This window comes from Euphorbia lathyris, chromosome 5 (assembly GCF_963576675.1).
Source record: "Euphorbia lathyris chromosome 5, ddEupLath1.1, whole genome shotgun sequence".
In the NCBI taxonomy this organism is placed as follows: domain Eukaryota; kingdom Viridiplantae; phylum Streptophyta; class Magnoliopsida; order Malpighiales; family Euphorbiaceae; genus Euphorbia; species Euphorbia lathyris.
In genome coordinates this window covers 76,252,461-76,324,549 of record NC_088914.1, presented here as the reverse complement: position 1 = coordinate 76,324,549, position 72,089 = coordinate 76,252,461, and the positions used below count along the sequence as shown (strand labels likewise).

General features: G+C 36.7%; 3 protein-coding genes across 13 annotated transcripts; 1 reads left to right on the top strand and 2 right to left on the bottom strand.

Moving 5' to 3' along the window:
- Window positions 1-18,927: 18,927 nt before the first annotated feature.
- Window positions 18,928-23,255, bottom strand: LOC136230612 (probable E3 ubiquitin-protein ligase RHG1A). 2 transcript variants are annotated; one of them, XM_066019741.1, is made up of 6 exons: window positions 23,123-23,255; window positions 20,840-22,340; window positions 20,623-20,673; window positions 19,498-19,602; window positions 19,264-19,398; window positions 18,928-19,174 (listed from the first exon to the last, which is right to left on the bottom strand). In XM_066019741.1, the coding sequence occupies exons 2-6, from the start codon at window positions 22,331-22,333 to the stop codon at window positions 19,043-19,045; spliced, it is 1,917 nt and encodes a 638-aa protein (XP_065875813.1). In that variant the 5' UTR covers window positions 22,334-22,340; window positions 23,123-23,255; the 3' UTR covers window positions 18,928-19,042. The 2 variants fall into 2 exon arrangements, 1 of the variants encoding a protein (XP_065875813.1); XR_010689474.1 differs by lacking the exon at window positions 18,928-19,174 and having other exon boundaries at window positions 19,365-19,398; window positions 20,623-20,687.
- An 11,404-nt stretch (window positions 23,256-34,659) lies between these two features.
- LOC136230695 (probable phosphoribosylformylglycinamidine synthase, chloroplastic/mitochondrial) lies at window positions 34,660-37,588 on the bottom strand. Of its 9 annotated transcripts, none has more exons than XR_010689497.1 (7): window positions 37,113-37,588; window positions 36,973-37,022; window positions 36,338-36,443; window positions 36,041-36,135; window positions 35,170-35,285; window positions 35,015-35,084; window positions 34,660-34,923 (listed from the first exon to the last, which is right to left on the bottom strand). XR_010689497.1 is itself a non-coding variant. In XM_066019857.1 (5 exons), the coding sequence occupies exons 1-5, from the start codon at window positions 37,125-37,127 to the stop codon at window positions 35,273-35,275; spliced, it is 279 nt and encodes a 92-aa protein (XP_065875929.1). In that variant the 5' UTR covers window positions 37,128-37,588; the 3' UTR covers window positions 34,660-35,272. The 9 variants fall into 9 exon arrangements, 1 of the variants encoding a protein (XP_065875929.1); XR_010689498.1 differs by having other exon boundaries at window positions 34,660-34,892; XR_010689503.1 differs by having other exon boundaries at window positions 35,015-35,285; window positions 36,041-36,148.
- Window positions 37,589-64,047: 26,459 nt separating this feature from the next.
- Window positions 64,048-67,357, top strand: LOC136230471 (protein SEEDLING PLASTID DEVELOPMENT 1-like). Of its 2 annotated transcripts, none has more exons than XM_066019546.1 (7): window positions 64,048-64,368; window positions 64,608-64,787; window positions 65,126-65,283; window positions 65,389-65,544; window positions 65,644-65,794; window positions 66,311-66,489; window positions 66,860-67,357. In XM_066019546.1, exons 3-7 carry the CDS (start codon window positions 65,230-65,232, stop codon window positions 67,025-67,027), a joined length of 708 nt encoding a protein of 235 aa, XP_065875618.1. In that variant the 5' UTR covers window positions 64,048-64,368; window positions 64,608-64,787; window positions 65,126-65,229; the 3' UTR covers window positions 67,028-67,357. The 2 variants fall into 2 exon arrangements, with proteins under 2 accessions (XP_065875618.1, XP_065875617.1); XM_066019545.1 differs by having other exon boundaries at window positions 65,126-65,262; window positions 65,353-65,544; window positions 66,860-67,355.
- Window positions 67,358-72,089: the final 4,732 nt, after the last annotated feature.

Below are 72,089 nucleotides of genomic sequence, written 5' to 3'. Positions count from 1 at the left end.
TTGTTACTCAATCTAATGTAGTGTCATCACACACAAAATTTTACATGTGTTATTGAAATAACCGTTGGAGGGAAACGACTTCCTGTCGTTGTCACTCTGGATGTGCTCAGCGTCGTTGGCCAATAGAATTCTCGCATCTTATGTCTTCGTCAGTCTTCGGCAGAATGTTTCGCCATTTAAGGAAAAGTCCATAAGACAGCTTTCTGCGCCTTCTGAACTTTTCCCAAAGTAGAAATACTTTGTCTAGAAGTTGAACATTGCCTGCCGCTGTCCAGACTGCTTTGTCGTCCAACTCAGCAGCTTCTTCTTGAAGCTTTTGCCACGAAGGCTTCTCGATCCTTCTCTTGCTGAGTCGTCGTTTTAGTTGATACGGCTACATTTTGAACTCTTGGGCTGAATGGTATTGATGTGTTGACTTGGGCTTGACTCCCACTTTATGGGCCTTTGGGCTTTTTAATCTCAATGTCTTATACACAATTAAACTCAACATTGAACAAACACATTAGTGTAATAAATCAAAGCTTTTTAAATTTAATGTGTTTAGAATATTTTTATCATTACTTAAATAATTTTGTCAAATCAAAATCGTGTGGAAAGGTGTTTCAACAAACTCCCCTATATTGATGTTGGCAAAAATATTCAGTCGAAGAACTCAGTGTTGAGCTCCCCCATGATAGTTGACCTTATTTTATCAAATAACTCCCTCGTAAGGGTTGAGCCACTGACTTAGTTTTACTCAAAACATTTCAAGGTTTAGTTGAGTAAGTCTAAGGTCAGTTATCAGAGATAGGTCAGCTCATGGAACATATTCTATTTAACTCAGTTTTACGCGGAAGGTTTAAACATCAGAGAGCGTTGAGTAAGGTTTGTTCAATGAGTTTAAGTTAAGTGGACATATAAGAAGTGGTCAACATGTATGATCAACACAGCAGACATATCATCAATTAATATAGACAGTGTAGCACAGTTGATTTAATGAAGATGCGTTTTAACAAATTATATCAATCACTTAAGTAAGCATCACATAAGAGTAGTCAGTATGAAAGAGATGCATATAATTTGTTTTGAATTTAAAGTCAGCACAACAAGGTTCACAAAAAAAAATATAGATATAAAGGTTCAAAAAGCTAGCTATCCTAGACAACTTAAGCTACTTTTGTTTGCCCTTGCCCTTGTGTTGCGGCTGACTAACTGAGGCTTGCTGAGTTCTTGGGGATTGTTCTTTCTCCCCCGTTTTTCCATCATCAGGTTTGGGAATGAAGGTGGAGTCAATTGCAGCTTGAGTGAGGCGCTGAGAAAATGCCTTCAGCTTTCTCGTGCTTTCATTCATTCCGTCGAAAATTGGAACACCATCATCCACAATGGATCGAGCAATTCCGATTGATGCAGCACTCAGCATGCTTAAGATAGCAGCTTGAGACTTGCCAATCCAGTGCATGTTTTCAGTGAGCATGGCAAAGGCTTGATGAAACATCTTTAGCAAAGAGGAGTCATAATACTCACGCTGAGCGTTGATTTCGCGCACATTGCTAAAAGTTGCTCGGGAATACTTCAGAATCTTGTTGGTTTTAAGCTCATCAGTTGCCATCTCTTGTCTATTTAAGTTCAGCAGACGCACAGCCTCGCTAATTTGCTCAATGGAGCATTGAGAGGAAGTGGAAAGCTGGTGATTGGTTTTCTCTTGCTCGGTGTGAAGCTGGCTGAAGAGATGTTGTACTTCGGCAGAAGTGGCATATGCTGACTTCGCAGCTGACAGTTGATGAAACTCCCTTTGCAATGAGTTTATATGGTTGACCATGGTCAGCTGGAGTTCGGCCAGCTTTAGTATAGAGTCCTGCCTGGGCTGTTGAGATTGTAGTGTAGTCATGACACTCAGAAGATCCTTCATACCTTTGATCTCGGTGAGAAGCTGAGTGACAGACGAAAATGGAGTTGTCTCAACAGTGGTAGATTCAGCGGCATTGGTACTTGATTGATGGAGGTCCTGGATGAGAGCTTGAGCTGAGTCAACGATTCTTCGACCAGACTCAGAGGCAATGAGGTAGCTAAAGGATCCATCTTGTGTTGGCCTAGATGCCGGAGGTGGAGTAGAACCGAATAAGGGCAGTGTTTGGTTCTGCTCGTCATTGGAAGGCCCAACATTGTCAACGGCTGGCCTAGAGTTAGTTTTGTCAGTAGAAACTGACTGAATCTGATTCTGCTCATTTAGTTGGGGAAGTGGAGGATCAGCAGAACGAGTTGCTTGCTCAGTATCAGGCTCAAGCTGACTATGTGATGGAATTTGAGGAAGTTCAATGTCCACCTTAGCAGGAAATTCCTTAGCTTGCTCAACAGTTTGAGGAGCGGAATCTTCGAGCACTTGCTCGGCATTACTTGGGTTGGCGGAGGCATTTAAGTCGGCATGTCCCTTTTGAGAAACAGAGGCTTGATTTTCTTGCAACTCTGGTTGAGGTACAGGTGGGTTGGAGAAGTATTTAAGTTGGACATCTGTAAGATCGGGAATCTCATCCCTCAGCGGTGAGTCACCCATGAGGTCAATAACGGGTGCTTTAAAGGCTATCTTCTTTCTCAGTCTCCTAAGCTTCGGAGGAGTAGGGTCACACGGAATAGACTCAATGGAGTCAGTGGGTGAGGCATCCCTTTGAACAGCAGGAGCATTTTCTTAGTTCTTGGTTTCTTCTTCATCAACCAACTCAGTGTTGATTGGTTCAAGATGCTCATCATCTGCTGGTTCCTCAGTGTCATCCTGACCACTTTCTTCTTCTTCAGACTCATCATCCAGTTCTTCTTCTTCTAACTGGTCATCCAACTCTTCCTCATCAAACTGACCACCCAATTGGTCTTGGTCTTGTTCTTCCTCATCCTGTTGCTCAGCGTCAATCCCTTGACTCTGTGCACAGTGTGAGTTAGGAGGAACGACGATATCTGTTGGTATGGCCTCAATAGGTCTTAACTCAAAGTTGAGCTTCTTCCTCTTTCTTAATGGTTGGTCAACAACCTCTCTTTCTTCTGTCTCAGGCTCAACTTGCCTAGGTCTTTTCTCAGCTGACCTAGATCCACCCTGACCTGGTTGAATCTGAGGCTTGGTTCCTTCGCAGAAAAATTTAAGCTTCTTCGGGGCAGAAGCAGTAGCTTTAGAGGTGCTTTGCACAGCTTTCCTCTTTCTTTGTGTTCTGCCTTTTCTAGTTACTACCCCTTCAGCAGTGGTCCCCTCAGCGTTCTGGATAGCTTCTCCTTTTCCTTCCTTCAGCATGATTGGTAGGTCATGTGCCAAACCAAATAGGGCACCAGCTGTAATTTCGGCTCCCTGAACTTGTATTTCCCCAACCGTGTCCACCTTGTGATCCTGGAGGATTCGAGTGATGAAGGAGCCTAACCTAAGGGTTCCTGTACTTCGTAGAAACCCACCGATTATGAATACGGGCATGTTTATCAGTGTGTAGGTCAGCATGTGCCATATAAAACACTGCTCGAAGTTGGTTGCTGAGTTGGTGCAGTTGAGTTTGGGGTAGAGGAAATTGGTCAGTATGTAATGGGCCATCTTTTGATGATGACCTATTAAAGTGCTTGAAATTTCACCTACATGACCCTCAGGTTTGCAGAAGGTCTGAACGTAGTCAGTTTTCGTATGGTCACCAGATTTACGAAGTATAGCTCCTTCGTTTTTCAGCTTGAACATTGAGGCTAGATACGCTGTGTTGATGGAGATGTTCTTTCCTCGAACATGAGTTGCTAGGTAGTTCCTGTTATCATTGGCAACTTTCAGGTTGGCGTAAAATTCTCGTACCAACTCAAGGTAAGTGAGATCCCGAACTGAGAACAGCTCGGTCCATCCATTGTTCTCGATCCACTCACAGAAAGGTTGCTCGGCACCACGAATCCTTATGAGAACCACCGCGAGTGGTCTATCTTCCACCCCCTCACACTCTCGAAGACCTGAGTGTAGGTGCGTTCAACTACTTTTTTACCCTTGTCTTTTTGCTGCTATTTCCCCTTGGAAGAGGCAGCTTGAGCTTTCTTGCTCGGCGTGGTAGCTCCAGCGTGGTCACGCTGAGTAGGAGAAGTGGGGTTGTCATCGGAGCGGTTATGGGAGAGACCGGCACCGGAGATGTTTAGAGAAACTCTTGTCATGTTCTCAGAGAAGTTTTGGGAATTTTGGGAATTTTTGAGAGAGAGAGTATGAATGCCAAAGATTTCTAAGCGTAAAGAAATAAAAGTGGGAATTCATCCACTATTTATAGAGATGTTGAGTTAATCCAAGGCGTTGAGTAATCCGTTTTGCCTCGAGATTCTCAATCGACAAAGATTCTGGCATTTATGACACGTGTATTTTCTAATTATAGCCTATACGTCATCCTAGGTGGCTATTTAATTCGCGTGCTTTGCATTAAAGTTTGCAATGGCTCTTTACTCAGTGTTAAGAATTTCAAGCATTTAAAATTCTGAGTAGTCAGCGTTAGGCAAAGGAATAGATCTTATGCGTAGAAACTCAGCTTGAGATAGATACTCAGCATATATATATATTTATCAACTCAGCATGTAATAGCATAAATCATTCAGCATGGTAATTCACTCAGTATGCATACTATACTTGAAATTTATTAAAGAGGATTAAACATACCAATGGCTTCTCTAAGTATGTTGAATTGCTCACGAGCCAATGGCTTTGTGAAGATATCGGCAAGCTGCTCATCCATTGGGACATAGGTCAACTTGATCTCTCCCTTGAGTACGTGATCTCTAATGAAGTGATGTCTTATGCTGACATGCTTCATCCTGCTGTGTTGGATTGGGTTCTTTGATAAGTTAATGGCACTTTTGTTGTCACATTTGACTTCAATTGTTTTAGTCCGAACACCAAAATCTTCAAGCTATTACTTAATCCATAGGACTTGAGCAACACAGCTTCCAGCAGCAACGTACTCAGCTTCAGTGGTTGACAGGGCTACGGACGCCTGCTTCTTGCTGAACCAGGACACAAGACAGCTCCCAAGGAAGTGGCATCCTCCTGAGGTGCTTTTTTGTTCAAGCTTGTCTCGTCCGTAGTCAGTGTCAGTGTATCCAATGAGTGTGAAGTCATGAGTATTGGGATACCATAAACCTGCATTCACTGAGCCTTGCAAATATCTAAGGATTCTTTTTACAGCTATGTAATGAGATTCCTTAGGGTTAGATTGATATCTAGCACAATAACATACTGAGAACTGAATGTCCGGCCTACTAGCAGTTAAGTAAAGTAGAGAACCAATCATACCTCGGTACAATCTGCTGTCTACTGACTTACCATTCTCATCAGCGCAGAGGACAATGTCAGTGCCCATTGGGGTAGAAATTGACTTACAATTCTCAAGTTCATACTTCTTCAATATCTCCTTAGCATACTTAGTTTGACTGATGAAGATGCCATTTTTCCCTTGTTTGATTTGAAGTCCAAGGAAGAAGTTGAGTTCTCCCATCATTGACATTTCAAACTCAGTCTGCATCTGCTTACTAAATTCCTTGCACATTGACTCGTTAGTGGCACCAAAAATAATGTCATCAACATATATTTGAGCCAGCAGGGTATGTTTACCCTTCCTCTTAATGAATAAGGTTGTATCAGCTTTACCTCTGACATAATTTCTAGTCAACAGGAAACTGGTCAGCCTCTCATACCAAGCACGTGGTGCTTGCTTGAGGCCATACAGAGCCTTTTTGAGCTTATAAACGTGGTTTGGGAATTTAGGATCCTCAAACCCTGGAGGCTGATTAACATAAACTTCCTCGTTTATAACTCCATTAAGGAATGCACTCTTAACATCCATTTGAAACAGTTTAAAGTTCATATAGCTTGCATATGCACATAAAATTCTAATAGCCTCTAGCCTTACCACTGGGCAAAGGTCTCACAGTAGTCAATACCTTCTTGCTGACTGTAGCCCTGATCTACGAGTCTTGCTTTGTTTCTGACCACGTTCCATTGTTCATCCAGCTTGTTGCGGAAGACCCATCTTGTTCCTATGGTCTTCTAGCTTCTTGGTTTTGGCACTAGATCCCATACTTCATTTCGTCTGAACTGATCAAGTTCTTCTTGCATTGCATTCATCCAGTATTCGTCATACTCAGCTTCAGTGAAATTCTTTGGTTCCTGGATTGAGACGAATGCTACGTTGCTGAGGTATCTCCTGAGTTGATTTCTAGTCATCAGGGTATTCTCAGCGGCATCAAGAATGGCACTCTCTGAGTGACCTCTTGGTATCCTGATCTCCTTTGGTAGATTAATGTCTTGTGCTGGTTGTGTTTCAACAATTTCTGCAGGTGTAGATTGATCAGTGAAAGTAATTTGAGTTTCACTTTTACCTTTGGTCAGCCCTTGAGGGAATGACTCAGCGGCAGTATCTTGGTCAGTGGGTGCTGAGTGTGGATCATCCTCGGTCAGCGGCTGGTATCTTCCTGCAGGGTTAGTTTCATCGAACTCAACATGTACTGACTCTTCTAAGACTTGAGTTCGTTTATTGAAAACTCGGTATGCTTTGCTGTTTGTTGAGTAGCCTAAAAAAAGATAGCCTCATCAGCTTTTGAGTCAAACTTAGCTAGGCTGTCTTTAGTATTCAAGATAAAGCATTTACAGCCAAAGGCACGAAAGTATCCAATGTTGGGCTTTCGTCCTTTCCAAAGTTCATAGGGGGTTTTCTTTAGTATAGGTCTAACTAGAGCCCTATTAAGAATGTAGCACGCTATGTTGACAGCTTCTCCCCAAAAGTACTTTTGAAGCCTATGCTCACTCAGCATTGTCCTGGCTATTTCAACCAAGGTTCTGTTTTTCCTTTCAACAACCCCATTTTGTTGAGGCGTTCTAGGAGCAGAGAAATTATGGTCAATGTCGTTGGTTTCACAGAATTCAACAAACTGTTGGTTCTTGAATTCTCCACCATTATCACTTCGGATGTGAACTAACTTAAGGTCTTTATCATTTTCAAGTTTTCTTACTAAATTTGAAAACGTCTCAGAGGTTTCATCCTTGCTACTCAGCAAGATGATCCAAGTGTACCGAGAAAAGTCATCTACAATGACCAAGGAAAATCTTCTTCCACCCAAGCTTAGCGGCTGGACTGGACTGAAGAGATCCAAGTGTAGTAACTCTAATGGACGCTTAGTTGAGACAATGTTTTTACTATGAAAAGATTGTTTGGTTTGTTTTCCAGCTTGGCAAGCGTGGCATAATTGATCTTTTTCAAATTTAAGTTCTGGCAGTCCCTCAACCAATTGTTTTCTTGCTAATTTGGCCAGGAGGTCCATGCTTACATGACCAAGTCTCCTATTCCATAGCCAGGAATTTTCTTCCTTTGACACTAAGCATACAGTTTTTGAAAACTTCTTTTCTAAGTTCAGCATAAAGACATTATCAATACGAGGGGCAGTTAAAATTAACTCATTTGTCTCGAATATTTTACATCCAGAGTCATCAAATATAACTTTTCTCCCATTGTCACATAGCTGAGCTACGCTGAGTAAGTTATATTTGAGTCCGCTGACTAGGGAGACTGACTCAATAGTAGGATTACCACCAATGGTTCCTGACCCTACTATCTTACCCTTCTTGTTGTCTCCAAAACTTACACTTCCTCCTCATTTACGCACAAACGTGATGAACTGAGTTTCATCACCAGTCATATGCCTCGAGCATGCGCTGTCAATGTACCACATCTTTGACTTCTCAGCACACCTCAGGCTTACCTGCAATATAGCTAGTTGCTTTTAGGTACCCAATTCTTTTTGGGTCCTTGCTTGTTAGGTTCAACAGGTAAACATCATATTTCATTTTATGACGACATACTTGGACAGTGTGTCCGTTCTTTCCACAGAAGTCTCAGTTGACCTTCCGTTTACTATGTCTCATTGACTGGTCAGCACCCCAGTGCTGAGCATGCCAGCACACCTTTGTGGTGTGTCCTTTCTTCCCACAGAAGTCACACTGGACATTCCGCTGAGGATTCCATCTCTGCTGACTAGTACTTCGGTACTCAGTTTTCAGAGGAATGTTTCTTTTATTCGGAACCTTAAGTTGGTTTTGAATTGATGTGACATCCTTTCTCAGTTTCTTAGAATCTGATTGGACCTCAGAGACAAACTTTTGCATAATTTCTACATTACTATGCAACGTTGAGTTGTCCTGGAGAAGATATCGAAGGTCACTCAGTTTGACCTCCTCAACCTCGTCACATCGCCTACTGAGTGCTCTAACCTTTTTATTACACTTTTTAACAAGTGTATAGAGGTCACTCAGGGCATTAACCATTTCATCTCTGAGAAAGGGTAGTGATATTACCTCAGTTGAGTGTTCCTCATCGTCAGATGCAATGGAGGGATCAGCATGCTCAGAAACACATGGCTCAGCAAGTTCGTCAGCCATGAAACAAATCTTTGCTGACTCAGTGGCATCAGCTTCTGATGATGAAGACTCATCACTGTCGCTCCAAGTTGACACCATTGCCTTCTTGCTGTTCTTTCTTTCTTTCCTCAGCGTGGGACAGCTTGACTTGATATGGCCAGTTTGATGACATTCAAAGCATGTAATGGGCTTTGAGCTGTCCTTCTTGTACTTGCTGTCGCTGGAGTCAACTTTGTACTTATCAAACTTCTTGTAAGGCTTCTTAGAATATTTGTCATTCTTTTTGAACAGCCTTTTCATCTTTCTAGTGAACATAGCCATTTCTTCATCGTCTGTTGAGCTCCCATCAGTGGAGTCAGCTTTCATGACAAGAGACTTTTGCTTCTTGTCTTCAGACTTTTCCTTCACCTCGAAATTCTTCATTGAAATCTCATGGGTCAGCAGTGAGCCAATGAGTTCATCATACTTGTAGGTGGTTAAGCCTTGAGCTTCCTCAACAGCAGTTTTCTTTGCTTACCAGCTTTTAGGAAGACTCCTACGAATCTTCTTGACTTGCTCTTCCTCAGTGAAGATCTTTCCAAGTCTCTTGAGCTCGTTGATGATGTTTGTGAACCTTGCGTTCATGTCAGAGATTCCTTCATCATCATTCATTTCAAACAGCTCATACAACCTCATGTGCTGGTTGACCTTGGATTCCTTCACCTTGTTGGTTCCTTCATAGGTGACCTCAAGCTTCTTCCAAATCTCCTACGCTGACTCACAACCTGAAATCTTCTTGTATTCTACAGCATCTAAAGCACAGTGAAGCATGTTTATAGCCGAAGCATGATTTTGTAGCTTCTTGAGATCATCCTCTGTCCATTTAGTCTCAGCTTTGACAACCGTTTGGCCATCAACAGTTTCAACAGGAACAAATGGGCCTTGAACTATAGATAGCCATGCACTCATATTTGTTGCCTGAATGAAATTTTTCATTCTATTCTTCCAAAAGGTATAGTTAGACCCGAAGAATAGAGGAGGCCGAGTTATGGACAGACCCTCAGGCAAAATCTGAGTTGTCAGATTTCCTGGGAGAAACCGAGTGCTGTTCTCAGCCATAGTGGGGATCAGCTCAAGGTAGTTAAACCTTGCACAGTGAGCTTTTAAGCTCTGATACCACTTGTTGGTCCCTTATAACGTGACAAGTTAGTTCCAAGGGGGGGGGGGGATAGGAACTATTTAAAATTTTGTCCGTTGAGGCTGACTTCTTTTCCTATGAAAAGGATTACACAGCGTCACTAAGTAGATTCAAGACACAAGCTTAGTCAACTTGTGACTAAGTCTACTTCTTTACTTGAGTCAGGAAATAGCACTTAGAGTCTATTCCTGAACTCAGCTTCTTAGTAAACTTAACTCAGCGTGAGCTCTTTACTTAGTCAGTTTTTCACAGCAAGCAATATATATTAAAGGAGTTTAAGGGTTAGAAAGATATTACTCAGCAGACTTATCCTGGTTCGGCCTCTCTGCCTATGTCCAGTCCCCGGAACTCGTTCCGAGCTTTTTGAATTCTCTACTGAGCTCTTTAAAGGTAGAGCACGAAACCTTTTACAAATAGAAGCTGAGTATAACAAGAGTACCTTCCTCTATACCTCTACTCACTCCTATATCTATGTTGAGTACTATAACCGAGTACTCAGCCTCTCCTTTCTATTCTTCTAGAAATGATAAAGTGTTTGTCCTAAACAACGATTGCTAAGACACTTTAGATGATTGGATCACTCTAGACTTTTACACAATAATATGGAAATTGGTGTAAGGTATTTGCTTTGCTTTTCTCACAGAATCTTCGAGTATGAATTTGGTCAGCGTTTTGACTAATTGAAGTTCTGCATCGATTGAAGCAAATGGATGGCCTTTATATAGTGACACTTGAGGCACCTGGTCATTTCGAATTTCGAAATAACCGTTGGAGGGAAACGGCTTCCTATCATTGTCACTCTGGACGTGCTCAGCATCGTTGGCCAATAGAGTTCTCGCATCTTCTATCTTCATCAGTCTTCGGCAGAATGTTTCGCCATTTAAGGAAAAGTCCACGAGACAGCTTTCTGCGCCTTCTGAACTTTTTCCAAAGTAGAAATACTTTGTCTAGAAGTTGAACATTGCCTGCCGCTGTCCAGACTGCTTTGTCGTCCAACTCAGCAGCTTCTTCTTGAAGCTTTTGCCACGAAGGCTTCTCGATCCTTCTCTTGCTGAGTCGTCGTTTTAGTTGATACGGCTACGTTTTGAACTCTTGGGCCGAATGGTATTGATGTGTTGACTTGGGCTTGACTCCCACTTTATGGGCCTTTGGGCTTTTTAATCTCAATGTCTTATACACAATTAAACTCAATATTGAACAAACATATTAGTGTAATAAATCCACTATAAGAAAAATGAGTTATAATAAGCAAAATTTAATAAGGGTGTGAAATACACTTATTAAAAATATATTCTTCATACATATGTAATAAGGATAAATTCTAGGGTCAAATTCAAATAAAACCCTTGTGGTTTCACTAATTTTCAGATAAAGGACTGTGGTTTACTTTTTGTCAAAACGAGGATTGAAGTTTTTAACTTTAATAAAATAAGGACTTTTTCGATTGATACTATTAAAATCACCTTTAACGACTTCAAAAATGACATATTTTAAGAACTACTAATATTCTAAGCAACTTTAATTCTTCAACTTTTTTATTTTGAGATTGTTTAGATGAAGTTTGGTAAAGAGAGAGAAAGTTAATGTTTAGAGAGAAAAAGTTCCAAAAAATATGATTTTCGAAAATTGAAAATGTAGTTCCATAGAAAATATGACATTGATCAACTTTAATTCTTGAAAATTTTCATTTTCAGGTCGTTAAAGATAGTTTTAATAGCATTATTAAAAGTGCAAAACCTCAATCCTCGTTTTGACAAAAAGTAAACCACAATCCTTTATCTGAAAATTAGTGAAACCACAGGGGTTTGATTTAAACTTTCCCCTAAATTCTATTACTATATTATTAATAAGCAAAATATTTTTTTATTAAATTTCCCCTTATTAATTCACTTAAAATTTAAAATAATTTTATTTTTATTTACTTAATAAAGTTAAACCCCTTAAGAATTGTATTAGAAAAATGTAAATACTTATTAATTATAACAGTAATAAATAAATCTCTTATTAAAAAGTTTTGATAAAAAAACTAAAAACTGTTGATAATTATATTAGAAATTACAAGGACTTATAAATTGTAATGGTAATAAATAAATCTATTATTAAAAAGTTTTGATAGTAAATGAAATTCAAATATTAAGAGATAAATCCCTTAATAGAAGTTTTTGTTTTTACCGCCCTCCCCAAATTTCCCTTCCCCCCGAATGCTCCAAAATTTTCAGACTCAAATTCCAAATTGAAATCGTTCCCCGCCCTCTACTGTCAATCCCTAGTTCTTCCATCCATAATTTACTCTAAAGGCAAATGAATCATTCTTCTGTTCTCTCTTCATCCTTTGTTCTCAAACCCTAATTAACCCGCGCGAGCTCATCTGAACATGGAGATAGGGCTATGTTCTGCACTATTTCATCTCATCGCTCATATGTTTTGTTGTTCTACATTGTCTTTCACTCGAAAGGTCTTGGGAAAATGGTGTAGAGTTTGGTAGTTACGTTTCAAAGTTCTCCCAAGTAAGTCTCCATGTCTCTCTGCATAATAGAAATGACATTTATCCTTCAGCCATGGTTGGTTATTGCTCCCTTATAGAGTTTTTATTCTTCTTGGAGTGTCATATTCTGAAACTTCTTTCATTACTGAACAGGTTTGTCGAGCAACTGTCCAGGCTAGAAAGAAGCCTGCTATTTCTTTTGGAGCACTGTTAGAAGCAGAATGTTGATGATAACAACATTTGAGAGTGCCATTAAGGTATTATTCTATACATATGGGAGTTATGCTGTTTGTGCTACTTGGCTATGTAGGGACGACAATGTTTGATAATGTGTCAAGGGCTTGGTTGCCTTTACTGGTGCTTTAGTTATTGACCTTATCTATGTGCTAATTCATGGTAAAAGAGAGGACTTTATGTTTTCCTTGATGGTTCAGAGTCTTGTGCTCTATTATATTGGTTTCTATTATGCTCAATTTATCTTTTGAATGTTTCATTGTGCTCTGTTATATTAGTTAAGATTGTTTTAGCTATTGACGTTGCTACTTTGATGACTTCTGTTTTGTCTCTAACGAACCCATCTTTATCAAACCTAACTTAAGAACAGCTCAAGCAAGTTATGCTTTATCCTGCCTTACCCAATTATTACTTACTCCTTGTGTGGCTTCAAGAACCATAGCCAATTAAGCCTTGTTAGTACATTTCAAAGGAAATGGTGGACTGGAACTAAAGTTAGCAGCATTGTATGATTGTTGCTTTGTTGTTGGGGATTAAGACTGGCTGAACTTTTCTCCTGAATTTTCTAAATAAATAATTGTATGATAAATTCCTCCCCTATTTTATGATTTGCATGATAAGCTATCAACTATCAGTGGAAAATTCTACATTTACATACCCTCTTTAATATTTTCAATTAAACACTTGTTGTATAGTTCTATATTATGTGGTTATCAAGAGCAAGGCAGGGTCTAAAAGAGAGTTTTGATCAGTTTGCCAGCTTTTTGGCTAAGAGCTTTAAGGTACTTGATTCCACTGATTCACTTTGTACAAGCTAGTTTAGAAGGAGGTAAATATCTTCTCTTCTTGTATATGGTTGTTAATAAGTTAATATCCTGTAGGTCTTGAAATTTTTGTATGGCTACAACATATCTAATTTTCATTTGGATTTTGATGGCAATAGGAAGTGATATTGGCATGAAAGCCCAAGGCAGTGGATGTATTCTCACTGGAGCATATGGTACCAATTTAGCATCATTGGGCTTAACAGGGCTTTTGGACACCCGTGTAGTGTTCACTTGTAATGGTAAAGCAAGAACAAGCTCTCTTAAGCTCCAAACTAGCAATTCCCATGGGAATGGTAAGGTCTTTACTTTGTGGGTTTCTTTGTTATGTAGTTTCTACAATTATATATGTTAAGGCATTTTGAACAAAGCTGGAAACAACAAAGATGCATTAGAACATACTCCAACTACTTATATTCGACAGACATACTTGAGTTTGATGCTATTGTTGTATGTTAGTCGTTTCATTTCAATTTATGAAATGCAAGAGTATGTGGGAATGAAAATTCCTGAGAAAATAACTAAAATTATTAGAAAGATCCAACTAAGTTCCAACAGGTTGAGAATTGTTTAATATAGTGCTAGAATTTACCAAGTCACATGAACTTAGACCAATTGGTGGAAATTACCATTGAAGCAAACTGATAAACATAACCCAGATGGAACTTAAGCCTAATATTTGAGTTTTTTCTACTCCTAATTGTTTTTTCGGCTTTGTTAAAAATTTATAACTCAAAGATTATATGATTCTATGATATTGATATCTAATTCGGCATTCTAGATTTGCAATTTCCTGACTATGTGCTTCTTTTACTGTAAAATTGTGGCAAAAAAGTGGGGAAGCTCAATAGGTTGAATGGAGCAAGATTCAAACACCATCTGATGAAGTAGTTGTTCCTTATGATACCTTGGCCCCTGTTCTTGAAGGTATATATCTTTATCGAAAACTAGTATACTAATGTTATACCTTAATTCTAGTGTACCAGTTATGTTTCCAGTTCTGTTTCCAGAACTAGTATCTAGTGTCATCACACTATTAGCTTGTCTAGTTTTGTTACTCAATCTAATGTAGTGTCATCACACACAAAATTTTACATATGTTATTGAAATAATCCTTCACTATTAGCTGAACCAATTTAATAATCCTTCACATTTTGATTATGACCACAAAGAAACCATATTCGCATGCATATCAGCAAATCAAATCCAAAAGTCTCAAAATCATCCCAACCTCTCTACTGTCAACTTTACTAACCTATTCTTATTTCTTAGCTTCCTATTCCTATATACCAAAAGGGTTATTAAGAGTCCATTACACACCCATTTTCTACATCTTCTTCCTCCCCTGGTATTCATCCTCTAGTTTCCTCGAGGAATCCTCTCCTTCTTCATCACATGGATCGCTTCTTTCAAGCCTCACCTCTTCTGTTTCAACAGAGGTTTTCTCTTTTCCTGCAAAACTATTTCGACTTTGTCTTGGTCGCCATTTTCCCTATCAAAATGAAAGATATCAATGGAACCTTTCGATTTCGATATGAGTTGCTTCAGCTATTTGACAATCCATACTTAGGTGTCTGATTTTGACCTTTTTATGACAAATTCTAAGACATGAAAATAATTAATAATATTCAACAAATCTGGTGTTTGCAATGCATATACATAATCCATATATTTCCCTCAGAATTCTGCCTAGTTTTCTCAATTGTCACTTATCCTAAATCCAATATTGGTATATTTACCATGGTAAGATTTCAGAATTAGTCACCTGCTTAACAGAAGGATCACATGTTGAATGACCATCAACTGGTCTTATTTGCAAACCGAAAAGGCTGATGGTTTTGGCGCAGGAAGAGCCAATGTTTCGGTACCCAGCAACATGAGTACTATTGACATACTCTGTCTGTCTTCCGGATTTGCTAGCACACAAAGTAGTCTGATGTGTATACACCTAACAATTTCTTCAATTGAACTTGTTTCCTATAATAACTGATCGACCAGTTCCATTTCTTTCCCTTCGTTCCATAATTGTAATGCCTGCACATTCGAAATGTACATATTAGGGTATCGAGTTAGCTTCAATTATTCTGATCCGAAGAGAAAATTGTACATACATATGCTACGAGAGCCCGAGCAAGATGGATAAGGTAAAATTTCACTTGGGATCTCCACGATTATGACACGGAAGCTAAAACATCTGATTTCGTGGAGAAACTAACAGTGATTACACTATTAGCTTGTCTACTTTTGTTACTCAATCTAATCCAGTGTCATCACACACAAATTCTTTTGGATCATATACTTGATAGCTTCGTCACATATACCCCCTAGTCATAATGGCATTGAGGACTTTTTTTCATACTTTCAAACCTGCGGACTGCACACCCAACTATCAAACAGGTGGATAGGTTTTACTGCTCTGAAGGTCATATTATTGCTTTAAATAAAGTGGGAAAAAAATAAAAAATGAATTGGTGAAATTTAGCATGCAAGTTTATGAATTTTTTTCTCTATTTTATCTACCATGTCCCTTAATTGATGGATTAGGTGTGTCTCATCGAATGGAATGCAAGGTGTGACCCTTGTCGGGTAAGTTCCGATCCGCATGAAAGGCGTAACGATCTGGGCACTGTCTCGGAGAGAGGCTCGGTGAAATAGACATGTCTGTGAAGATGCGGACTACCTGCACCTGGACAGAAAGACCCTATGAAGCTTCACTGTTCCCTGGGATTGGCTTTGGGAGCCCCTTTTTATTCCACTTTTGGAAAAAATGATCTTAGTGCCCTTTTTCCTTGAAAGACAATTTCTGCGATTCTTTTTAAGGAATCCCGAGATGAGCTATTCTCTATGCGGAAGAAGAGGAATCGGAAGAATCCATAGTAAATTAATCCAGTGAGAGGTAGGAGCTCCCTTAAGCCATTCCCTTACCACCAAGCCCGGATAAGCAAGATCTTAAAAGGAAAGTAGAATCCCTGGCTTGGCATCGCCTTCCTTAACTAAGTGAAATTCTTCCCACCTAGAAAGAAGCATTTTCGATTCCCCGATCCACTCTCGTGCTAACAGCGGTAAGGTAAGCTCGGAGCTAAGCGGTTATGCCCTATCTAAAAGCCTACTTCCTTCTGATCTGCGGTAATACAGTGGATGCAAGCGTTATTCTGATAAATGCAATCGGTAGTTCGAAATATTGTATACAGCACAAGAGCATCCCATTGACTGAAGAGAAGCAAATCCTCAGAGAAATAAAACAGTTTGAGGGGACAAGGGACAAAGTAATTGCTAATGCTACTATGGGAGCAACGATTCACGATTCAATGGGCCAGAAAGAAGCTACACAAGACCAGGTCAAAGTAAGAAATCTGAAACTTTGGCTCTCTTGTGGTAGATTTTTGTACTTTTTCTAGCTTCTCTGGATTAGTTCTTGTGATTAATTTATGTTATAATCAAAATTGCCTGCTAACTTGCTAATTTAGTTATATTATTGTAGCTTATGAATTCTGATTTGGATGGAGCACGAAAGGAGCAACAGACAGTTTAGGGAAGAATTAATAAAAATCTATTATTCTCAGTACATAAATCTGTTTCTATCTATAGTCTCGTTGATTAATGATTTTTAACGGATTTCACTAAGTTATGTTTTTTTTCTAAACTTGGATGGTGTCTGTACCAACTTTGTATGCTTCAAAACTGTTTATAGAGTAAACAAATGGAATTTGGTCATGATGAAGAGTATATGGCCTTATGGAAATTAGTACCTGAAGCAAAATTGTTGAATAACTTGTTTTGTTCATGGTGAAAATATGTTGGTCCTGGAAGACCCTTGTATAATAGATGTCATCAGTTATGGTATTTGTATAAAAAGGCTTATGGGTTGGTCCCTTCATCTTTCTTTGTCCTCTTCGCAATGTTTTGTGCGTTAGTCATTTATAACAACTGAAATAGCGTGGTTTTCATCTGAGTTCTCAAAATAACTGCTGAATTTAGCTGTCAAAATTGCGATTTGATTAAATTTGTCTCTATCTCTATTAGAATGTCCACGTCTATAGTAGTCGCAAGGCCATGACTGAGGCCAAGGACCTGGCTGCCAAGAAAGATGCAATGGCACTATAGAAGCTTTCCTATGGAGAGGTACTAGACAAGTACTTATTGTAGTGAAGTCGGGTCATTACCTGTTTGAATATTTCTCCTTTATTTTGATCCTTGTTCTTGATATTGTTATCTAGGTTGGGAAATGTATGTCACTTTGGAGCAATAACAAAGGCTTGGGGATGATTACGAGAAAATAATTTTCCTGTCACTTGATAGTCGACAAATGAGCAGGGAATCAAGGATGGAAGAATAAGGAACGTGATGAGAATCCACTGGTAACGCCTGAGGCACCAGTAGCCTCTGAATCAGAACAACTTTTTGGATATATTTTGTTAGCTAAATAGAAAATTCTCTTTTGATGAAACTAACTTTACAAACAATTTTTTTTTAGTACATGTTAGAAGTACATATATATTGTAATTATTCAATGGTTGGTCTTTCAGTATTTATAATATGTTAACTTTTTATGGTTAATTTGTATTGAGATGCTTTAATTGTGAAAAATGGTTATTTAATCGGTGCATTGTTTATTATTATATTTTTTTTTATGATAAATATGTTTTAATAAGGGTTTTTAATCATTATAATTAGTTTGTAATAAGTGATTTTTTAACATCTAAATTGGTTTTTAATAAGTGTTTTTTTTGTTATTATAATTAGTTTTAATAAGCGGATATTTATTTTTTTTGGTAAGAAAGGAAAGGAAAAAAACAAAACCAATAAAAAACCTACATCGGGATTAGTCTAGGAAGGCTGACTCCAATCCTATCCTCTAGGAGAGAAGGCAAAAGAAAAGAAGGAGGAACAGATAGGGTAGAAACACCTAACATTCACCCATGCCCAGCAGTTGCTAAGCGATTCGCCACGCGGTTTTGCTCCCTAAAAATATGGGAGAAATTAAGATACTCAAAGGCAGGACGAAGCCTCAAAATAGCTTTGATGAGATTCTGGCTCTTCAGACAAACAGTCTGGCTATCTGAAATCCTGTTAATAGCCTTCAGATTATCAGATTCCACCGAGAGCTTTTTAACACCCATGCGAATGACGAGTTTAATACCTGACAAGATACCCCAGAGCATTAATAAGCGGATATTTAATTATTATAAATATTTATTTTTTTTTTTGTAAGAATTATAAATATTTATTAATAATGGTAGATTTTCCATTATTGTAAGTTAAATAATAAGCAGATTCATTTCCGTTATTAAAAACAATTAGCAAGGCAACGTTTAACAAGGGGTCCATAAGGGGCTCTTCCACTTATTAAAAGTCTTCTCTAAGGGTATTTGGACTTTTAATAACAGATTTTCCCAATACTAAAAGTCATTTTTTTGTAGTGATCAAAGCGTTTTAAATTTAATGTGTTTAGAATATTTTTATCATTACTTAAATAATTTTGTCAAATCAAAATCATGTGGAAAGGTGTTTCAACAAAGGGAAGATAAGATAACGATCTACGAATTCGACTGATCAATTTTAACTCATTAAATTCTTAATTTAATTTTCTAATAGATAAAAAATTTATTCGAATTGTCTAAAATTTATTTATTTATTTGTCTTGGACTTGATAATTCTATCAAGCTTCCTACGTATCCTGAATCATTTTTTAATATTTAAATCGGGAATCAAAGCCACGTAGTTCTACCTACGTTCGTGTATTCATATTTCTCTTAACGTATTGACAATCGGATTGACACGTTGTTGATTTAATTGTATACATTACTTATTACTATTTTATTTTATCATTACGCCCTTGAGTACAAAATTAATACTGTGTTGATGTATGTACATGATACGAATACAATTATATAACAACTATCAAAATTATTAACTTTAAAAAATGACCCAACAAACTAAGGTCGTTTTTTTCAAACATTCAAGCCAATCATTTTACAGATGGGGCAGTTGTTCTTCTGAGCCAACCATTGTCTGATGCAGTCGTAGTGATACTCATGACTACACTCCAACTTCCCAACATCTTCTCCCTTTTTGAATTCCTCCTACAAAACATCAACCAACAATACTTTTAATTAAGTTATTTCAAACAATTTCCTGTAAATTTACTTGTTTTTAACAGATTAATTTTTACCTGACAGATGCAACATTGTACATCTTCAGAGGAAGAAGCTAGAGGATACTTGTTGTGCTTCAGATTAGCCAGAATAACATCATTACTCAGCCCAGTGCTCACAGTTCCCATCCTCTCCTCAAGTTCAAGCAATTCCTTAATTATAAACACATAAGAAATGCCAATTTAATAGCTTATTATATATTTTTCAGGAAATAATCTTCTTTGTTTATGAAATAATAATAATAAAGATACCTCATAAGACATCTCATCAATATCAGGATCCGTATCCGTATCCGTATCCGTATCTCCATGAGCATCAGGCTCAGGCAAAACTGAATGATCAATCACCATTACACCCTAACATCCCCACAAATATTAGAATTATTTCAATAAATGTCACAAAATTAAACTCAAAACTATAGATTTAGCAACATTATTAATATTCACAAACATTATACACTCAGTCCACCACTCCATTGACTAAACTAATAATCAAGGCTTAATATATCATTTGGCTCCTGGATTTGTCCAAAAAAATTTTGATTGGTCTCCTATACTTTTGTGGCATTCAACTACCAAAAGTAAATTAAATTGTATTGCATGCGTTTAAAAAAAAAAGTAAAACTACCAAACCGTTCTAATATTAGACAAGTTAAGTTTTACAATTACAAAACAAAAACTTCTTTTTTAATCTGTTTTGTGAATTATGGGGTTAAATGTAGCATTTGTCATTCAACTTTAATTTGTTTTAATAAAATCACTCAATTTTGCGTTTTGTCTCAATTAGGTAACTCTGGCGGTTTCAATAATTAAAAAGCATCGAAATGATGACATACGTGACACATCTGCATGGGTCAATTCAATTCTCTTACCGAAACGACACATGACATCCACGTATGCGTCACATGGCTATCACATGTTGGTTATTTTGATGGAAAAAAAAAAGTTTTTTTCATAAAAATAACCGACACATGGATGTGATATGTCGTTTCGGTTAGAAAATCTGAGTTGACTCAAAGTTGAGTGATTTTATTGAGACAAATTGAAGTTGAGTGATCATTTTGAGATAACCATGTAAGTTCACTGAACAATAATGCATTTAACACATCAATTATGTAATAACATTCTAAGTTGTGTGCAGTTGATGAGACTATTGTGACACTTTGAAAGTTCAGTAGGCCAATCAAACAGCGAATGATGTAATAAGCCAATAATCAATGACAACTAAAGTATTGACTGCTAATTGCAAGCATTGTAGGATATTTCATAATACATATTCCTATAATTAATTATGCATTTATTTCATAATACCCTAAATCTCAAATTTACAACACCAAATAACAGTTGACTAATTATATATATTATATATGATGTTACCTCAAGCTGCAAGTAGCCGTTCCTACGAACCAGTGCCAAAGCATTGCGAACCTGATCAATGGCAACTATTATATGTAGATACACACTGTTATAATGGTGAAATTAGATTCACAGATTTCAGTTTAATTTCATATAGTTCCTTATGAATGCATACTAGTTATAATAATTAATTGTGAAGCAATTAAAATTCATAAAAGTAGAGGTTTATCAAAGATACCTCAGAAACAATCCTGTTTCTGCTCTGATCAGCGGCCAAAGAATCCATTGCAATTTCTTGTTGAATAGAAGTTTGCCCAGGAGGAATTAAATTCGTTCCTGTTCTCATATATTGATTAGCCGACACACGACGAGCGTGATTTCCACCTCTCCTAACGCCACCTCTAACTCTTCCTTCCATCAGAATTGGCAATTGCTGGAAAGTGTAATTAGGTCTCCCTCGGGGTTCACTAATGACGGCAATATTCTCAACTGGGATCATCTGCCCGTACTGGTCAAGCACATTGCTTCGATCAAAAAATTGGACCGCAGGTGGAGGCACACTCCCAGAAGTGCTTGAATTCGAACTCGAAGCAGCGTTACTCCCAGAAGTGCTTCCCCTAGGCATCGTTTCATGAGGATACATGATTCTCGGGGGTTGTCCTCCGTTTAGTGTATAACTAGTAGTCCCCGAAACCGTAGGAGTATAAGTAGTAGTCACCATTTGAGTATAAGTAGTAGTGGCCGGAGGAACCATAGGAGGCCTCGCCTGCCTGTTCAAATTAGCACCAGAATTAGCACCAGTCCTTTGGAAAGCGTTCATAGTACTGTTTGCAAATTGGGAAAAAGTGGGCATTGCCGGATGAGGAACAGGTGGTTGCATAACAGGTTGAGGCGGAGATGGGTGTAGAAATCCAGGATGAATTGAATGTTGGAATGGGAAAGTGCTAACAGCTGGTTGAGCCGGCAGTGGTAGAGGTTGAGATTGAGGTTGTTGTTGAACTTGAGAAACATTGGAATTTGCATCCAGTCTCCTACGGATATTTCTTAGAATTTCGTGATCTTCCTCAACCATCTGTCTTGCGCGATCCAACACTCGAGTTCTGCGAGCATGTTCTTCGCGCTCTGCAGCACTAAGCCCAGATAAACCAATCACAACAGATACTGCATCACCCCGCTGCTGCTCATTGTTGCTTTGATGACAACCCCCGTGCACTCTTCTAGCAACATCTTCGCTTTCCTCATCTTCTTCATTTATTCTCGAAGTTTCACCCACAAAACGAGTGCTTTGGCTTGAAGATCCTTCAGGTGTTCTTCTCTTGCAAGCCAACCTTCTACCATCAGCGCCCTGGGCATTTCCATTCTCGTTATTATTTTCTGCCACAACATAGCCTGAAATTCCCGAAGAAATCACAACCGGAGTTGAATTAGACGAACCACTTGCAACTGGATTAGCGTCAGCACCTCTCATGGGATTCAGGTCTATGTTTTGATGATGAACATGACTAGATCTGGCCTGTTGAAAAGGAGGAATAAGTAAACCTCGATTCTGGGTTTGATTGGTCACGTTCTGAGGGATTTGGTTGTTTGGAACAGCAGCAGATTGATCTGGCAAGGCCATCCTAATTGGATCAGCATCTTCAACATCATTCATCTCATTGTTGGCATTCAATCCGTAGTTCATGCAAGATGATCTAGAGAAGTCATGGGAGTTGTTATATTGATGACCTTCCATGTTCAATCTGAGAAGATAACAATTTTATTTTCCAATTAGATTGTAAATAAATGTTTATGATCCTACTGTTATGAAAAATAGTTTGATTAAAACGCCACAGATAAGATCGTTAACAAATAAAAACTTCAAATGAATATGTTAGGGCTTCAATCATAAGGAAAAATGATTCATCATCCCAAACCCTAACACAAAGTAAAGCACACACTCAGTAATCAAACAAGCTGCTAAATTAAATAATTTCATTTAAAATCTAAAGATTATTCAGTCCAACAGAAACATTTTTCTTACCCAAAAGATTCCCTTCAGTAGATTGTTTTTTCTTAAACTGATAACACCATTGAAATCATCAAAAGTCTAGATCTAATCATGCAAAAAAAAAAAAAAAACTTAAAGATTCTTTTCTGCTAACCAGATTAAACCTTCTGATTAAGGGTTTGCCAACAAAACCACCTCCATTCATCAAGCAAAAGAAATATATATAATGAAATTAAAAACTCTTTTCACTCTGGAAGATACAAAATCATAAACACATATGAAAATAAGAAAAAGAAATATGTGAAACAACACAACTTTTGATGAACAGATGAAAACTCTTCATTAAAACAATAAAAAAACACAAAGCATTGATGAACAGATGAGACTGTTCATCAAAACAAGCAAAATTTTAAAAGAAAAAGCACACAGATGATGATGAAAACACAGAAACCCAAAATCAAAAGTGTTGGTTAGATTTTGATGAACAGATGATAATCAAAAGATAGAAAGAAGAAAACGATAGATTAAACGTACCTAAAAGAGAGAGAGAAAGCACTGAGAAATGGTGAAGAATGCAGCAGAGACAGATAGACAGAAAACACTCAAAGTGAATAATGTGAAGGGTTGCTTATGTAGAGAGACAATCTGAAAGGTGGCATAGGCAGATGATGCCCAATCAGATTTTAAACTCTACTTTTTCTCTCTCTTTTCTGTTTCTCTTCAAAACCCCATTTTGTCTCTACCTTCTCCTTCCACCATTTCTCTCTCTCTCTCTCAAACCTTCCTTATAAAACACACCAGATGGAAACCTTCCTTTTGCGTAATAGCCCTATTCACTTTTTTTTTTTTTTGAAAAGGTGGTAATCTCTCTTCAATTTTTAACATCAACTTTAACCTAATACATTGTACCTGTATATCTACATTTTTGTAAATTCAAATAAAAATCAAAACTATACTTTTAATAATCCACATGAGAGATAATTATTTTTAAATGATAGATTCGTACATTGTTTTAGTTTGTACTTCATAGTGGCTATTAATCGTTAATTTACTTAGTTTGTCATCTTGAACATTATTTATTAATTTCACTTATAATTATGGTCGCCATTTATTATTTTTACTTTGTTTGTTATGATTTTTCTTTATTTGTATTGAGTCGATCCGTATTAATTCCTATCAGTTTATTAGGTTTGTTATGCTTTACTTTTAGTTTGTTTGTTAGGTTAAATTTTAATCGTATTAACATATTCAATAAAGCAAAATTTTATCGTATATGTTTTATTTTTTTGGATAAAAATTAGGACGATACGGGGGATGTCCCTGACATCCCGACTAGGTCGGCACCGCAAACCCATAGAATAAATAAATGAAAAAATAGAGTTTACAAGAAAGAAGGAAAGCAAAAATAAAGCTAACGGAAGAGCAATCTATGTAACCCGAAGGTGACTAACATTACACAAATCATCCTGAATCAGCGGATGACAAAACGTTGGTGCAGATGGCCACCAACGGATGTCTGGAGAGGTTACTTCGAACTTGGCGAGGGTATCTGCTACCCGATTCCCCTCCTTGTAGATGTGCGTAACTTGGATCTCCATCTGAGAACACATATTCAAGCAATTGATCCAGTCCTGGCGAACGGTCTAAGGAACTCGCCTAGCCCTCTGCTTTAGAAGCTCCACTACGTACGTTGAGTCCAATTCAATCCTCAGTTTACGCCAGTCATGCTCCCAAGCCAATTCAATAGCAAAGATTGCCGCTTTAAGTTCAGCAACATAGACGAAGGTACCTGGAATAGAGAAGGCGAAACAACCCTTGGGAAACCCCTTGGTGTTCCTGAAAATGCCACCCGCCCCTGCATTACTCGGTGTTCCGACAGCCGAACCATCAACGTTCACTTTGAGCCAGTCGCGTGGCGGAGAGAGCCAACGAACCTTAATTATATTTGGAGCAGGTGGTGGCCTTGGTCTGATTCTCAAGCACGTCATAATGTCAGCGTCTCTAGTCGTGAAGCAGTAACCGTGATGCCTAGTTTCACGAACAAGCCGACGGAGGGTAATTGCCGACCTTTGGATTGAAGGGAGTCTCGAGTTGAAATTGTAATTTTTAGGTAATTTATATGTTTTATTTATATTAGGTAATTTTTAGGTAATTTTTATCGTATATGTTTTATTTATTTTTTGTTAGTTTGTGATTTTTAGGTAATTTATATGTTGTTTTAGCCAGATCGTTAAATTGTAATTTTTTCGTATTATGATGTACTTTATTTTCCACTAATTCGTTATTTTTTTATTAAAAAAAACTAATTCATTACTTTTTAGTTAGTTTATCTGTTATTTTAGTTATTTTGTTAAATTTGAGGTTTTTCATATTAATAAATTCAATAAATTAAACATTAGTATCGTAATTATAGTAATCATCCAGATTGATTAGTTAATTAACGATCATTTAAATAAATATACATTATTTTAGTTTGTATTTTATGATGGTCGTTAATCGTTATTTCCATTAATTCGGTATGTTTACTGTTGCTTATTAATTTCATTGAATTTTTTTTATAACTACCTCACTGTAATTTGTTATTTTAGTTGATTCATTATATATTTCTTTATTGTAATAATTGAGACTCCTTGTTAATTTATATTAGCTTTTAGGATTCGTTATTTTTTTTTACTTAGTTCATTATATCTTTATTAATGATATGATTTATTATTTGTTATTCTAATTAGTTTGTTAAATTTTAATTATCTTTTTGTATTAATACATTTAATAAAATAACATAAGTACTACAATTATAATAATCCAAATTGATTAGTAATTTAACGATAATCGCTTTTAAATGACCGATCCATTGTTTTAGTTGCTCTTCATGATGAAAGTATTCATTATTTAGTTAATTTGTTATAGTAATCGTTGCTTAATGATTTTTTTCTATAACTACCACTGCATCTCATTGTTTTATTTTTGTAGATTTTTCTTTACTTTAATGATTGTGATTCATTACTGATTTATGTTAGTTTTTTGTGATTCAGTATATTTTATTTTTAGTTTGATATTTTATTTTGTTAGCATACTGGTGAGCGCCCTTGGAACCCGATTATCATTTTCTTTAGGAATTTAAATTCGACAAAAGGGATTATGTGTTTGCCATTACATCGCCACTTAACGTTTTTAAGGATGACACGTGGTGTATCATTTCCAGTGTATGTCTTTATTGTTTATTAGTTTATTTTTATCATGTTTTCGAACTAATTTAAAATGTCAGAATACCCGGGGATTGATGTTTGAGAATATATATTAGATGATATACGGGCTCACACTATGTCATCTCTTTAGAGTTGGGTTCGTGATTTAAAACAGTCCAAGGGTTTGATTAATAAACTTGTAGAATTGTCTTTTGCTAGAATACCATTTATAATCTAATTCAATTTTCGTTTATATTATATTTATTATGGGAAAGCAATAAATAAATAAATGTGGAAATATAAAATAGATTACATTTTAATCAAATGGCGCAAATAGCCTTATACATCAAGTCTAATTCTAATAAAAGTATTTAACATGTAAAGTAAATAAACATTAGTTACGGGACATTGGGACCCGTCTTTTGGATTTATACTACGACGCCGGACTCGATCAAATAGAACTTAAATCATTCCAATTAATCTAATACAACAACATAATGAAAATGTCCACAATTTAGTTTATCTATTCTAATTGGTTTAATACTTTTGCAAAAATGACCAAAATACCCCTTAACCCGAAATAGATTTTATTTTACATCTAAAATTAGAACATGCAATTATTGACATAAAAAAGATATAAATTTACCAAAATAAATAAACATAAATTACAAAAGACCCCCCAAATTAAGTTTAAATTAGGCAGAAAGTTGTCGGCTATAGGAGGTCGTCGATCGGCCATCCTACTTAGAAGCAGAAGTTTCTGCTTCTAAACTTTAATAGTGGCCAACAGAATTCAGAAACCAAAACGAAATAGAATCAGAATAAAGAGATAGTAAATAATAGGGAAGGCTTTTAAAACCCTTCAGAAATTACCTTTTGGGTTGTTATCTAGTTTGTATTACGGTAGAATTCCGAGCATATACAAACAAAATACCCGAACAACAGTCTAAACCCAACTTTAGTGGGTTGAAATGTAACCAAAAATCCAAGTAGTTCACTCCATGCGTTTGGAATAGAGATTGTAACTAGTGTTACAGAATAAAAACCTAAAAATCGAGTTTTCATAATTACAGTATTCAGAAAATGTCAGAAGATCAGAGATGAAGTTCTAAATGTGATTTCACTGATCAACATTTCTCGTGTTTGGTTTTGTGTTTGATTCAATCAAGAACGATTGTCAACTCTCTCTTTTCGCTAAAAATACTTTCTTTCTTTTTTCCTATAAACTCAAAAACTCCCCTCCCCCATTTCCTTCTGGAAGTTTTCTGCCTATTTCTATTGATTTAGGTAGAAATTTGCCTAAGATTCGAAATTAAACTGCTAGAAACCGTCCTCATAGCCAATCGGCTATGGTGGTAGTCGATCGACTACTAAAGTGGGAGAAGTAGTTTCAACCGTTTGTTTGTGTAAAATGATAGAGTTTTAGGATAAAAGACTAGTCGCTGGTCGGCGACGAGTGTAGCCAACCCGCTACCATTTTAAGAAAAATGCAATTTTACAGCTCGACGTCGTGGTTCAGATTCTGACCCGTGATCACATAAGACGTGACGTAGAAAACTACCTACAATAACTATTAGCAGGTAATATAATCTCATCATAAGGGTCGGAAAAAGTTCGTGTTCATAATAGTATTATGTCTTAAATCTTTTTTTTCAAGTAAAATAACCTAATGAGCCATTAAAGTGGAAAAAATATTCATCACCATAGTAAGAAAATTAGGCATAATATAAATAAATCTAGGACAAGTGGTAAAATGAGATTCATGTGCAAGAACATGTGCAACCTCATTAGCTTATCACATCAAAATTTGACCAAAAAGTCATTTTAGAGAAGTTATCGACAGTTGTTGATTAAATCACTAGATTCAGTCTGATCCTTGTTAGAAGAGAGTTTCACATTAACAACTAGTTTGGCATCTGATTCAAACACAACTCTTTGGTAACCGATCTCTAGGACCCAAATGATAGCTTCCAAAAGTCCAACAACATCACACTCCTAAACAAATGGAATCCCCACAATCTTAGAAGTTCGAGTGGCGATGAAGTGACCAGAACAGTCTTGTAAAACTGCACCAGTACATGCTTGAGACCCATCAATGAAAATAGTAGCGTCAATGTTGCATTTCTACGAACGAGCAAGGGGATACCATAAAATACAAGAAGTAGCAGGCGAGGGGATAAAGGAACCTTGTTTGAGTTATTGTGCCTTTAGTTAGTCGTAGAGGAAATTCATCATCGAGAATACATCCCATGACGGGGATGCAACGAGTTGTTGCTAGATGGAATTATTCTGCTGCCTCTAAATACCCCATAACAGCATTCAAAACTTACCCGAGATCAACTTATAAGAATCTAACAACACGATGAACATCAAGGATGAGAAATAATCAGCACAGCTAGGGGAATCCAGTATGGGGGCACTGGGGGCAGTTGCCCCCACTGACATTTGTATTTTTTTAAAAACTCAGGTATTAATTTTGAAGTTTTAGAGTTTTGCCACCATTCATTAATAGAGGTTTAGGGTTTTCTAGTTCTATAATTGAGGATGAAGAATGATTTTAAATTCAATATTTTCTTTTTATTTTTTTAATTCTTTTTTAAAGCAAAACGATGTCGTTTTATTTAATTAGAACTACGTCGTTTTGTTTACAACAAAAATAAAAAATAAAAAGTAAATATTTAAATGTAAAAACTAAATAGGTCCTAAAACAAACCATCGGTCTTTCTTACTCTCTTTAATCTCTTTAGTTCTTCTTCATCAATTTCTCTTTCTTCTTAAGCCTAAATTGAAATCCTTAACCCTAACTAAGATTAAATCAAAATCGGCAGCCAATTCCTCCGTAGTCGGATCGTTGATCGTTGGTCCGGCACTCCATCTCTGATCTTTGCCTCTCTGCTTTGATATTTTTTTGCTCCTACTTGAATTTTGATTTTATATTTCTGCTATTATTTTTACTTGAATTTGAGCTTTGATCTCTGGTTTTCTATAATTATTATTTTTTAGATAAAAATTATTTTAGTAGTATTATTTGCCCCCATGGAGAAGAAATCCTGGATTCGCCCCTGAGCACAGCATGCCTGCAGTTCTATCAAAGACTGTTAGAAATATGGGATCACAAACATAAAATAGGGACGTGATTAATCACTGTCCTTAAGGAAATATTAGCCCCCACTATCAATTGCTATTGGGTTTCTGACTAAGTTTCCTCTAGGATTTCCCTAACATAAAATTAATGATAGCAATTTCACTAATTTCCCTATGAACGTATTTGAATAATTAAAACAGTAAGTGAAAAGGTATGAAGGATTGAAGATATTTATAGCCAAAAAACTGGTTGTCAAAATACAGATGTCTCCAGACAATACAGATGTCTCCAGACATATAGATGTCTCTAGACATACAGATGTCTCTAGATAATACAGATGTCTCTTAGACAAAATAAAATACAGATTTCCTTCTTATTCTTTCCATGTGGAATTTCCACAACACCAATATTAAAGACTAATATCTAACAATCCCCCACTTAGGCTTTATGTATTGGTGTTTAAATAAATCTCATTAGAGTTATACATAAATGTCGGTATCTTGCGATTTGGACCTCCACTTAGTGTAACACTTCAAGGAAAAACGAAACTAATGGCGGCTTGCCGCTTTTGAGCCATAATCCCTTTTGTTATACCGGAAGTATCACACACATAACTTCTATATAAACGTACGTTCATAGAAATGGTAGCACTATTATGGCCATGCGCTCATCCTAGACTTCATGGACAATTATAAAAGTAGACCACACTTTCATTAGGAGCGGCACCACTCCTTCTGTCCATATATGTGAAGTTCAAATACAACATATGAAGCTTCATTAAGAGTCTAGGACTCACCCTAATAATCATATACTATATAATTTATTATTATAGTTAGTATATCAATCAGTTATCAACAACTTGTTTTTACCACATTGAACCTTTACATAGTGATAATATCAATCAGTCTAGCTTCAGACCATAAATCACTAGTACAGAAATGCTTACTTGTGTCGCACTTTTTCAGGTTGTTGTGTCGCACTTTTTCAGGTTGTTGTGTCGCACTTTTGTGCGACACAACAGGGGTGCGACACAAGAACTTTGCATCGCTCTTGAGAGCGACACAAGCTAATCATCTGTTGTGTCTAGGGCTGGGCATTTGGACTGAAGATACTGGACTGGACCGAATATCCGAATCAAAATATCCGAAACTGGACTGAACTGTTGACTTTTTTTAAAGAACCGGACTGAACCGGACCGTTGACTTTTTGTTAAAGAACTGGACCGAACTGGACCGAAATTATCCGAAACTGGACTGATAACCGAATTGGATTGAATTGGACCGAACTGGATTGAAAAAACCGATAATTTATTGACATAAAATTTATCATTTCAAATTTTATTATTAATTTTATATTTTATAAATGATTAAATGGATAGCATAATAAAAGGTTCTACAATTTGAGGATTATTCAGTTAATGGGCTTCAAATTCGGTTGGCCTAATGATTAAACCCAATGCAATTCAAAATCAACCCCAAATAAAACCCAAATCTAACCTAACTCTAATTATATATATCCTAAGCAACCCTCACTATTTTCTACGCCTCCCTATTTTCTCTGTGACTTTCACTTCCAGAAAAACGTACTTCCGCCGCTCCTAGGTCGAGTCTGAATTTCACTTCCAGACCTTATCCTTCTACTCTCGTGGTCGTCGTCCCTTCAATTCGGCGGCTAGTCATGGCCAGGAAGAAGCTTCAAGTCTCCTATGTTTGTTAGTGTGATTTTCAATTTCAGATCGAGTCCCTCTCCTCTAGTGGCTGTTCCCTTTAATCAGGCGATTAATCATGGCCAGTAAGAAGCTTTATGTCTCCTACGTTTCTGATAAGCTCTAGGAGTGTAGGAAAAAGAAAAGCACAGTACAGAGCTGCGGTCTCTTCAAATCGGTGGAAAAAGCTATAGATTCAATAAAACTCAGTAGGTAACCTTTCTATCTTTTAAGTTTGATGTAATTATCAATTAATGTTTGGTGCCTCAGTTTGTTAGATGTAGTGGTGAAATTGAAAAATAATTTTGTTATGCAAAGCTGAATATGAGTTACAGAGATGACCATAATTTATATTTCTGCTGATGTAATGGGTTTATACTTTTTGCTTCAAGATTCAAGTGGGTTCGATGAATTGTATACATGCCTCGTATAAATTTAGGCCGACCTTATATTTTAGCTTCTCAATTGCATTTTATTCTATGATAAGAAAAGTAGTCAGGAGCCATGATTTAGGCCGAACTTATTCCCTGTTTCTAAGAGCTCTGCTGCCTTGTTGCTGTAACTAATGCATTGCCCATTGACCATTGAACTTGTGCCTAGCTCACTACTTTTATAAATGAGGTACCTGGAGCCATGATTCTGCAAAATTAACCATGAAATAATATGACTGTCTATTGATGACTGTCCATGCTTTTGTAAGTTAGTTTTCTCTACTTCTGCATGTTTTTATTTTCTTTGTTCCTGTTTTTTTCCTGGATTAGTTTGCATTAAAACTCGACATTTTGGATTGGTCCTTTAAAGCAATTAGGTGTATGAAGAAGACCAGGTGCTAGTATCTGTCATTTTTTGTTCTTTTTTATTTCACAGATGATTCAAGTTGAAATCTCTATTTTTTGTTTTGACCGTCTGTCTGTTTTGTATAGTTACTACATAATTCAATTTGAACAATTGTTTTTTGGGATATTGGTTTAGTAATTTTTTTGAACTAATGTTTTTGTAATTTAATGAAGGAAAATGTCTTCTTCGGGCATCAAGCGGAAATCAACGTGTGATAGTTCATCAACAAATAGTGTTAAATTTAACTCTATGCTACCACCCCGACCACAATCACATGCTGATAGTACTAGCATCAGTGGACCAAATAACATTGTTGGCTCTTCTCCATCTCAAAAAGGTGATGCATCTCTTTCTCAAGAAGATAGCAAAACTAGATCTTTTGTGTGGGAACATTTTACAAAGCTTCGTGATTCACAAGGAGAGTTAACTGGTAGAGTAATTTGTATTTGGTGTCATGGAAATTATCAAGGAATAAGTGGGAAAGGCACTTCAAGTCTATGGAAACATTTGAGAGAATCTTGTAAAAAATTTCCACATAAAGAAGATTTGACTGAAGCACAAAAAAATAAAGATAAAACTCAGCCAATTTTAGTATTTAACAAACCAAATGATAGTAAGAAAGCAAAATTGGTTTGCCATAGTTTTGATCAGGAGCGTTGTAGAAGAGATTTGGTTAGAATGATTGTAATAGATGAATTGCCATTTAGGACTGTTGAAAAACATGGGTTTAGAGATTTTTGTGCTAACAATCTTCCAGAATTCAAAATCCCTTCAAGGAGAACTATCACTAGGGATTGTTTTTCTTTGTTTAACAAAGAGAAAATGAAATTGAAACTTTTAATCAAATCCCAATGTCAAAGAGTATCTTTCACTACAGATACTTGGACAAGTCTCCAAAATGTGTCATACATGTGTTTAACTGCTCATTTTGTTGATAGTGAATGGTGTGTGCAAAAGAAAATTTTGAATTTCTGTGTGGTAGAAAGTCATAAAGGGATTCATCTTGCTAATGCTATTAGTTCTTGCATGGAAGAGTGGGGATTGACTAGGATAATGTGCATAACTGTTGATAATGCTTCAGCTAATGATGTTGCAGTTGAACAATTGAAGAAAAAATTGATTAAAAAAAATGCACTTGTGTTGGATGGAGTTTCTTTTCATATGAGATGTTGTTCTCATATTCTTAATTTGATAGTCAAAGATGGTCTTCAACTAGTTGATGAATCAATCAAAAGAATAAGAGCTTCAGTTAAATACATTCGTAATAGCCCACAGAGACTTGCTACCTTCAAACGTTGTTGTGAGTCATCAAACATTAAGTATACAAAAGCATTATGTTTGGATTGTCCTACTAGATGGAACAGTACTTATTTGATGTTGGATGTTGCATTAGGATATCAAAAGGCATTTGACAAGTTAGAAGATCTTGATAAGAAATATGCAGAGGAATTTGTGAATGATATTCTTGTTGAGAGTGATTGGGTGAATATTAGGAATCTATGTAGGTTTTTGAAAAGGTTTTATGACATAACTTGCAAATTATCTGGCTCATCATACTCTACATCTAGCCTTTATTTTCCCGAGGTGATGAAAATTCTCAAGGATATAACATTATGCCAAAATAGTAAAAATTCTTCTTTGAAACACATGGGAATTCAGATGCGAGCAAAATTTGATAAATATTGGGGTTCTATTGACACAATGAATATGATGCTTTTTGTAGCAGTAGTTTTAGATCCAAGGTATAAAATGAAATATTTGATGGCGAAATATATTGAATTTTATAGCGAGAATGATGCTAATGAGTTGGTGGCACGAGTTACAAAGATTATTATTACATTGTTAGATGAATATAAGGTAAAAGATGTGGATTTTGGAGCACAAATTTCTAGGTTTGATGAAGTGGATGATGACATTGATGATGATATTGATGATTACTTTTTGGATGTCGATAAAAATAATGTGGTAACGGAGGGAGATTGGGATAGATATGTCAATGAGTTACCTGAGAAATATGTAGTTGATTTTGACCTTCTAGCGTGGTGGAAGGTTAATGCTATAAGGTATCCAGCTTTATCTCAAGTTGCTAAAGATGTTTTTGCAATCCAATGTTCTACTGTGGCTTCCGAATCTACATTTAGCACGAGCGGTAGAACTTTAGATCAATTTAGGAGTTCTTTAACTCCTATTACTGCTGCGGTGTTGATTTGTTGTCAAGATTGGCTAAGAACCTCGACTCTAGCGTTCAAATATGAAGAACTTGATGATCTCGAAGCTGTTGAACAAGGTAATATTTCCTTAAAGAATTTATTTTTGTTTATTTATTTTTGTATGAACATGAATTTATTATGTGCATAAGTTATTAGTTATAGATTTTGATAAGAGCTTCAGTTAAAAACGAATTAATTAACCATTTGTCTTCTTTAGGTTATACTGATTACATATTCTGTTATAAAAAAATTACATATTCAGATATATTCTTAGTATGAATTTATTTTTAACTTTGTTCTCTAATTTTGCAGAGATTAGTACTGATCCTGATGTTGCAGCGTCTCTTACATCCATATTTCAATTGGATTGTTGAAGTTTTTCAATGTAACACGAGCACATCGATTTTGTTTGACAATTAATATGTATTGTAAACAAATGTTATTTCATTTGGCTAAAAATTTTTATTTTACTTAAATATTTTTATATTTTTATTTTATAAATTTAATTTTTATTTCATTAGAATATTTATCCGAATAACCGAATAACCGTATTGGATTGAACTGGATTGGACCGGAACCGATCTCCGAATCTCCGAACTGGATTGAACCGAACTTTTTAGTACAATCCAATCTTGGAGATTTAATCTTTCAATCCAAGTTTGGAGATTTCTATTTTGAAATCTCCGAACCACAATCCAATCTTGGAGATTTTTGAATCTCCGGATTGGACCGGACTGTGCCCAGCCCTAGTTGTGTCGCACATGTCACATGCGCGGCACAATAGAGCGATAACTCTTGTGACGCGCTTCTAAAGTGCGCGACACAACATATGATAATTCTTGTGACGCGCTCCACTGGTGCGCGACACAAGCTCCCCGATTAATCTAGTACACTTTGTATCGCTCGTTCCTCACGCGCGACACAAAAGTTTGATATTTTTTAAAAAAAATTTACAAAATTTTCCAGCATCTAGCATAAAATTTATAATCAAAATTTATTTGATTCTACAAGATATTATAAAATATACACATAAAACTACAAGTACCACATTGCATAAATACATACAGAAAAATAGAACAGAAAAATTGTACTTACACATTGTTTACGCAAACATGAGAAATAAATGTATAGATTGAACAACTTGATATATATTTTACTAATAACTCCATCCTACAAAACACATACTTGCAAGTGCTTGAAACAACAGCTCTATGTCCAAGAATATCTATAAGCTCCTCAATCCCAGCCAACTTGTGACATCTATGCCTGTGATGAACTGCAGCTGCTATTTTATAATGCATTTCCATCAGAAACTGCATGATTGCATGAAATGAACAAGAAATCAAAGGGATATTTGAGCAATATCAAATTATAAAAATTTAGTACATAGAATTATATTATCACCATGAAAACTCTATCTAGCCGAAAAATGTTGATATTGTCAAGAACAAAAACGCTTGAGGGACAGTTATCCCTACATTCAATGATAAACAACATTGTATTCACAAAATTAATTCAGAAAGAAGAATATAACAAGTCAAAGAGCGATACGAATGCACCGTATATTTCCAAGAATCCATCAACAACTGTCTGAACAGAACAGCACGTGCTACCACATCTCTTGAAAAGAGAGGGACTCAGAAATAAGGGACAAAATGTGGCTCACAATCGACACCTGCATATACATAGAGAATAGAAAAATTACATTCACATACAAGGAGAAGAAATTTAGTCCATTCTGAAAAGCGAATAAACTAGTACGGATTACAGATCATCTCTCCACATATTATGAATCAAATAAGAATACACAAGAATTTCTAGAAAGATAATAAGAAAGTTCACAACTGGAACCTCAATATATCAAATGTAATAGTGAAATGTGAAAAGAGCTTCTAAAGGCTATAACTAATGTCTCAAAACAGCATAATTTTAACTACAAAAGAGTCACAATTATCAAAAGAGTCACAATTATGATAACAGAAATTATCGCTATATAATCATATAGAAAAAGGCAAGCTTTTTATGACAAGTTTTCTTTGCTCTGCATCGAGGTTTCATTTCTTTCCATGATAAGCTATATGCAGTTCCAAATGTGATTCATCATATATGTACCCATTCATACAGTTTCAGTAATAAGGCTCCTAATTTCTGGAAATAGAAAAATCTTAATTATGCATGTATAGCTTCACCAGCTCCAAAGAGTGTTGGTAAAAAAAATAAATCTTGTCATGCACAAAAAAAAAGGAAAAAAGGAACAAAACACAAGTGTTCCTTCAAAATAACTAGCAGAGCATTTCATAAAACTTGTAATGTACATTATTTGAGAGAATAAATTGAGAAGTTAAGTCACAGAGACACTAAGAAATTGTAATGCGCAAGAAAGGTCAAACTGAGACAGCATTAGAGGACCAAGTTGTAGTAAAAGACAACCTTAGGCCAACTTCAACTATCACAGTCTCCATTCCTTCTTTTCTCTTCTTTCCAAGGAAGCTCTCAGTCCTCAAATTCTCAGGTTGATATGTTTCCTGCAAAAGCCACCTAAGAACCCCAACTTTATCATTTGGAATTTTTGATTGAAGCCCAATATTGAAACACTACTCAATCTGCAATCCAGCAATCTCATTCGAGATTGTTGTTTGAATAGACTTGAGTAGTTCAAGAGTTGCATTCTCTTGTATCAACGGTACACGATAAAAATGCTTTAACTGAGTGGCTCACATTAAGTACCTTAGTTTTGTCATTCATTCCAATATAGTCACATAACTTTTTATCCTCATGAGGTGTTTCCCAGCCCAATGAAGCTGAGTTGTTTCTTCTCGAAATAGTTCCACATCTGCAAAAAAAAAATGATAGCATGAGCTCCATCTAGTGCCCTTTAACATACATCCCAAAATCATTATCAAACAAACAAACAAATAACAAGCTATATTACATGATCATCAGCTGATCAGCTACATATAAACCATACAATATCATAGAAGAACATCAAACCTAGAAGAAAAAAGTTAATAACTAAATTTTAAACTGTCCATTGAAGGACCTATAAAGAGCTGTTGGACTTGATTTGGATTCTCAAAACCCAATAACTCATAATTTTCCATGACTTCTCTTTCTACTGCTTGCATATGGTCTTTCAACACAAAACACGATATAGCCCTGTTATACAAAATCTGATCCTGCAAGAGTCAGTAGTATCTTTCAAGTAAATACCATAGGGAAAATGCACAATTTCATTAGAGTTTGATGATTGGAGGGTCCTTGGGTTAAAATTAACTTGTTTCAGCCCATTAGGACCATAAAATAGTGTTTGGATTCCAGGGAAACAAGAAAAGGAGATAAATTTCTGGAATAGAGAGAGAGACCTTGGAGGCGTATGACTTGGCTTCTGATAAGGCTCTAATAAAAGGAACGGCTGCATTTTGAAATTAAAGAAATAACTAAATAGAACATCAAATAGCTATAATTTCAGAGAAATCAATCAAAACGGAAACTGGAAGTGAACCTTGAGGGTTTCCATGGAAGGCTAACAAACGAGGCTTGTCACACCCCAGAAACAACAGCTCTAGGCTTTGATTGACAACTCAATGCAACACCTCTTCCAGCAGATACACCTAGTGGAGACCTATGATTTTGAAGTGTGCCCCATAGTAACTGATTTCTCCGATTAGCTGGAAAATCTCTCCTTAAAAACAAACTTTGCCTAGAGGTGCCCTGTTCAAATAAAAATTCCAATTACAACTTACACACACACATATAACATAAAATCTATAAGTTATAAACTAAATGGAAGCAAGATGAAGGTCATGAGAAGAGGAATTTCATAGCGTTGTAGGCAGATCAGGATCAGGATCGACGGGCGGAGGCGGAGGCAGACGACGGGCGGAGGCAGACGACCGACGAGAGAAAAAAGAATCGCCCCTTTTCTTCTTCTTCGTTTGGGTTGGGGGAGATATGGGTTCTGATACAAAATTAGGTCTAATGCGATGTTTTTTACTTTTTCTTTTTTTATTAAGTTATTTAGAAGGCATAAAGCTCATATAGGTCCTTAAATTATACCTTAAAAATCAATTAAGTCCCAAAACTATTAAAATGCCAATTAAGTTCTAACCTATTTTCAAGGTATAATTTAGAGGCCAATATAAACTATATGTCTATTTAAAATTATTGATACAATAAATAAATGATTAAAATCAGAAATTTTTGTAAAGATAACACACTCATTTTGTCACTTTTATAAAAGCGTGTCACAAAGATAACACACTCCTTGTGTCGTTTTGGTAAAGGCGCGTCACAAATTTGCTCTTGTGTCACACTGTAAGATAGGCGATACAAGAAGTAACACGTCTGTGACGCATGCTCTTAAAGCATTTTAATAAATTATAACAATTTGTTAATCTATAGTTTTATACTAATTAATATAGTTATAGCATTATTTTTAATATATTATTATAATTAATTAAATTTTTTTATTTTTAATTAATTTATATGGGATAAGTTTTTAAGTTTATATATATGTACAAGCTATTTGATTTTCATCCTTTTTTAATTCTTTAGTATTTTAAGAAATATGGAAAAAAATAATTATATTCATAGTTCGTATTAGTTGTGTCGCACTTTTAAAAAGGAGCGACACAAAGATAACACACTTCTTGTGTCGCTTTTATAAAAGTGCGTCACAAAGATAACACACTTTTTGTGTCGTTTTGGTAAAGGGGCGTCACAAGCTTGCTCTTGTGTCGCACTGTAAAACATGTGATACAAAAAGTAACTCGTTTGTGACGCACACTCTTCAAGCATGACACAAATGATGACACAGAATACTTTGTTGTGTCGCGTTTACCGAACACGCGACACTAGTTACTCTGTTGTGTCGCTTTCTCTTCAAGCGCGACACAAGAGGTGCGACACAAGTGAGCATTTCTGTACTAGTGAATTTTTAGCAAAATCATAAGGAACAAAAAGGTTCCAACTGTCTTCGATATCCCTGCTGCAGAAAATACATCGATCCAGAACAGACACGCATTTCTTGAGTAAATTAATATGAAGAGGTAAGCATTATCGAAAAATCCACCAAATAAAATAATGTACCTCATAAGGTACATTAGCTCTCTAGATTCTATCACAATCTCCATGAAACTATAAATCATAATTTAGAGCAATTACCTTAATAGGAAGGCGATGGAAACTTTTGACTATGTAAAAACCAGATTTTCTATTATCCCAAGTAATTTATCCACTCTACCAGGACATCTAGGCAGCAACTTTAGAATTTCTTGGACACCACGCTGCTGGAAGACCTCGTCCAATAGTTCCACATCCCATTCTAATGAGTTAGGGATAAAAAGATCTTGAACTCATAAATCCCTTAAATCCTCATTAATTGGCGAAATCTATTTCAAGTTATTGGTATCCCTTAGCCAAGGTTCATTCCATACTTTAAGGGATTCATCGATATCGATCTTCTAGTGAAACCCATCCTTAAGCAATGACTGATATGAAACTTGATTAGTGCCCCCAAATAAGCACTAAATAAATTCCCCTCGAGGGAAATATTTGATTTTAAAGATTCTGCTAGTAAGAGAATTTGGGTCAGACATAAACTATCATCCTTGCTTTCCCAATAGTAATTAAAGGTCATGAAATCTCGAAAATTGAAATCGCTAGCGAATTTAAAGATACATAACTTCTCCTAGTCTAATCAATTAATAGAATGTTGTCCACTTTTTTTGTACCCCGCCAAAAGGAGTTGAGCATCTGCTATAGCTCTTCCGCAATTAAAAATGGAAGGAGAAACATCACCCATACAATACACTAAAATAGCTTGGCCAGTTGTTCCAATCAGTGATGCATGCCCCATTTTATAAAGGTGTGTGCCCTCCACTTCTGAATTTTCTACCAAACATGATCCTTTAGATGGGAAAAAATAGCTCGTTTGTTTCTACCAACCAGTGAAGACAGCCCTAGATACCGACTTGTGTTTATCAGAAACACACCCAAAATAAAGGAGATAGTCAAAGTGATATCGGGGTCAACTTTATTACTACATGGTATCCCCAACTTGTTGAAGTTGACTGCTTGACCATATGTTTGTTCATAAATAAAAAGGAGATGCTTCATAGTGCGACTATCCTCAATTGTAGCTTGAAATAATAAAAAAGCATCATCAATGAATAACAGGTGAGAAATAGAAGGTGCGCCTCTACCAACATGTCACCCCTGAACTAGGCCAGTGGACTCCACATTTTGGATCAAAGTTGATAAGCCTTCAATGCAGAGTGAGAAAAGGTACTAGAATAGGGGATCTCCTTATCTCAAGCCACGCTCTATGGTAATCGGGTCGATCAGTTGATTATTAACACGCACATAGTATTTCACAAAAGTAACACATATTATCACCATATTAACCCACTATAATGAGAAACCCAGTTTAAGCATCATAGCCTATAGATAATCCCAATCGACCTTGTCATGGTCTTACTGATATCGATTTTCAAGGCTTTCCTCTCCCTACTTCTTGTTAACATTCTTCTTCATGCTATGAAATAATTTTATTCATAGTTGGCAAGGGATCTATTAAGTATGACATGATCATATCCATAATGTAAACCAGTAAGAAATTTTATTAATTTCTTTTCATCCCTCAAATCGACTATACTTTTAAAGGCATTGCAATCACATTCAGTAGACGCAGCATATTGGTACTTAGGCAAAGGACGCAACAAATCTATCCCATCCCAAATTATCTTCAAATCAGTGAAATATGAGCAAACAGATGTGATAACAACCCAAATTATTCTTGAATAAGGAATAAGGGAAAATAAATAGAAATAATGGCAAACCATTATTCCTTCTAAAAGAGATATTTATACATGATTAATGTGGAATTAATGATAATTAATGCAGGGGAGAATATGCAAATAATGAGGAAAAGGAAGGAGTCTCTAGCATTATACCACGCCACGTGGACCATGGCGAGATACGCCCGAAGAGAGCGAGTAGTGGAGACCCGCCATAGCTCTCAAGGAGAGCGTACATACGCCTTGACGGATCAAAGAATACGAAAAGGGATATTCATCTTACTGACAGAGTATTATCCCAAGGACCAAAAGGGATATTCACCTTGAGAACGCCGCAAGAAGAACCGGATGGCGGATCTCCACGGTTTAGCTAACCGCCGACTCGGCCATGAAGACCATTAATGAGCTATCAATTAGCTAACCGCCAGGTTAAAGGTAACCAGTAACCGCCAGCTTAAAGGTAACCAGTAACCGCCATTAATGGAGAATTAATGGAGACCTTCTAGTTGCTGAAGGTTACGACTTCCTAGCTATATATAGCCTACATCCCTAGGCTATCAAGGTACACTTTTACTTACCCTTTGTCAATTCAGCTTGCTCTCTTGATCTTCCTTACTGACTTTGGCATCGGAGTGTCCCCGGCCGATCCCAACGGCGCCTCACAGGGAAGTGCTCCGATCAAGGATTTTTCTCCAAGTTATCAATTGGTGCGGTGAAGGTGGATCTCTAACAAACAGAAGATCACAAAATCTTGATTGTATAGAGTTTCACAAAGAACAAAACAATGGAGTCAATAGAATAGAAATCACAATCTCAAACTTTGGCTCAATCAGTACAACAAATCTATCCAAAGATACAGTTTTCCATATATTGGTGGGAAAGAGTTTTCTACATTAAATCTGGAATTTTATGATGAAAAAGATAAGTTTCCTCCCCTTTCTTATTCCATTTTTAATTAAAGAAAATTGAGATCCCTCACTCTGATAAAGTGCTATGAATATCATTACATGTTATTATGATAAATCTAATAAACTGTGAAAGATGAAGTTATAAACACAAATCTTTCATTAAATCTTGCATGCTTACTATGCCCTCATATTTTTATGCATGACAAGTGTAATATGATATTATCATTGAATTAGTACAAACGCATGTATAAGACCCGTAATCTTGGGATTTACAAAAAAAATCATCCATTCAATGTGATTTTGTCATTTGATATCAAAATATCATAAAAGGGCTCATGTAATTACAATTGATTTAGATCTGGTCGGTCTTTTGGATGAACATGCATATAACTATTAGAAGAAATTACAAAAAAAATCATATTTGGTTTTTCCTTGTACAATTCACCATCTATATATGGCTTTTCTCCTATATAGTACTTTTAATATCAGAAATTCATATTTTTGAATATTGTTTTGTCAAACAGTTATTTCATTCCCTTTTTTACAAGGATGTGTCTATTTCATATAAAAACTGTTTATTTGACATTGTTAGAATTTCTGTTACCAACACAAGAGACTTGAAAATATTGAGTCTATTTGTAATTATCCTGTAATTGTCCTTAACTATTAAGACCATTATGGGCTGATGAATTACCAAATTGGATAAACAAAACTTTCATGTCCTGAGCTAACTACAAAATAGTGCAAGTGTCGGTTTCGGATTAGAACATTAATTTATGCAAAATTCTTAGGATATACATGAGAATTCCTTAGAGATTGGAGGATTGTATGTGAAGGTAGGTGAGAGTGGATTTTGAGTAATTTTCCTTACACTCCAAATTGGAGGAGAATCATGGTACATGTATTTTTCTTTCAAAATTACCCTTTCTCTTTTATTTTATTCGTACAAATGAAATAATATAAGAGTAATTTTATATATAACTATATTATTAAATCATCACTTACCTTTCTTTAATTACACCTCATTCAAATGAGGCTTTAATGATCTCTGAATGCCATTAATGTATGGATGCACAATATTAATTGCAAGTAAATAGCAACTATGTAAGATATCTTACCCAATATAGAATGCCATAACTTTTATGACGTTTAAAATAAATATGCTATCTTGGATATTAATGCGCATTGAAATACAAAAGGACATTATTCTTAAACCATTCTCATTATGGTTATTTATTAAGAATTCATTATGATATTCATGTGCAGTAGCAATCTTTATGGTTATGACCGTTATACGTGATATTATTATTAAAACAAGCACGATTAAAATTCTATTATGAATTTGTTTGACATATAATATTTACTCGGTTTTATCCTTTGACTAAGTTCATTCTAGAGTCAGGGACCAATGCGAAGGAATTATTAAGTTGATTCCAAGATGAATTAAAAATTCCATAAAGAGAATTGCATCGTACATGATATTTGCCAACAAGGCAAATGCAAACATTCTTTTGCTATGAAGTATGTTCCATGGATCAAGTCATTGATCCCCAAGGTAAGTGAATATAGCTTTTATGCCTTACCACAATCTTTTAATAATGGACAGAGTATGCCCCACTTCTGGAGTTCTTTCAGTGCTAACCCACAGGTACAAGGGAGTTGCTAATACTACAACCAGTGCAAACACTGATATGAAAAATAAAGCTCAATCCAAAGAAGTGTATATGCAGAGTCACTTCAGAAAAATTCCTTGACTATGTCATTAGCAAAAAAGGTGAAAAGAGCACCTAAATAAAAGCCATGCGAGGAAAAAGGTGAAAAGAGCGCCTAAATGAAAACCCCACAATGGGTGAGAAAGATCCAGAGGTTGAACGGGCGGATCATCGTACTAGAAAGATTGTCAACAAGCATATCAAGGTATAAAACAATTCCTAGCAGAACCACCCTTGATGAGCAGACCAATCTGAAGGGGAGACCTGCATTTGTATCAATCTGTCATGGATAAAGCTATGTGCACCGTGGTTATTCAAGAAGAAGAAGGTCAGCAGTTCTCCATCTATTATGTTAGCAAAATGTTGAAGGATGCAGAGACAAGATATCAGAAGCTAGATAAAATGGCTCCCACGGTTGTGACAACATCCATCCGCGTTAAACCATATCTCCAAGCATAACCTCAACATGATCGAGATCAAGATCAAGAACCGGCTTCACCATCATGATTCAACATTGAACACACGAATGATGAGATTGAAAGGCGAGTGCATGCCGCTCTATATAGACAAGAGAACAATGCAGAAAGGTACGCCATGAAGTTAACATGAATTCGCCATTCACAGCACGGATCCTGGGGTACGAAGCGGACAGAATGTTTAAAGCTTCCAACTTGCCACAATATAAAAGAAAAGATTCAATATAAGCGGGACATTACATATCCCGAACCCAAAGGAGGGGAGCATGTAACCGTTGGAAGAAACGCCACAGCGTACTACAGGTTGGCCACCACATTGGTTGGCCACCACACTGAAGCTTGCTGGGAGCTGGCAAACTAGATAGCTTTGTCCAGAATAACAAATAACAAGATGACAAGCAGAAGACAGATCCCAAAAATAAATTCAAAAGTGTCATTAATGTCATAGCAGATGGACCAGTGTATCAGCCACCCGTGGAAAAAGCAAAAATATCCGCTCTGGATAAAACATCCCTCCATTGCTCCTTTTGCAGAAACAGGTCCAGTAATCTCTCCACATATAGATGCGTTGACAATTGAAGGATGGGAGATGAAATGAAGCGAGTAATGGTAGACACGGGCAGTTCTTGCAATGTCATCACCATAGGTGCATTCGCCAAACTAAAGGTTGATCTGATCCAAATAGAAACAACCATTGTTGACATCATTGGAGTGACGGGTCACACTATCCAGACCAAGGGCCAGAGGTTGAAGCCCTAATTTCCATCCGTCATCTGACAATGTACATTCTCACCAGCAAAGGAGGAGTAATGATTAGCGGGAACCAAAAGGTGGCTAAAGAGACTTATACTCGGCGTCACTATCAATCCGCCCACAATCCAAAGAGGATGAAGGTGAGAAATATTAACTTGTCACTACAGCTTTGGGCGACACAGAAACGCTCCTTATTGCTGATGGAAAGCGGGTGCGGATCGCCAAAGGATTAAAACTTGAGATCAAAGAGGATGTTAAAAAAGTTCTCATTGAGTCTGAAAGCGTATTTACATAGGAGAATGAGATCCCCACAGGAGTAAGCCTAGATGTGATTACTCATAAGTTAAACATCATTGAGGATGCGGTTCTAGTTGCTAAGAAAAGACGGAACCATGGGCCTAAAAATCAGTATTTTTACATATTCTTATATGTGCATTAAACTGTTATAGTATCCTATATTTTATAATTTATTCTTTCTCGCCATACTTCTTATATTCATTTGCCTAGCTTTTAGTGCTGATATACACCCAGTGGCTGGCGAATGAAAAGTTCCACAGGCGGATCAATTACCTCAAAGATAGGACAATTGATCCCATCACGGGCGGATCCCCTTTCCACAAAGATAAGAAGCACAGATCCTCAGGAGCTTTCAAATGAGCTCAACTCTCTCCTCAAAGACAGGAAAAGGATTGATCACCATCAAAAGCGGGTTAAAATCGTCTCAAACATGAGATCATTACACCCTCATCTTTCTCCTCAAAGATAGGAGAACACTCTCATGGGCGGATCCATCTTTAGATGATCACCATTCGAGAAAGAGTTAAAACATTCCTTGGACGCAAGGACTTTACACTCTCTCACTCCCTTCCCAAAGAAGGGTTCACAAGTCCTACGGGCGGATCGCTTCACCTCAAAGATAGGTAGCAAGTTGATCCCCTAGGCAGCTTTACTTCCTCTAGAAGGAATAGAACAGCTTCTAAACCTTCACAAAGGTTCACACATTGGGGTACGGCTGGCCACCTACCCTAAACAATCGGAGAAATCCTAAACCAGATTCTAGAAAATTACTTGCTAAAAGATATAATGCATTAGTAAAAATAGTTCTGGAAAGCAAAGGGTTCATCCAAGTATGAAGCCTCGTCTTCATCTCCAAATAATGAAGCCTCGTCTTCATCTCCAAATAATGAAGCCTCGTCTTCATCCAAGTAATGAAGCCTCGTCTTCATCCAAATAATGAAGCCTCGTCTTCATCTCCAAATAATGAAGCCTCGTCTTCATCCAAATAATGAAGCCCCGTCTTCATCCAAGTAATGAAGCCTCGTCTTCATCCAATCAATGAAGCCTCGTCTTCATCTCCAAGTAATGAAGCCTCGTCTTCATCTCCAAACAATGAAGCCTCGTCTTCATCCAATCAATGAAGCCTCATCTTCATCTCCAAATAATGAAGCCTCGTCTTCATCTCCAAGTAATGAAGCCTCGTCTTCATCTCCAAGTAATGAAGCCTCGTCTTCATCTCCAAACAATGAAGCCTCGTCTTCATCCAATCAATGAAGCCTCGTCTTCATCTCCAAATAATGAAGTCTCATCTTCATCTCCAAGTAATGAAGCCTCGTCTTCATCTCCAAACAATGAAGCCTCGTCTTCATCCAATCAATGAAGCCTCGTCTTCATCTCCAAGTAATGAAGCCTCGTCTTCATCTCCAAACAATAAAGCCTCGTCTTCATCCAATCAATGAAGCCTCGTCTTCATCTCCAAATAATGAAGCCTCGTCTTTATCTCCAAGTAATGAAGCCTCGTCTTCATCTCCAAGTAATGAAGCCTCGTCTTCATCTCCAAACAATGAAGCCTCGTCTTCATCCAATCAATGAAGCCTCGTCTTCATCCAATCAATGAAGCCTCGTCTTCATCTCCAAATAATGAAGCCTCGTCTTCATCTCCAAACAATGAAGCCTCGTCTTCATCCAATCAATGAAGCCTCGTCTTCATCCAGTCAATGAAGCCTCGTCTTTATCCAAACAATGAAGTCTCGTTTTCATCAAAGTAATGAATCCTCATCTTCATCATAGAAATAACAAAGTCTCGCCTCCATAAAATGCACAAAAGTCCCTAAATGGCTGATCATTCTTACTGATCCCTAAGGGCGGGTCATTCTCCTCAATATGGCAGAACTGAAGAAAATAAGTCCCTAAAGGCGAATCATAATCCTAGGGGGTAGGAACAAATGGTCCCATAAAGGGCAGGTTATTCCTTTCTAAAGGAAATATAACTCTCAAGAAGCCCCTAGAGGCTAACAATGGATACGGTTGGCCACCGACAAGGAAGCAAAAACCCCTAAAAGTGCATCATATCCATATATGATCCCACATAGGGCGGATCTTGTTCATAAGATCCCGCATAAGGAATCCCCAAAAGGCGCATCATTTCCATATATGATCCCCCATCTAGGGCGGGTCCACTTTCCTCCAAGATAGAAAAATAAAACACCATTTAAACAGCCCTAAAGAGCTTTTTATACCTTTAGGGGGGGTTTCTGATAACAACCCAAATTATTCTTGAATAAGGAATAAGGGAAAATAAATAGAAATAATGGCAAACCATTATTCCTTCTAAAAGAGATATTTATACATGATTAATGTGGAATTAATGATAATTAATGCAGGGGAGAATATGCAAATAATGAGGAAAAGGAAGGAGTCTCTAGCATTATGCCACGCCACGTGGACCATGGCGAGATACGCCATAACGAGATACGCCCGAAGAGAGCGAGTAGCGGAGACCCGCCATAGCTCTCAAGGAGAGCGTACATACGCCTTGACGGATCAAAGAATACGAAAAGGGATATTCATCTTACTGACAGAGTATTATCCCAAGGACCAAAAGGGATATTCACCTTGAGAACGCCGCAAGAAGAACCGGATGGCGGATCTCCACGGTTTAGCTCAGTGAGATCCGCTGGCGAACCTATGAGGCAAATCTCCTCTTTCACTTGATTCATCACAGTAACGGCTAACCGCCGACTCGGCCATAAAGACCATTAATGAGCTATCAATTAGCTAACCGCCAGGTTAAAGGTAACCAGTAACCGCCAGCTTAAAGGTAACCAGTAACCGCCATTAATGGAGCATTAATGGAGACCTTCTAGTTGCTGAAGGTTACGACTTCCTAGCTATATATAGCCTACATCCCTAGGCTATCAAGGTACACGTTTACTTACCCTTTGTCAATTCAGTTTGCTCTCTTGATCTTCCTTACTGACTTTGGCATCGGAGTGTCCCCGGCCGATCCCAACGGCGCCTCACAGGGAAGTGCTCCGATCAAGGATTTTTCTCCAAGTTATCAAGATGGATTACCTTGAAGTGTAGATCATAATTGCATTTTAAGATGAAATAACATTGGAGAGTTATTTTCCCCAAATCTCTGCTCTAATTCCTTCCACAATGTTTGTGCTAAAATTGTGAAATTGGACGATTCTGCAAAATATTTATGGATAGTGTTAATGATCCATTGTATTACGAAGAAATCTTGCTCTTTCCATTGCTCATAAAATGTAATCAATTAATCACTCGGTTGTAAAAAAAGTAAGTTAAACATGGAAGATGTGTTGCACGTATCTTAGAAAAGTAAAACGACCAAAGTCATGGTATGCAATTCTAATATTAGAGAAGAAAAAGTTCTATAATTGAACAAGTAAGAACTTCCTTTTTAATATGTTTTAATCTATTTTATGAATTATGTAATAACATTCTAAGACACGTACAACATATATTTCGCCTTTAACTTACTTTTTTTATAACCGAGTGATTAATTGATTACATTTTATGTAAGTTCAGGGAGCTAACTGAACATTTTATGCAAGTTCAAAGACTAGCGAGACACTTTGAAAGTTCAGGGATCAATCAAACTTTTTAGACAACTTCAAAGACCAATATAATGTTTTAAAAACCGGAACGGACGTCGAACCGGATTGACAACTGGGTCAATGATCAATTGGTTCGGCCAGTTGACTCGGATTGGTTGAACCGGATGACGTTATAAATAATATATATATTAATTTCATTTAAATTATAAAATTTTCTAAGAGTTTAAAATTTTATTTTATGTATATTAAAATTTAAATACTAAATTAACTTTTGTTTATATTGTAAAGATTAATTAAGTTTTTAATAATATTTATCAAATTATATAAAAAGTAAATAGTACTAAATAAAATTTTAAATTTTAAGTATCACGATATATATTGTTTTTAATCACAAGTTGAAAGCTAGTTTAGTGGTAATAGACCTGGCAATTATCGTGTTCGAGTCGTGTTCGTGTCGTGTCATTTCGGGTTCGTGTCAAAAAGAGTAAACCCAAACCCAACCCAAAAACTTTCGTGTCAAAATCATGTTAACCTGTTCGGGTTAGTGTCGATTTCGTGTCGTGTTTTCGGGTTACATGTAATTTTGTTATGCATATATATTAATAATAACTCTTAAAAATATAAGAAGATATGGTACTGTTTTTAAACATTTTATATCATTTTTAGATTAGTATGTTAACAATAATTATCGAAAAGTTCGATAATATCATGTTAGAGGGTAATGTAATGTGTTTATAACAATTTAGGAAATTCAAATCAATATTTGCAATTAATAATTATTATTTTTTTATCTTTATTAATAAAGTGACATAAAAACACGAGAGAATATAACAATAATTTTCAATATCCGTGTCGTTTTCGGGTTCACATATCAACACTAACCCAACCCAAAAATTAGTGTGTCAGTTTCGTGTCAACCCAAAAATAACCCATTACCTATTAAGCTCAACACTAACACTAAAAATATGTGTCGTGTTCGTGTCGTGTAATCGGGTCGTGTGTCATTTTGCCACCTCTAAGTGGTAAGATGTACCTTGTGGTTTCTAAAGGTCTAGGTTTGAATCCCACCTTCAACATATTTATATTTTTTAAGTTAAACATGTGTGAATGGCTAACCGGATCAAACCGTTCAACCGGACCGGTTCATGGTTGACCCTATCGGTTCAGGTGGTTCAGTTCGGTTTGTTGAAAATTAAAAAACAGCATCAACCGGACCAAAGACTTGACCGGTTTGCTGTTGAACCGGTCGAACCGTCCGGTCCGGTCCGATTCTCATAACATATATATAAACCAATTTATGATTAAAAAATTTACTTCAAAATTTTGGGTCAAGCAATTATAATGGGGCAATATAGGCATTGGAGGAAAATAATTGAAAAAATTGACAAAAGGACAAAAAAAAAAAAAAGTAACAATCGCTACATAAGAATATATGTACATATGGCATGCATGCTCCTATATATATATATATATATATATATATATATATATATATATATATATATATATATATATATATATATATAGAGAGAGTTTAATATATATGTAACTTCTGAATTTGTCCTTTTTTTCATTTTACCCCCTAAATTTAAGGGATAATTTATCGACGCCCTAAAAGTTATTTCAATTTACCCTTCCATTCTGACGTGGCTATGTATGTAAATTGAGGACTAACAATTACCTCTAATCTCTATAGAAGTGTTATAATTGAGGACTAACAATATCATGGTCAATTTCACATGAATTTATATATTAGTTGATTCAAAAAGAAAGAATTTCGCATTTTTTTTTTAATTTCAGAATAAATTTGAAACTATAGTATCTTTTAAAATCAACAAATTTTTTAGATTTTTTTATCTAACATTTACATAACATGAGATAAGTTTTTTTTTTCACATGTGTTCTAGGAGTTTTTAATTCTCTTGTATAATAAACCATATACAACTATATATATATAATTATTTGTATCTAATCAACAATAACATAAATACAAAAATATTACATATGAAGGAATTTTATTTAGAAATCATTCCTATTTTGTGATTACTTCTTTTACATTTCCCTGAAATTGAACAGGGCATTGATGAATTGTGGATATGTTCCAAAGAAACAAAAAAACGGCTCTTCGTCGTTATAAGATATGTAAACATCAATTATCAACACTTTGATTATCTTCAACTTTACTTCAACTTTTGCTAAGCATTAGAGCGGGTTTGCTGGATACCGGCACCTCTCTGACTAGCTGTTATTCTTATCTCAGACCAATCAATAAGGTTTTAGAAGATTATTAGCCACAAAGATATCAATCTCAAAATAAAAACTTTTAAGAATTGATGATATTTTAAGCAATTTTAACTCTTTAACATTTTTAGTTTTTAGATCATTTAGGTGTTGTTTGGTTAGTAGCGTAAAAGTTAATGTTTAGAAAGCGAAAACTCCGAAAATGGTGATTTCAAATAATCGAAAACATTATTCTATAATAAATGTAATATTAAACAAAATTAAAAATAATCAAACTGACAGTATCAACTTAAAAATCTTTAATTTTAAAGATAAAAACCTTAATCTTTTTATTTGAAAAAAAGTACAGAACAAAACCACATAGATTATATTTCAAATTTTTTTTTCTAAAAGTCTTTCACTCTTAAGAAGCAAGTAATTGGAGTTATATGTATCTCAACCATTAATTATAAAATGAATGGATAAAATTTGATTAATGAATAAATTACTAATTAAATATTAAAATTTATCAATTAAATCTCATCCATTAATATTGCAATTAATGGTTGAGATTACAACTCCACCAACTCTAGAGGCTTTTTAACTCTAGAGAATCCCTACCAAGTAATGCGATATGCATATTTATTGTGTACATATGGCATGTACACTCATAATTTATTATTTCTTTTTTTGATGGAATACAATTTAATTTAATTTATTATTTCTAGTAATTAATTTTATGAGTCTTAAAAAGACAATCCGACTAATATGTAAAATTCATCAAAACAAAGAAAAAACAAACTAATATTAAAATTTCCTTCCTTTAATAGTCAATTAATTTGTTTCACATTCGTGAAGTGAGATGTTGGTTGGATTTGAATATCTATCTAAACTTCTTCTTTTTCATACGTGTGAAATTTTAAAAGGATTGGGTTTTCATCCTATCAAAAAGGCATTTATTTATTTTTTTATAAGGTGAAAATTTATGTCTAAAGTTTTTTTAAGAAATGTAAATCTATTTTTAATATATAAAATGATACAATTGTACTCTTAATATTATCAAACAATGTCAATTTTACTATTAATTTTGTCAAACAAGATCCGCGTTTACCCCTACCTAATAGAAAGTTCAAACATACCGTTTTATTTTTATATAACTTGTTGTTTAATTATCACATCAAACTTTTCAAATATCACTTATGCGTAAAATATTTATTCTGTTACTAATACAGTGACAAACAACCTGTCGAGACGATATATATTAGTATATCTTGTACAAGTTAATCATACACACAAAAACTGCATAAAATGCTTAGTATGTTATTAAAACATGTATAAACAACCCGTTAAAATACACATAATTGTTTTATGTTACCGACAAACTTGTTTGGAGATCCGATATGATAGTTGAATAATTGTCAAATCAGTTAGGTGTCGTTTGATAAAACTGAAAATTAAGTGCTGAAAAATTAAGTACTGAATTTTAAGTGTTGAATATTATAGTGCTGAAACTATTAAATTATACGTGTTTGATAAATATTAAAAATAACTGTTGAATATAAAAATATTAGTTGATAATGTTTAACTTTAAAATTTTAAGTTAAATATTCTGACTTATCAAAATAAGTGATATGTAGCTTAATTGAATAATTTAAGTGGTTAACAAAAAAACAATTATCAAACACAATTAAACTAAATAAATGCTTAATCTACTAATTTAAGTGATTTTTATTTTTATCAAACAAGGTCTTGGTTCAAAATTTATTTATATGTTAGAAATAAATTTGCACTTTCTTAAAAATGTTAGAGGTAAATTTGGACCTTGTCCCTTTATTTATTTTTTTAAATACCATAATCGCTATTATATAAAAAAAATATTTTTAAATTTGTGATTTTTCTCATAATTAGTCTGAGTTTACTGGATAAGAGCACACGACTTTTCATTTTTCCTAACTCCTAAGGATGCCAAATGGTGGGTAATTAGTATCAGAGGTCACCAAAGTTACAATGTCTTCAAAAGATTATAAAAGTTTAATTTTTATCAATAAAATCACTTATGTTTGTTTTTATCACAATCAAGTCACTTTGGATATTTTCCAATTATTTTTCCGTCGGGATTAATTATGTGACATCTTATCACGTGTCTTGACACCATGTGATATAATAAAAAAAGTAACAACAAATTAATTCAAATAAATATGGATTGTCAATTAAAATTTTGTTTAGAAATCATTCCTATTCTAAATCTCGTTCGCTCAAATGCTTTATATCCCGGCTTCGAAAAGTACACCCTGTTTTTGGTGAAGTGCCAAATTAAGCGGTCCTCTTCAAAAAAAAATGTGGGAGAATCATATTGTACACTGCCTGTGCTTCTAGTTCAGAAAACATTTCAGCCACTAGAGCCTGATTCCACCGTCATTCACCTACAACAAATAAGTCTAAAACCTTAGCATCATCTACATGAAGGCCACTGCTTAGGGTAAGGGTGAAACCATTTTCCTTTATAATCCACGGGTTCCTCCAAATACATATACTTTCCCTATTACCCAGCCACCACCTTAAACCAATACATAGAATATCACGTAATCCTAGATATTTCTCCAAACATAACTAGGAATAATGCCTAGTTTAGAGTTAAGGAAGATGCACGTAGTTGCCTAAGATGCGCGCGATGAGGCATCCAAATACTAGGAGGAGATGTGTTTTAGGCTGAAACAACTGAAGTTTCAGAACTAACCTATATTTCAAGGGATGAAGCCAATGACAGTTCAGCTAAGTCGTGATCAGAGGTGATTGAATCGACCATAGTAGTAGGGATAGGCAGAGCACTCACAGATGATGCCGAGGTAGATATTCTACGACTGATAATTGGCATGAGATGTAGAGTCATGGGTGGAACGAGTGGCTTCTGGCATGATGAGGGAAGTACTGCTTGCTACTGGTGCGGGGGATGACAAATCGTCCAGGTTGAACAATATAGATTTTATGACAAGAGGTAGTGTAGACGTTGTTGTGCATGGTAGTGCAGATGATGTTGATGTATAGTCTCGGGAAAGGACCAAATATGAGGTAGGGATATTTGAGGGGTTTCTTAGATACCGATAAGCAATACTTTTAGTTAATTCTCTAGCTAGTCCTACAGCATAATATAAACATCTAGTAATGATCTATACTCGTTAAGCATGGTTCACTGCCATCCTAACCTATAGTGTTTTAGCTCATGTCTAAGACACGAAGGCATAATGAAATGGATTAAGGATGAGCTTATATTCATCAAGTTGGGTTCATTAATTCAAGAAAAAAAGACGAAGAGAATGTAGAGGAAGAGGAGACTCGAATTAGATAAACTGAACTTGAGAATAAATGGTGAGAAACAATTTAATGTCAAAGCTTGCTTAACTATAATAATAATGGAATGAAAACAGTAAATTAAACTACAAGAAAAACGACATATAAACTGAAGTATGAAGATGGAAAATAAAAATAAACTGTTACTAAGCTAAACTAATGATAATTCGATGATTCGATGATCCGATGATTTCTTAATACATAGCTTAAGCCTCTTATTTATAATGCTTACGGTCGCCTTTATAGTTTATTTAGGTCTTCTTAGCCTCTTCAAAGTCGTGTAATGATGTCTGAGATTGAATCGGAATGTAACTCTCGAAGTAGAAACATGTTTAGGGAACAAATTTGCTTTTTTTAATGATTACTCACCGAGCAACCTTGCTTATGATCGCCAAGTAATGTCTTGCTTTCGTGTTGAATTTTCTCTCAATGGTTGACTTCTCGATGATTATTGCCTTCGACGAGTGGATGAGTAGCTCGACGAGCTTATTGTCCCTTTTTGCTCCGTTTTCTCCGTTTCATGCTCATTTGTTCCTGAAACAACTCAAAACGCTTATTAGACAAATAATAGACAGAATAAACTAGGGTTTTAAGGCTAGAAAATCATATAAACAAGGCTTAAACTATACTCTAGACTCTATATAATATGGCGATAACAATTGCCACCTCTATATAAACCGTGAAAATATAGTACATGTCAAGCAGACTTGCTACACCCTTCAAAAATAAGAAAGATGAATAATTTATTTATGAAAAAATTGATACATTTAGAATTTTAATAATTTTGAAATATTTGAATTATGACATTTTAGGAATGATATTAATTGTATACATTTTTTTTGAAGCAATATTTTAGGAATGTTATTAATTGTATACATTTTTTTAGGGTAAATTCTAAAAAAAATAAAAAAACCCTGTGGTTTCATGGATTTCAAAACAAACCCATGTGGTTTGTTTTTACAAAAAAAAAGGACCGTGTTATATGCCATTACACGAATTACGAAAAATGACTTAACACCGTTAGATTTGATGACGTGGCAAAAGGTAAAATTGTTCGAATTTGTTGGGGGACTAAAAGGGTACTTCTTCTTCTTCTTCTTCTTCTTCTTCTTCTTCTTCTTCTTCTTCTTCTTCTTCTATTGCAATTCCTTACACCACAAAAGGTAAAACCAGCAAGCAAAACGCAAATGTCCGATTTAGGTGATTCTAGCAACCTCTTCCCGAAGCATCCCATCCCGTCGGACTACCCAGACCCTCGGGTTCCACTCCTCAACCTCCCCAGCGTCCGCTTCAGAATGGATACTCTGCATAACTTTTTATCAGAATCGGTCAACAATAATTGTTTGATCGGAGAAACTCAAATGGATATGGTCTCCGACGAGATCGCCTCCGCCATCCATCAGATTATCGTCAATGGCACTACTCTTCTCTCTTGCGCCCAAACACTGGAGCCTCTGACCGCCACAATCTCGGTTTGTATATTCTTCTTTTCTTCGATTTTGATCAAATTCAATTTGAACGACCTCCGTAGATTGAAAACTGCTCACTGAGAGATCTGAGTTTTGTGGTTTTTTTTTATTAATTGATTGATTCTATGTTTTGGATTCGAATTCTACTGTTTATTAATCGTTTATCCAATTTATTCAGGAGATCTGAGTTTTGTGGGTTTTGTTTGATTAATTGATTTATTCAAGTTCTAACGTTCAATTGGATAATAGTTTATCTGAGTATGAACTTTGGATTAAGGAACCAAAAGTGTTGAGGATCGTCATAGTAGGTTCTTAAAGTCAATGGGTTTAACTTGGGATCGAAATTCAGATTCTCTGGAGTCAACTGATGAATGTATAACCAAAATTGGATCGAGTATTGAGAGAATGATGGATTCTAGTTGGTAATTCTTCTAGGTAATACGAGGGGACTGAGTTTTACGTGGGGCTGAGTTTTACGTGAAGAAGAAGAAGAATTACCCAGAGAAGAAGATGAAGAAGAAGAATTACCCAGATGAAGAAGAATTACAAAGAAGAATTATAAAGAAGAAGAAGAAGAAGAAGAATTACCCTTTTAGTCCCCCAACAAATTCGGACAATTTTACCCTTTGCCGCGTCATCAAATCTAACGGCTTTAAGTCATTTTTCGTAATTCATGTAACGGCGTATAACACAGTCCTTTTTTTGTAAAAACAAACCACATGGGGTTTTTTTTAAATCCATGAAACCACAGGGGTTTTTTGGAATTTACCCTTTTTTTGGGAGAATTACTAAACTAGCCCCTTTTAAGGGGTTAGTTTACATTTCTAGCCTCTTTCAAAAAAATTTACAAAACTAACATATTTCAACAGACAACTTCCATCTTTGCCCTCATCTTCTTCCTAAACAGAACTTCATCTCTCTAACATATCAAACGATGTGGTAGGAAGAGGAGGAAGAACGAGAAGCGACGGCGGCACACTCAAAGATGTGGAGAAGCGAAAGGCGGCGATAAGAAGAGGAGGAGAAGCAAACAGTGAGGAGAAAGAAGGGGAAGCGAATGGCAGCGATAGGAAGAGGATGAGAAGAAGGCAAACGGAGAACGGAAGAGGAGGAAGAAGGCGACCCTTTTCCAGCAATCTCGTCCCAAAATATATTGTTTCTCTTCATTTTTCATGTTTTTCCTGGTCGTGCGAACCCCAAAAACAATGGCATTGTTATCTGAAAATGCATTTTGGTTGGAATATCAGTTTCAGATTTTCCTCCGACAGTGTCGATATTTGTAGATATTTGTCGATATCTGTAGATATTTGTAGATATCTGTAGATATCTACAATATTTGTCGATATCAACAACACATATCTACAATATTTGTCGATATCGACAAATATCTACAGATATCGACAACAGATATCTATAACTATCTATAGATATCTACAAATATCTACAGATATCTACAAATATCGACAAATATCTACAGATATCAACACTGTCGGGGGAAAATCTGAAACTGATATTCCAACCAAAATGCATTTTCAGATAACAATACCACTGTTTTTGGGGTTCGCACGACCAGGAAAAACATGAAAAAGGAAGAGAAACAATATATATTGGGACGAGATTACCGAAAAAAGGGTCGTCTTCTTCCTCCTCTTCCGTTCGCCGTTCGCCTTCTTATTCTCCTCTTCCTATCTTCGCCATTCTCTTCTTGGTATGTTAAATATGGACGCTAGCAAGTGTACTAGGTCATGTGTAGTATTTGGTAAGCCCAAGTGTCCTATTCCAGAGGGATTGGACTTTAGTGAGAGGAATAAGTTACCTTAAGTGTTAGATATAGATCTTGAGTGGGTGAATAATATCAAACTTAACATAAACAATAACTAAACAGTAATAAATGGAATGAATTCAAGATGAACAGGCACAGACCTAGCCATACGCCTACGAACAACCGTGCCTAACTTTTATCGTTTAGTGAAGTAGATCTATATTCCTGAGTTGGGTCTCTCCCGCATCGGTCACTAAGGTCTGGTGTCCCATTTCCAAAGATTCTAAGTGAGTAATATTAACCAAGTGTCCATGTGCTAACATACAAACAAGCATTAAACAACATGAAGCATTCATAAAGAAACCCCAATATGTGGTAGTTTTTATTGAAACACCTTTCCACATGATTTTGATTTGACAAAATTATTTATGTGAATGATAAAAATATTCTAACACATTAAATTTAAATGCTTTGATTTATTCACACTAATGTGTTTGTTCAATGTTGAGTTAATTGATTTATAAGACATTGAGATAAAAAGCCTAAAGGCCCATAAGAGGAAGTCAAGCCTAAGTCAACAGATCAAGACCTCATGGCCCAGGAAGACAAAACGCAGTCGTTCCAAGCAAAGCGCTAGCTCAGCATGAAGAAGGATCGAGAAGCCTTCTATCAATTGCTTCAAGATGAAGCTGTTGAGTCAAACGACAAGAAGTACAAGTCAGCGGCAGAACAGAACAAACGTAGAGACAAACTATTTCTACTTTGGGTAAAGCTCAGAGGACGCAGTAAGCTGTCTGGAAGACTTTACTATAAATGTCGAAACATTCTGTTCATCTGACGAAAAGCTGCTGAGCACTGGCGTAGACAGAAGATACAAGAATCTCATTGGCCAACGACACTGAGCACATCCAGAATGATAGCGACAGGAAGCCATTAGCCTCCAACGGTTATTTCGAAATTCGAAATCACCGGTGCTTGAAGTGTCACTATAAATAGGCCTTTCAAATGCTTCATTCGATGCAGATCTTCAATCAAGTCAAAACGCTAACCAAATTCCTACTTGAAGTTCTGTGAGAAAAGCAAAGCAAACCTTACACCAATTCCAATCTTTGTGTAAAAGTCTAGAGTGATTTCATTCATCTAAAGTGTCTTAGCAATTGTTGTTTAGGACAAACACTTATCATTTCTAGAAGAATAGAAAGGAGAAGCTGAGTACTCGGTTATAGTACTCAGCGGTAGGTATAGGAGTGAGTAGAGGTATAGAGGAAGGTACTCTTGTATACTCAGCTTCTATTGTAAAAGGTTTCGTGCTCTACCTTTAAAGAGCTCAGTAGAGGATTCAAAAAGCTCGGAACGAGTTCCGGGGACTGGACGTAGGCGGAGAGGCCGAACCAGGATATGTCTGCTGAGTAACATATTTCTAACCTTTAAACTCCTTTATATATTGCTTGCTATTAAAACTGACTAAGCAACGAACTCACGCTGAGTTGAGTGCACTAAGAAGCTGAGTTCAGGAATAGACTTAAGTGTTATCTCCTGACTCAAGGAAAGAAGCAGACTTAGTCACCAGTTGACTAAGCTTGTGTCTTAAATCTACTTAGCGCCGCTGTGTAAACCTTTTCTCAAAGAAAAGAAGTCAGCCTTAATGGACAAAATTTTAAATAGTTCCTATCCCCCCCCCCCTTTGGAACTAACCTTGTCACGTTATACGGGACCAACAAGTGGTATCAGAGCTTAAAAGCTCACTGAGCAAGATATAACTATCTTGAGCTGATCCCCAAAATGGCTGAGAACAGCACTCGTTTGCTCCCAGGAAATCAGACAACTCAGATTCTTCCTGAGGGACTATCCATTACTCGGCCTCCTCTATTCTTCGGGTCTAACTATACCCTTTGGAAGAACATAATGAAAAATTTCATTCAGGCAACAAATATGAGTGCATGGCTTTCTATAGTCCAAGGCCCATTTGTTCCTGTTGAAACTATTGACGGCCAAACGGTTGTTAAAACTGAGACTAAATAGACAGAAGATGATCTCAAGAAGCTATAAAATCATGCTTCGGCTATAAACATGCTTCACTGTGCGTTAGATGCTGCAGAGTACAACAAGATTTCAGGTTGTGAGTCAGCGCAGGAGATCTAGAAGAAACTGGAGGTCACCTACGAAGGAACCAACAAAGTTAAGGAGTCTAAGGTGAATCAGCACATGAGGTTGTACGAGCTATTTGAAATTAATGATGATGAAGGAATCTCTGAAATGAACTCAAGATTCACAAACATTATCAACGAGCTCAAAATATTTGGCAAGATCTTTACTAGGGAAGAGCAAGTCAAGAAGATACTGAGGAGTCTTCCCAAAAGCTGGCAAGCCAAGAAAACTGCTGTTGAGGAAGCTCAAGACTTGACCACCTACAAGTATGATGAACTCATTGGATCTCTGCTGACCCATGAGATCTCAATGAAGAACTTTGAGGTGAAGGAGAAGTCTGAGGATAAGAAGCAAAAGTCTCTTGTCATGAAAGTTGACTCCACTGACGGGAGCTCAACAGACGATGAAGAGATGGCCATGTTCACTAGAAAAATGAAAAGGCTGTTCAGAAATAATGATAAGTATTCAAAGAAGCCTTACAAGAAGTTTGACAAGTACAAAGCTGAGTCCAGCGATAGCAAGTACAAGAAGGACAGCTCAAAGCCAATCACATGCTTTGAATGTCATCAAACTGGCCATATCAAATCAAGCTGTCCTACCTTGAGGAAGGAAAAGAAGAACAGCAAGAAGGCAATGGTGGCAACCTGGAGTGATAGTGATGAGTCATCATCATCAAGAGACGATGCCACTGAGTCAGCAAAGATCTGCTTCATGGCAGATGAGCTTGCTGAGCCTTGTGTTTCTGAGCATGCTGACCCCTCCGTTGCATCTGACGATGAGGCACACTCAACTGAGGTAATATCACTACCCCTACTCAGAAATGAAATGATAAATGCCCTGAGTGACCTCTACACACTTATCAAAAAGTGTAACAAGAAGGTTAGAGCACTCAGCAGGCGATGTGACGAGATTGAGGAGGTCAAACTGAGTGACCTTCGATATCTTCTCCAAGATAACTCAACTCTGCGTAGAAACGTAGAAATTATGCAAAAGTTTGTCTCTGAGGTCCAATCAGATTCTAAGAAACTGAGAAAGGATGTCACATCTATTCAGAATCAACTCAAGGTTCCGAATAAAAGAAACATTCCTCTAAACACTCAGTACCGAAGTACTAGTCAGCAGAGATGGAATCCTCAGCAGAATGTCCAGTGTGACTTCTGTGGGAAGAAGGGACACACCACAAAGGTGTGCTGGCATGCTCAGCACTGGGGTGCTGACCAGTCAGTGAGATATCCCAAACGGAAGGTCAGCTGTGACTTCTGTGGGAAAAATGGACATGTTGTTCAAGTGTCTTGTCATAAGATTAAGTATGATGCTTTACCTGTTGAGCCTAACAAATAAGGACCCAAAAAGACTTGGGTACCTAAAGATAACTAGCTATATTGCAGGTAAGCCTGAGATGTGCTGAGAAGTCAAAGATATGGTACATTGACAACGCATGCTTGAGGCATATGACTGGTGATGAAACTCAGTTCATCACACTTGTGCGTAAACGAGGTGGAAGCGTAAGTTTTGGAGACAATAAAAAGGGTAAGATAGTAGGGTCAGGAACCGTTGGTGGTAATCCTACTATTGAGTCAGTCTCCCTAGACAGCGGACTTAAATATAACTTACTCAGCGTAGCTCAGCTATGTGATAATGGGAGAAAAGTTATATTTGATGACATTGGATGTAAAATACTCGAGGGAAAAACAAATGAATTGATTTTAACTGCCCCCCGTATTGATAATGTCTTTATGCTGAATTTGGAAAAAAAAAATTCAAAAAATGTATGCTTAGTGTCAAAGGAAGAAAATTCCTGGCTATGGCACAGGAGACTTGGTCATGTAAGCATGGACCTCCTAGCCAAATTAGCAAGAAATCAACTAGTTGAGGGACTGCCGGAACTTAAGTTCGAAAATGATCAATTATGCTACGCTTGTCAGGCTGGAAAACAAACTAAAACGTCTTTTCATAGTAAAAACATTGTCTTAACCAAGCGTCCACTAGAGTTGCTACACTTGGATCTCTTCGGTCCAGTCCAGCCGCTGAGCTTGGGTGGTAGAAGATTTTCCTTGGTCATTATAGATGACTTTTCTCGGTACACTTGGATCATCTTGCTGAGTAGCAAGGATGAAACCTTTGAGACGTTTTTAACTTTAGTAAGAAAACTTGAAAATGATAAAGACCTTAAGTTATCTCACATCCGAAGTGATAATGGTGGAGAATTCAAAAACCAACAGTTTGTTGAATTCTGTGAATCCAATGCATTGACCATAATTTCTCTGCTCCTAGAACGCCTCAACAAAATGGGGTTGTTGAAAGGAAAAACAGAACCTTGGTTGACATAGCCAGTACAATGTTGAGTGAGCATAGGCTTCCAAAGTACTTTTGGGGAGAAGCTGTCAACACAGCTTGCTACATACTTAATAGGGCTCTAGTTAGACCCATATTAAAGAAGACCCCCTACGAACTTTGGAAAGGACGAAAGCCCAACATTGGATACTTTCGTGCCTTCGGCTGTAAATGTTTTATTCTAAATACCAAAGACAGCCTAGCTAAGTTTGATTCAAAAGCTGATGAAGCTATCTTTTTAGGCTACTCAACAAACAGCAAAGCATACAGAGTTTTCAATAAACGAACTCAGGTCTTAGAAGAGTCAGTACACGTTGAGTTCGATGAAACTAACCCTGCAGGAAAAGACAAGCAGCTGACTGAGGATGATCCATACTCAGCACCCGCTGAACAAGAAACAGCCGATGAGTCACTACCTCAAGGGCTGACCAAAGGTAAAAGTGAAACCCAAATTGTTTTCACTGACCAATCTATACCTGCAGAGATTGTTGAAACACAACCAGCTCAAGACATCACTCTACCAAAAGAGATCAGAATACCAAGAGGACACTCAGAGAGTACCATTCTTGATGCTGCTGAAAACACGCTGATGACAAGAAATCAACTCAGGAGATACCTCAGCAACGTAGCATTCGTCTCAGTTCAGGAACCAAAGAACTTTGCTGAAGCTGAGCACGATGAGTTCTGGATGAGTGCAATGCAAGAAGAACTTGATCAGTTCAGAAGAAATGAAGTATGGGACTTAGTGCCAAATCCAAGAAGCCAGAAGACCATAGGAACAAGATGGGTCTTCCGCAACAAGCTGGATGAACATGGGAACATGGTCAGGAACAAAGCAAGACTTGTAGCTCAGGGCTACAGTCAGCAAGAAGGTATTGACTACGGTGAGACCTTCGCCCCAGTGGCAAGGCTAGAGGCTATAAGAATTTTATGTGCATATGCAAGTTATATGAACTTTAAATTATTTCAAATGGATGTTAAGAGTGCATTCCTTAATGGAGTCATAAACGAGGAAGTCTATGTTAATCAGCCTCCAGGGTTTGAGGATCCTAAGTTCCCAAACCACGTTTATAAACTCAAAAAGGCTCTGTATGGTCTCAAGCAAGCACCACGTGATTGGTATGAGAGGCTGACCAGTTTCCTGCTGACTAGAAATTATGTCAGAGGTAAAGCTGATACAACCTTATTCATTAAGAGGAAGGGTAAAGATACCCTACTGGCTCAGATATATATTGATGACATTATTTTTGGTGCCACTAACGAGTCCATGTGCAAGGAATTTAGTAAGTAGATGCAGACTGAGTTCAAAATGTCAATGATGGGAGAACTCAACTTCTTCCTTGGACTTCAAATCAAACAAGGGAAAAATGGCATCTTCATCAGTCAAACTAAGTATGCTAAGGAGATATTGAAGAAGTATGAACTTGAGAACTGCAAGCCAATATCTACCCCTATAGGCACTGACACTGTCCTCTGCGCTGACGAAAATGGTAAGTCAGTAGATAGCAGATTGTACCGAGGTATGATTGGCTCTCTACTCTACTTAACTGCTAGTAGGCCGGACATTCAGTTCTCAGTATGTTATTGTGCTAGATATCAATCTAACCCTAAGGAATCTCATTACATAGCTGTAAAAAGAATCCTTAGATATTTGCAAGGCTCAGTGAATGCAGGTTTATGGTATCCCAATACTCATGATTTCACACTCATTGGATACACTGACGTTGACTACGGACGAGACAAACTTGAACGAAAAAGCACCTCAGGAGGATGTCACTTCCTTGGAAGCTGTCTTGTGTCCTGGTTCAGTAAGAAGCAGGCGTCAGTAGCCCTGTCAACCACTGAAGCTGAGTACATTACTGCTGGAAGCTGTGTTGCTCAAGTCCTATGGATTAAGCAACAGCTAGAAGATTATGGCGTTCAGACTAAAACAATTGAAGTCAAATGTGACAACAAGAGTGCCATTGACCTATCAAAGAACCCAATCCAGCACAGCAGGATGAAGCACGTCAACATAAGACATCACTTCATCAGAGATCATGTACTCAAGGGAGAGATCAAGCTGACCTATGTCCCAACGGATGAGCAGCTTGCTGATATCTTCACAAAGCCACTGGCTCGTGAGCAATTCAACATACTTAGAGAAGCCATTGGTATGTTTAATCCTCTTTAATAAATTCCAAGTATAATACACTAGTGGAAAAATGAGCATTTGCATCGACGCATTTGCATCGGCCCTTACAAAACGCGATGCAAAAGGTTCATTTGCATCAGCCCTTTATTTGGGGCCGATGCAAAAGGTTCATTTGCATCGGCCTTTTATTTGGGGCCGATGCAAAAGGTTCATTTGCATCGGCCCTTATTAAGGACTGATGCAAATAAACGTATTATTTGCATCGGTCCTTTTCAAAGGACCGATGCAAATAGTAATTGAACTATTTGCATCGGCCCCTTAAGAAGTAACGATGCAAATAACTGCATTATTTGCATCGGCCGTTTACGAGAGACCGATGCAAATAGTGTTAACATAAATTTAAAAAATCAATAAAAAAAGGAGGAGGGTTTATGTAATTAATTTGGGGTCAATTTATATTTATAAAAAGTTAACTTTGGATTTTAGGGTTAATTTTGTGCAGCCGCCTCCCATCTCCATCTTCTGCTTCTCACAATACCTAAACCCATCTCTCTTCCATGGATGCTCTCCAATCTGACTACTTCATTCTCCTCTCTGTTCTGGTCTTCCGGAGTTGAGTCTCAAATTCCTGCCTTCAATTTGAAACTAGGAAATTTCTACAATGGCGGCAGCCTCCCTTGTCTTTGTTCGATCTCTCTTCTTATTTCCTCTTCTCTTGTTTCTTTAACCTACGATTCTCGTCTTCCTTTAAGAAGGCGCAAGGAGGACTGTGTTCACCGGATCAAAATCAGACAACGGTTCCTTGGATGGATACGATGTTGTCTTCTACTTATACTGGTATTTCTCCCGTCCTCAATGATTTTGATTCCTTTCGTTTGATTGAGATTTGTGTGTATAAGTCGCGACTCTTTTCTTTTCTCGAATTATTTCTCTTAGGTGTTAGCACTAATTGGATGTTGTCACTAGTTTCAGTGAGATCATTCCTGATAATGTTATCTTCGATGATTTGTTTTTGGATATAATACAACTCTCACCCTGAAACTAATCTATTATTTGCTTTTCTATATGAACTGCAGGTCCTTTGTCTTGTTGCAATGGAGAAACTGGTCTCTCTAAAACCTGAGCACATTTGAGATGAGAAACTATAGGTCGAGCTGTTTCTGGTAGTGCTAAAACTATTGGTGACTTGGCTGAGGGTGGAAGTTCCCCATCTTGGTCATAGACCCTCCAGGAGTTGGTAAAAGAACTTTAATCAGGTATTATTGGATCCTGGAGGTATAAATAAGAAGTAAAATGAAAGTTCATTTTGCAATTCTTTTCTTTCTCATATGATATGATAATGCAGTCATATGCTTATTCGTGATGTATATGTGCATCAGACTTCTCACATATCTTTGTTATTGCATTCTATGAATGGTTTTTGCACATAAATTTGAAGAATCCCTTTTATCCTTAAGAAAGTATAAGCACTATGTTGTGTGTAGTTTAATCATAGCATATTACTCTTCCCCCAACACGGCATCAAGAAGCAGAAGTTTTTATGTTGCAATATGTTCATATCTAATTGCATGTGTTGGTCTCTGTGCACGTGCAGAGAACTAGCCAAAATGCTTGCAGATGACCATGGGTTATAGATACATCAAATAAGACTGGGGTGACGGAGATGTGCCCCATTCTGGAATATGCCGTGCAAGAAGGATGCAAGTGCCAAATGTCCATATGCAACATAATGCGAGTTCATTTTATTTTAAAGTATTGGCTATTTCCAATTGCACAAATAATTTATGTCTATAATTATATTACTCCTAATGAATTATGTAGGTTATGATTGAAACAATAGAGAATCATATGCCACAGGCCATAATAATTGATGAGATTGGAACAGAGCTTGAAGCATTCGCTGTGAGCACTATAGCTCAGTGTGGAGTTCAGCTAGTTGGAACGGCTAATGGAATGACCATAGACAACATAATTAAAAACCCCTCATTACAGATTCTTGTTGGTGGAATAGAGGTGTAAAGTAAACCTTTTCAAAACAGCAATCTCGTTTCTCCATTAAAAACTACTCTAAAATGATGTTGTCTAGTAACTTTTTTATTTATTTGTGAACAGAGTGTAACTCTTGGAGATGAGGAAGCAAGGAAAAGGAAAGTGCAGAAGACAATTCTTGAGAGGAAAGGGCCTCCAACTTTCACATGTGCTGTTGAGATGATAACTACGATTGAGTGCCCTGTTCATCACAGATTAGATGCTATACTGGGAGGTAGTCTAATGTTTACCTTGTAACTATGATTAAGCTATTGACTATTGACTATTGACCCGTAATTAGTCCTTTGACTATAACTATTGGCAGTAGCGGTTATTTGTTGGTTTATTTCTTTGTGAGTTTCTTTCCGTTTTCTTTTTGGTGCACCTTCATATATTAGTGTTGACCAAATTTTCTTACTCAGAGTTTGACACTAATTACTCCCTGGTTGGTATTTAAACTTAAAATCCAAGCTTAATTTCATAAACCTAAAATTCACTAATATTTATGTGTGTCCACGGTTCTTCTTCCTATTTTCAAGTAATAATAGAAAAACTAAGAACAAGCCCAATTCTCCAAGGTATGTTCAATTTCCCTAACATTTTTATTCTTTTTTCTTTGTAAGATTACTGTTTTCTTTTTCCTGCAGTTGATTAATAATAGTTCCTACTTGTTTGCTTCATAATTTTCAAATGATTTCATGGAAACTTAGTAATTCCTGCAATGTGAATTCATCCTATTGTTGGACTCCAGGTGATGTGGTGGAGGTGTTTCAAGATTTTTCTTGGAAGACAGCTGCAATTTTGAAGGTTTTAGGCTCAAATCACTTCATGGTTAAGTTAATTGGATATTCAAGGGAACTTTTATTGCGCAAAGTTCACATTAGGGTGCGTCAATTTTGGCAAGATGGTGAATGGATTTTGATTGGAAAGGTGAGTTCATGTTTGTTTCATTTTTGTGTATATTTTCATATTTTGTGCTTGTCTTGGATAATTTAGCTCTTGACTAAAACTAAGAGGATTACATCTAACATATATGGATGATGATGCGCCATTGAACAGGTAGCGTGAGATATATATGTCTCATAGATTTGTTAGTATCTGATAATTACAAATAGAGGGGTTAGCTAAAGTCAATCAATTGTATGCAAGTATATGGGCTAAAATCTGGTGTTTGCTGTGGAAACCCCAATTGGTGCCAATTAAAGTTGATTTAAGTGGGAAAAGTCTGAAGTTCGATTGTATTTTGTGCTTGTTTCTATGGTGCCTAATCTTTTCCTTTTGTTCTGGCTATCATTTTCAGGGATCTCGAAACCAAGAAGCTTCAAAGACGAATAAACTTATAGCTTCGAGTTGTTATCCGAAGATAATTCCAATGCTTCATGCTCAAGCAGCAGAAAATCGTCTCACAGTTGAGAACACTGGTTTACAGAATTCTTGTGCCATGACAGATAGAACACTAAAGAGGTAACTGGTTAATGTTTCTGCTGCGAATGTGAACTATTAATTTATTGTGTGCCTTCTAGTCAAGGTTCAAGATTGTAATATAATGTGTAGAGAATTCCATGTAGCTTTTTTAATCAGAACATGAAGAATCATTTCATGCTTAATTAACTGACCCACCCTCATAATCTCTTTGCTGGGAAATAGATCTATTTTTTTTTTTTTTTGGAGAAGGTTGGTTTCACATTGATAAATGAATATTATAAGTATTCTTTTTTTTCATATTATTGGTATCTTGTAGAGCTCCATTCAATCCAAATTAAAAATTTTAATTTTTTTTAAATGAAAAAACATCATTTGCATCGGCCCTTTCTGTTGGCCGATGCAATTGGTTGAAGCATTTGCATCGGCCCGTTTAAAGGGCCGATGCAAATGAGTCACATTTGCATCGGCCCTTTAAATGGACCGATGCAAATAAGTCACATTTGCATCGGCCATCTGTAAAGGCCGACGCAAATGACTATTTTAGCGACGGAATATCCGTTTGAAAAAGAGTCATTTGCGTCGGCCTTTACAAATGGCCGATACAAATGCGACTCATTTGCATCGGCCCTTTTAAAGGGCCGACGCAAATGCTTCAATCAATTGCATCGGCCTACGGCCGATGCAAATGCATTTGCGTCGAGGGCTTTTGCATCGGCCAATGGCCGATGCAAATAGCCCAAAATGGCCGATGCAAATGGCCTTTTTTCCACTAGTGATATGCGATATATGCATGCTGAGTGAATTACCATGCTAAATGATTTGTGATAAATCAATAACTATTACATGCTGAGTAGATATACATGCTGAGTGGTTATCTTAAGCTGAGCTACTAAGCACACGAATAATTCCTTTGTGTAACACTGACTACTCAGAACTTTAAATGTTTGGAATCCTTAACACTGAGTAAAGATCCGTTGCAAAATTTAATGCGAAACACGCAAATTAAATAGCCACCTAGGATGACGTAAGCACAATAATTAGAAAATACATGCGCCGAATGTGTCATAAATGCCAGAATCTTTGTCGATTGAGTATCTCGAGATCAAACGACCACCTCAACGCTTCAGATCAACTCGACACCTCTATAAATAGTGGACTAATTGCCACTCTTACCTCTTTACGCTTAGAAATTTCTGGTATTCAAATTCTCTCTTCTCTAAAATCCCAAACTTCTCAAAATTCTCTAAGGATCATGTCTAAAGATTCTCAGAATGTCTCCGGTGCCGGTTACGACGACAACCGCTCCGATGAAAATCCTCCATCTCCTGCTCAGCAGGAATATAGCGAGACTCCCACCAAGTCTCAAGAAACTAGTTAGTGTGACAACTCTAAGGTCACTACATCGAGCAAGAAAACCAAGGCTGACCAAGCTACCTCTTCGAAAGGGAAACAGAAGCAGGATAAGGCAAAGAAACCAGTGGAACGAACCTACTCTTTGGTTTACAAGAGTGTGAGGGGGTATAAGGTTGACCACTCTCGCTGGTTTTCGAATGGATTTGTGGAAGCTGAGCAACCCTTCTGTGAGTGGATCTCAAAAAACGGCTGGACCGAGCTGTTCTCGATTCGAGAAGCCACCTATCCTGAGTTAGTGAAGGAGTTCTATGCTAACCTCAAAGCCGCTGATGATGACCGAGACTACATGGTCACCAAGGTTAAAGGGAAAGATATCTTCATCAACCCCTCTTACCTTGCCTCACTGCTAAAACTGAAAAACGAAGGAGCAAAACTTCGCAAATCAGGTGACCAAGGTAAAATTGAGTATTCCGCTGATTTTTGTAAACCTCCTGGTCATGTAGGGGAAATTTCGAGTACCTCCATGGGTCAACATCAAAATATGGCCCACTACATACTGACCAATTTCCTCTTTCCAAAGGTCAACTCCACCAACTCAGCGTCAAACTTTGAGCAGTGCTTCATCTGGCACATGCTTGTTGGGGTTTAGTGTCCTATAGACAATTGTTCTAGGATACCAACTTAATGTAAATGAATTGTTCTTTATATCATTTGTTTAATGAGATATATGTTTTATAACTATATAAAGGCAATCCCTATTAAGCACTAAATAAAGTCTAATAAAAGAAAATCCGTCAGTTTATTTAAAGTGATTATAAAGTGTTCATACAAGCATGAAGTGAGACAAAACTTTATAGTAAACTGATAAACTTAAAACCACCCCAAGTCAAGTGATATGTTTGGGATTGACATATCACTGTTGAGACTTGTATGTAACAATGTCTTCTGTCCGACAGAAAGCTGATCTCACAAGCTTCATATATACAGATATCTGGACAGTTACATAGATCCGATGAAACGTGGTTCATTAGGATTGGGGATCCGATTTGAGATAACAGGATGGGTAGATTCATCCTTGTCACTTGTTCATCTCATTGGTATTAATAGGTATAACTAATCCTCAGACTCAAAGGAATATTAATTGGTATTCTGGATTACGGAATGTGATGCTTTGACTCTGGTGTAACACGATTGATAGGGGTCAAAAACCCCTATCTTTGGGTACGGTTTTAAGACAGTTTTTAGTGCTATTTCATGAATAAGCGAGCAATTCTCGCATTTATATGCCTTTGTGTGAGTTAGTTAGGAATTGGAAATGTTTTATTAACTTTTTGTTGTTTAGGCTCGTTTTCTGATCATTTTAGGCAAATAAGGCCAAAATGGCATGTATGTTATAATTCCATTATCTTTTATAGCTAATTGATCCGCCGAAAGTCGCACCAAACGGAGCGTTTGCGCAAAATAAGCGATCGGCGGGTCAATTTAGCCTCGAGACTAATGTTATTTGGAGTTTTCGTGCATGCGCAGGCAAATTCGGGCGAAAATTACATCGTGGAACATCGAGCAACCGTACAGAAGCGTGTAGGGCAAAACGGCTCGTCGAACTTGCCTTTTTAGGCCAGCTCGCCGAGCTGGCTATGCCAGCTCACCGAGTAGGCCTCCAGGGGCCTGCTCGGGCGAGCTGGCCATGCCAGCTCGCGACGAGCTGGCATTATAGGCCAGCTCGCCGAGCAGTGCGCCCTTCTCGGCGAGCTGACCTGCGGGAATTGGTCAAAAAAGTCAGTTTTGACCCCACGACTCCACGACCGGTCCCACGACTTCCCACCTGCACAAGGACACGAAATAGGTCAAAAAGAGGGCCCGAGCTACAACTATAAATAGAACTTTTCCATTGTAAATTAGATATCTTTTATCTTTGTAATTTTCTTAGCTTTCACCTTGAGAAATCCTCTCCACCTCCTCCATATCCTTCAAACCTCCATTGAAGACACCTCCGAAGCTCCGCTCACCGAGGATTGCTCAAGCTCCATCCTTAAGTCCTAAGAAGACGCCTGCATTGGTAGACAGGTTCCCTGAAAGGGATTTTTCTTCTTTTATATTCTGTCTAGCCTCTGATCCATGTTATGAATCCTAGGCTCATTGTATCTTCGTGACAATACTTTTCATCTTTGATATATATTATAGTTTTGTTTATTCAATTGTTTTATTGCTTTAATCTTTGTCTTACGCTTTGTCTGATTGGTTTAACTCATTCGATAATCCCAAAATTAAGTTGGCACATATTACGAGCTGAATCTGACCTAGTTAGTGCCTATAGGATTGACGACCCTATAGAAGATTAAGCCCAAATTGCTGAGCCTTAGAGCTAGTTTCGGCCTTACAAGGGAATCACGAACTAGGGACCTCAGGAGGATAGGTAGGGTTAATCGCCTCGGACACAAGTGACTTAGATTAGGTTTTAATTCCGTTGTCTAAACAATCTATTTTCATTATCATCGTATCCCTTCATGTTCCTTCGGATAATTGCATTGGTAAAAGATCACCTAGGAGTAGTTTAACTTAATTAGGGGTAGAGTAACTTAATTAGGCGTAGAATAACTTAGTTAGAATTAGATAACTTAGCTAGGAGTAGTATAATTCAACCTAGGAGTAGATTAACTTAAGAAAAACCAAACTCAAACCCCCAAAGCCTAGATAACACCTTTAGACCAAGTAGCTTGATACTTGCAGAAATAAATCCTGTGGACGATACCTAGACTTTTCCAAAATTTTATTACTTGATAACGACGGGGTACACTTATCCCTTAGATCGGCCTCACCACGATAACGACGGGGTACACTCAGCGGTTATCGCGGTGAGGCCGATCTAAGGGATAAGTGTACCCCGTCGTTATCAAGTAATAAAATTTTGGAAAAGTCCAGGTATCGTCCACAGGATTTATTTCTGCAAGTATCAAGCTACTTGGTCTAAAGGTGTTATCTAGGCTTTGGGGGTTTTAGTTTGGTTTTTCTTAAGTTAATCTACTCCTAGGTTGAATTATACTACTCCTAGCTAAGTTATCTAATTCTAACTAAGTTATTCTACGCCTAATTAAGTTACTCTACCCCTAATTAAGTTAAACTACTCATAGGTGATCTTTTACCAATGCAATTATCCGAAGGAACATGAAGGGATACGATGATAATGAAAATAGATTGTTTAGACAACGGAATTAAAACCTAATCTAAGTCACTTGTGTCCGAGGCGATTAACCCTACCTATCCTCCTGAGGTCCCTAGTTCGTGATTCCCTTGTAAGGACGAAACTAGCTCTAAGGCTCAACAATTTGGGCTTAATCTTCTATAGGGTCGTCAATCCTATAGGCACTGACTAGGTCAGATTCAGCTCGCAATATGTGCCAACTTAATTTTGGGATTATCGAATGAGTTAAACCAATCAGACAAAGCATAAGACAAAGATTAAAGCAATAAAACAATTGAATAAACAAAACTATAATATATATCAAAGATGAAAAGTATTGTCACGAAGATACAATGAGCCTAGGATTCATAACATGGATCAGAGGCTAGACAGAATATAAAAGAAGAAAAATCCCTTTCAGGGAACCTGTCTACCAATGCAGGCGTCTTCCTAGGACTTAAGGATGGAGCTTGAGCAATCCTCGGTGAGCGGAGCTTCGGAGTTGTCTTCAATGGAGGTGTGAAGGATATGGAGGAGGTGGAGAGGATTTCTCAAGGTGAAAGATAAGAAA

Excerpts from the sequence above, each read along its gene's own strand:
- LOC136230612 (XM_066019741.1), bottom strand. The coding sequence starts at position 22,333 with ATGGAAGGTCATCAATATAACAACTCCCATGACTTCTCTAGATCATCT. Across the intron at positions 20,674-20,839 it reads GAAACAGGATTGTTTCTGAG|GTTCGCAATGCTTTGGCACT; the intron begins GTATCTTTGATA and ends GCCATTGATCAG. Across the intron at positions 19,603-20,622 it reads ACGGCTACTTGCAGCTTGAG|GGTGTAATGGTGATTGATCA; the intron begins GTAACATCATAT and ends TGGGGATGTTAG.
- LOC136230471 (XM_066019545.1), top strand. The coding sequence starts at position 65,230 with ATGCAAGTGCCAAATGTCCATATGCAACATAAT. Across the intron at positions 65,263-65,352 it reads ATGTCCATATGCAACATAAT|GTTATGATTGAAACAATAGA; the intron begins GCGAGTTCATTT and ends TGAATTATGTAG. Across the intron at positions 66,490-66,859 it reads AATGGATTTTGATTGGAAAG|GGATCTCGAAACCAAGAAGC; the intron begins GTGAGTTCATGT and ends TATCATTTTCAG.
- LOC136230695 (XM_066019857.1), bottom strand. Across the intron at positions 36,444-36,972 it reads CCAAGTCATACGCCTCCAAG|ATGTGGAACTATTTCGAGAA; the intron begins GTCTCTCTCTCT and ends TTTTTTTTGCAG. Across the intron at positions 36,136-36,337 it reads GAATGAATGACAAAACTAAG|GAAACATATCAACCTGAGAA; the intron begins GTACTTAATGTG and ends TGGCTTTTGCAG.